Source organism: Aythya ferina, assembly GCF_964211825.1.
Source record: "Aythya ferina genome assembly, chromosome: Z".
In the NCBI taxonomy this organism is placed as follows: domain Eukaryota; kingdom Metazoa; phylum Chordata; class Aves; order Anseriformes; family Anatidae; genus Aythya; species Aythya ferina.
Window position 1 is genome coordinate 79,989,456 of NC_140299.1, and position 72,089 is coordinate 80,061,544.

Sequence of the window (72,089 nt, forward strand, 5' to 3'; positions counted from 1 at the left end):
AAAGCACCTGGTGTTAGCTTACATTGGAGATAGGATACTGGATTTGATGACCTACACTCTTGAACCGTTGTGCACAACCCCTACATAGTAGATCTGCATATAAGTACAAGAGGAATCTAGGCTAAGACTACTTCTTGCTTTAAAATTTAGAATTAAAACTTTTAAGATATTGACAGCCATTTGAAGTGATACATTACCCTATATTGGAGCATGAATTACAAAACATAGTGATCTTTTAACTACCAATTAGTTTAAAAAAAAATCTTTTCTAATGTAAGTTGCTATTCCTTTCCTTTCTTTTTTTTTTTTTTTTTCCTTTTTTATTTTTTTTTTTTTTTTTCCTCTTTTGGTCACAGATGTTTAGTTAGGTTATGGAGGTTAATGTAAGAAACTGAAACAATTTTGAGGTACATAAACAAATCAGGCTTGAGGAAGAAAATATGGAAGTAGAGATGTGGTTGTCATGACAACCAAATTAGCAGCCGTTCTTGTTGAACATAAGCAGTGGATGAGCGCTTGGACGGTATTGTACTGGCCAACACATGAAAATTATCTTTGTTCTTCAAAGACAAAGGTCATGTATACAATGTATTTCATTGCCTTGGCTGGCTTCCAGAGTCTCAATGTAGTGATATCATTGGATATTATTAAAAAAAAATAAAAAAATAGCTTCAACTTGAAAGAAAAGGAGAGAAAGGGAGAAAGAGAGAAAGAAAGAGAGAGAGAAAGAAAGAAAGAAAGAGAGAAAGAGAGAAAGCAAGCAAGAAAGAAAGAAAGAAAGGGAGAAAGAGAAAGCAAGAAAGCAAGAAAGCAAGGAAGAAAGAGAAAGGAAGAAAGAGAAAGGGAAGGAAGGAAGGGAGGGAGGGAGGAAAAGAGGGAAGGGAGGAAGGGAGAAAGGAAGGAAGTCACTAATTTTGTTGCTATCATCTAAAGACGATGATTTACTTTTTTTTTCAATTTCATGAAAAACAAAATACAGTTATAGAAGGGTCAAATGATTCACCAACTAAGTCACAGTAGAGCTGGGATATAATGCAGCCTGTCCAGTGCTATGGAGATATTCCTGCCTGTTTCCACCTCATCGGGACATGTTAAATAGCCATAAGTACTATGTGTGATCATGATTTTCATGTGTCGAAATATTTAGAGTGGGGCAAAACAGCTTAATTCTCTACACTGAAATTGTGGTGGATATCAAAGGAACATGATAACACAATTTATTTTTATAGACATCGTAATTACGCCTCCAATTACCACTAAAAGAGATAGGTAGAAAAATTTGAACACTGCAGGTTTAGTGGGCATATGGTTTTGGAAACACAGACTTCAGGGTAGCATTTACTAGTTTACGGCAGATCTGGAATGTATTTCTGAAGTGACAGTGAGCGTAGGATTCTCTGTGCAGATGGGAATGCATGCAATTAATCATTGTTCCAATTAAATAAAACATAAAGGTAGAATTGCCCCTCCTCTGTGGTATCTGTAGGTTTTATCAGAGCCAGCTGTGCTAATAGCCTGTTCCTGCAAACTGTGAATGTCAGCCTATGACCAATTTCCTAACCCACGACTGTTTGCTCTGATTATAGCAAGAAGATAAATGTTAGTCGCTCTCTAGGATGATATGCTCAGTAAGTTTGACTTGCATTTAAATGAGTTTAAAATAATAGTATTTGCTGGAATTAATGTGATCCACTGCTCCATTTTCTCTTTCAACATCCCATGAATAATATTAAGTTTGTTTTTTTTTTTTTTTTTTCTGTGGTTGTGCCACCTTTTTCATTAGCTATGTAGAGCATGCAGCTCTTTGAAAAATGTCGGTGTATAAATAGCGTTGCTGAGAACCTAATTAAACCTCTAAGAGCCAGCAACAAAATGTGGAAATGTACCTTGTCGATGGGGAAAAAAAAAAAGAAAAAGAAGGTGGTGGAAGATGGGGAGAGTGTGGGGAGAGTGGGGAAAAGATTGTGATTTGAGGTTTTGTTTCTTTTTTCCACAATTTTGACTGCAATCAGAATTGCTCAAGGGTTCTTTAGACTAAGCTAAGCTGAAAAAGTGCTCCATAATTCCGGACTAAATATACTTTTGTAACTACAAAAGGAAAGATTTTATCCTTTGGGAAGGAAAAGCCAGTAGCCGCTAGCCTGCTGCATAATTCAGCAGTGATATTTGCCTAAATTGGGCTTTGCAGCTAACCAAAACTATTACATCTTGCCTGAAGCAGTGGCAGGATAGAAGAAGAAAATAAGCAAACATATATATACAGTTCATTAATATGAATGAGCAATTCTTTTTGTATGTGTTCACGAGCCATCCAGATAATTGAAAGTGAAAGCTAAAGATCCGTCTCGCTAAAGAAGATCCATCTCTTTAAGTCCTTGTCTGTCGGAGCTATTTTCTGACAGCCTGAAGCTCTGCTGCTTCAGATTTTGGGGCAGATAATTGGAAACTTTTCCCGGAGACATGCTCGTCCCCACGCTCCAGCACTGTGTGGGCAGTGCACCTGCTCCCTCGCACCACAGCCATCTTTTTTTTTTTTTTTTTTTTTTTTTTTTTTTTTTCTCCTGTTTGTTTTTCCAGACGCGGTGCTGTCCTCTGAATCCAATATTTCAGAAAACTGTTTCCAGCCAGCCAGCAGCAGTTATGCTGTTAACTCACAATTATCCCAGCCTGCCGTCAGGAGCTCTAAATGCCTCTCCAGAGCCCGGCTGGCAGTGTTTCAGTGCGAGCTTTTCAAAGCAGGGGGGTGCCATCGTTTTTGGTTTTTTTTGAGAGGATGGGGTAAAAAGGAGGGTGATCCCTACATAATCTCTTCCTTTTCTTACTCTGAAATGGAAGCACAAAGGGAGAGGTGTTTTGCAAAAGCATTTAGATACAACATCGTTTAGCTTGTCATCACTGTCACTCCCACTCTAAGTACTTCTGCCCAGTATGTAATGCAAAAGGGCACTTTAGAGATTGTCTGTAGGGTAATTAACAAACTGAAGGTGCAACTTCAGAATTACTTCAACTTTACTTAATTCCTTTTTTGACACTGCTTTCAATTTAGAGCAGCCCTATATCAGTTTAATTTAAATTTACCTATAAAATGAATTCACACAAACTGATTTGCTAGTTACTCTTAGTTCTAAGTATGTCAGAAAAAAAAAAAAAAAAAGAAAGAAAGAAAAAGAAACTAGTAAAACTTTAACTAGTTTGTTTGTTGTTGTTTTTGTTTGTTTGTTTTTTTATAATTTCATTCAAATTAATTTTCCAGATATTTGCAGTGGAGGCAACTGTAAGAATGGGAAGTGCAAAACCCAGAAGTCCAAGCAAAACAGCAGTACAGTATCACACACAAGGACGGGGCTCGGATCCTCCCTTTTGTCTGCAATGATCTGGGTGCCTCACTTGTAGTATCGAGGTAGGAGCCATGCCTAAGGTAGGGGACATGTCCAGCTGCTTTTAGTGGTTCAGTTTTCGTTTCATTATAAAAAGCCCATAACTTGATAATCAGCCTAATATTATCTGCAAGAAGACTTGATATTTGGTGCTTGCCCTCCTTGCCCTCCTCCCTCCCCAGTTTAAGTACAGTTTAAGTACATTGTATACAATTAATATTTTATATTTATTAGAACACAAACTCAGGTATGTTCTCTCCTAGCAAAATGCTCAAACCATCCTTCCTGTGCAGCAGATGCTAAACAATCCTTAAAAAGTCACATTGCTCCAGCAGGTGGTACTGAGACAACGATTTCATCAGTAAACTTTAGCAAAGCACGCTGTCAGTAAGCTTCAGGAGATCACTAAAAACTAAACCTGGGTCTCCCACATTCTGTATAAAAAATCCCCTGGATGGGAGATGGCCCCGTAGAGGTGTTTTCTCCAGGATCCCCCTCGAGAAGCAATGTGAAAACCCTCTAAATCAGGTCATGCAGGAGAGAAAACAACCAGAGATTCTGCTTTTGAAAATGGCATTTCTGTCAGATACAAATTCTTGAACATTTCATGAAATTATAGGAGAAGAAAAATACAATATGTCAGCAACTGAAAACATTTCTTTCACAAACCTGCCCTGCAATTTTCAGTTAAGATTACTAAATAAAACCTTTGTTCTCCCTTAGAAGTCAGTGACCTTTGAAAAGTTATTGACCAAACGGAAATACAAGACAACTCAAGGTAAGTTTACAGAGTGAAAGAAAAGGAGTTGAAACCATCTCAGTAAGGATGAGAAAGTCGAAGACACTGCCAGATGAGGGATGCTAAGTTAAGGCTAGAAAGGCCCACATTGGCAACAGAAATAAAAATGCCGGAAGGGTCTTTGTCCACATACTAGATGGAAATAAAAAAAGAAAGGAGAGGGAAGAAAATAAAAGGAAAGGAGAGGGAAGGAGATGAAAGGAGAGGAAAGGGAAGGAAAAGGAAGAAAAAGAAAGGCAAGGCAATTAAGGAAAGGAAAATTTGGGCTTATTTTTTTCCCAGGTAATTCTCCTCACTCCCTCATTCTTTAGCACAGGCAGGTGAATCTCCACTGTGCTTTCCCTACTGTGTAGATGCTACAACATTAACCATTACTGATTTAGGCTATCTACAGTCACAGGTGGAATGTAAAAACAAAGCAGCAGAGTGGATATTCTTATTCTGGCTTGTATTTTCTAAATCATTGGTGATCCAAGGTATTCAGTTCTGAATCCTCAATCTCAAGTAATTCTGACAGGTGCTTTTTTTTTATTATTATTTTTTCAGAAAAAGCCTGCCAATCTGCTTTGGGAACACCAAATCTATTTGCAGAGCATGCAAAGATTTATTCCCAAAATGAGAAGTTATGAAACTGATAGATATTTATCAAAAATAAATGGCCTGTGTATTTAAAAAAATATTTTGCTGCTTACCTTAAGTCCAAACTTTTTCTTTCACACAAATCTGTGTCATCTCACTAGCCATTTTGATAGTGCTTGAACACTGAAGTTTCTCCATTTCTAGCAATACTTATGAAACACCAATGCTCTTCCCATTTGGTGCTGGTGATTGGCTCCAATTCAACAGATGACACTTAAATTTTTTCCAGTCTTCTAGTAGAACTCAAAAGTCAAAAGCAATTTAGAAGGCAATATGCCATCTGGCCTTGTAACATCTCTCCTACTCAGTCAGGATATCAAAATTCACTGCTCCCTCCCTGTCCATCATAATCTTCTGCAGGTTCTTTTGTCTCATTGTGCTTCATTTTATCTTAGAAAGATAGTAAATTTAGCAAGCAAGGAAGCAAAGTCTGGCATCACAGGGGGAGCACAGAGCTGCAGTTCACATCTGCAGGGAGAAAATGAGAAAAACAAAACTCAGCTTGAGCTGACATTGGCCACCCCGGTATCAGATGGCCAGAAAAGGCTTTTTCAAGTGTATCAACAGCAAGAGGCCAAAGAAAAAAATTGGACTGAAACTTGTAGTTGATGGTCAGGTAACAAGTAAGAATAAGGAAGAGGCAGAGGAAAAAGAGGACCATGTCTGAGGGAGCAGTGACTTTCCTTTTGCAGTCACTGAAATTGTAAGGGAACGGCAGTATCAGCTCAATGTTCCCAAGTCCACGGGGCCTGATGGGATTCACCCCCAAGCGCTGAAGGAATTAGTGAACGTTATTGCTGGATCCCTCTTAACAAATAGCCAAAAGTCATGGGATACATGGGAGGTCCCTGCCTATTGGAAGCTAGCCAGCGTTGTACCCATACACATGAAGGGCACATGAGACGACCCAGGAATCGACAATCCCTGAAGAGGTTACAAAGATTGTCCTGGGGAATCTTGGAAGGCTATTACCAGGCCTAGTCAGCATGTGTTCGTGAAGGGAAAGGCCTGCCCTGGTAATCTGATCTCCTTCTATGGTAAGGTTACCTGCTTGACAGATAAAGGGAAGGTGGCAGACATAATCATTCTGCTTTTAGTAAGGCCTTTGATATTGTCCTTCACCATATTCTGGATAAATTGTGAGATGAACAGGTTCATGCTGCGCTGGGTGATGAACTGACTTGGTGGTAGAGCCCAAAGGGTTGTAGTGAACGGGCCTACATTGGGCTGACAGCCAGTCACTAGCAGTGCTCCCCAGGGCCCATTTCTACTCAACATTTTTATCAACGATTTGGGTGCAGGCATGCAGAGCATCCTCAGTGGCTGTGCTGATGGTACCCAACACAGAGATGTTGTTGACTCTCTAGCGGGCAGAGAGGCCTTGCAGAGGGATCTACATACATTGGAGCACCAGCTGTTTGGCAACAGCATGAAGTTCAACAAAGGAAAATGCCAGGCACAGGCACAGACTGGAGGATGGATGACTGCAGAGCAGCCCTGGAGAAAGGGGCCTGGGTGTGCTGTTTCTTACCAATTGTTTTCAGACCTTGGAAAAGATAAGTGTGTTTCTTGAAATGTGTGCTGTACTGTGTCTGGTATAGAGTTAACTTCCCAGGAAGTGTCTGAACATCCCCTGCTGATGTGAAGTAGAAAATAAATCTCCTTTTTTTTTTTTTTTTTTTTTGCTTTGCTTGACCGTGCAAGACCTTTGCTTTTTGTCATTAAACAGCCTTTATCTTGACCCATGAGGATTTTTTGTTGTATTTACTCTCCCTGTCTTGCTGAGGAGGGGGAGTAAAGGAGTGTCTGGGTGGGCACATGGTGATCAGCCAAGATCAACCCAACACATACATATATGAAAAAAAAAAAATGCAGAATTCCTACAAAAAGTGCAGTTGGTTTTGGTTTGCCAGTGGAGCTATAAAATAGCAATTAGATATATTCTTAAGGCTAGCAAATTAATAAGTTATTTTGAATTTCTGATGGACTGAAAAGCATTTCTACAAGAGGAAAGAAAAGCAGAATTATGTCAATGTGCTATACCACAATTTTATTTAACACTATTTGATGCATCTTTCCCTAGTAATTGATTTTCTTCCTATTTTTGTATGTGTCTCTTGTTGTAAGAACAGTAATTTACAGAACTGTCTGAAGTGCACAGAGTTGCTCTCTGTTACAGACAAACAGTATCTATATGTAGGAATAGATATGCTCAGATTGAAGAAATTAAAATTATTTGTATAATTTTCCAATTAACATTTTTATCTATACTGTACCGGTTACCCATAAAACCTCACTTTCCTATAACATCATTCTCTGCCCAGAATGATTACTTAAATAGCACTTCAACATCCAAATAAATGTTGTCTAATTCTTACTTCATTTCTTTGTTCAGTTAAAGTGGTCTTGTATAAACGTCTAAAGGACTGCAATCATCTTCATGCCTCACTTTATCAGCAGGCAGTGTTTTTACATTGTTGTGTTGCTATAATAAAAATTATATGGTTTTGACAAAAGAAAATTAAAAAAAAAAAAAAAATCTGGACAGTTGCCAAAGAAAAGGAACAATTCCGAGGGAACAATTCAGCAGATATTATTCACCCATTCAAAGAGAAGTCAAAAGACCAGAGTACTCTTTCATTCAGTGAGGCTCAGAATTAGGAGCCTTTGCATGTAGGTTTGCACAGTTGCTTGATTCCTCTGTAACACCCACAAAATAATTTGTTAAATGTCCGAGTTTTCCCTAATATACCGCTTGTTTCTAAAACATCACTTGTCATAAAGAAATGACCTTTCCATGAAGAACACAATTGCTGCTTATGTCTTTTTAAACACTGATAAACTTAGACCAAAAAGAATATCACAGTTTATTGTGCAAAATAAAAAAGTATATATGCAACACCAGGTAACTTCACAACCTCTGATGAATAAACAATTGAAGTCGTAATCATTTCTGCATTCCTGAAAATGTCAACCAAATCAAACATCTGTCATGCCAGATAAGGAAGGGTGACTTACTTAATATACTTAGCACTCTGCTCAGCCTTGAAAAGGTCACTCAGATTTTAGCAAGCAGTGCTTACTTTACTGGCTTCTAGCAAATGACCACGTAGTGACAATAAAGTGATGGCCACATTTGGTTCCCCTTCAAATGACATATTTGATTATGATAACACATATTAGCACAATCTGTTTCGTGTTTTTTTGGATATGCTCTAACCTTTTCAATTACAATGGACTTTATAAAATAAAAACATTTTTACCAAAGCAATGTTCATAACCCCCAGTCCCATCTCACCAAAATGTGCATAGCAATCTAGTACCGTTGACTTGAAAGCTGCCAATTTACAAAACAGACATACAAAGGGAGCATTTATTTTTTTGCTATCTTCTGTAGCAATAAACAAAACCTGTACACAGCTCAATTGTGGCTTCAAGCCACCACCTACAAGCAGGTATTGCTCATTTGCCAAGAGTACAAACACTAACCATCCTTTTGATCATATTTTGGCTTCCTGCACCAGGCTCCTTGATCCAGTCCTGAATCCTGTCAGAAATGACTTATGGCAAGTGTTGCTTGTTATCCTCACTGACCTACACCAAAAGGCTGTTAGGAGAGCCCAGGAATGTCTCCCTTTGCACAGAGCTATTTAGCTGAAAAAACATCTTTTGAAACCATTCTCAGTAACCTTCATTATTCTCCTGTTGGTCTGTACCCAAAATAATTGCTGATTTCAGTGAGACAGAGACATTTAGGGGTGAACACAGACACAGCACGGAAAAGAGAATCATGCTTGCTTTACCAGATGGTGCTAAGGCATGGGCTACAGCCCCTGGGTCATTCAGTCAACTTTTTGTTTGATGGCTATTGCAACCTCATGCAAGAATGTAGTGCATTGGGTCTATTTTACCATTAAAAAAAAAAAAAAAAGAAAAAAAAAAAAAAGTGTTAATACTCTTGGTACTCATTAGTTGATACTCTTCCTCCTTAAAACATGGAAACTCATCCTGAAAGATACTACACTACAATAGTATAGGAGATCCAAATAATCAATGTATTTCACAGACTGGTTGGCAGTTTAGAGTTAGCACAGATGCACAAATTAGTTGATCATATCTCTGGACAGCTGGTGGGAGCTGGCCCAGTTCTATTTTCTCTCTTCTTCTCCCAAGTATCTGACTCCTGAGCCAATTCTGGGAGCTGGCTCCAGAAATTCATTTATAATCTATGGGGGTAATTTGGGAGGATAAAACAATATTCTGAGAAGGTCTGTGCTTTGTGTAAAGGTGAATTTGAGTGCTTTAGATGTCTAAATTATGGAAGCACTTTTACAAATCTCATGAGCTGTTCTTCCTCTCCATTCATTTTGGGCATACAAGAAAGTCACTCCCCCACTGAGCCTGATACTACTTACAGAATGATTTTACATCCCAAAAGGGTTACAAAACACTTCATTAACTCTCGGTTTATTTCACACCTGTCAGTAATGGAAATGCAGATTACAACCCATTGTGCCAAGGCTGATCACTGCTCCCTTGAGGTAGGACAAGCAGGTCTGTGTATTCAGTCCATTCTTGAAGGACTCCCTTGGAGAAACGAGGTTGAATTTTGTCTGGTACTTAGCTAATTGAATAGGCAGGGTTTGCACGGGATTGCTTACAGCTTCTCTCATTGCCTACTCCTCCTGTTTTAGATTTTGAGCTGTGCTGACCCTTTCTACTCCTAGTGCGTGATAGGTACTGACATGCAAGCAAAAGTCAAGCTTGAGGTAGAACATGGCATTACTGTGAGGTGCTGGCCTACCTTATCTAGAACAGCCCGTTCACATGATTTGCTCATGTATGCATATTTACATGCAGAGCTATCCTACAGTATTTTGCAAAACACAGTTGCAGAGATAAATAGCAGCAGAACTGATGAAGAATTACGCATCAGGAAGAAACAATGCATACAGACTACACTCCACTTTCCTGACAGCTGAATAATTGACCAAATGGAATCTAAAATTATTTCAATGGGAAGAGTAAAGAAAAATATCTTCAGAATAGATCAAATTACATCTACAGTCTTCCTTCAAAATCCATAAAATTATAATGTACATGTACAGAACAGCACCACCCATGGAGCATGGATGGTGGTCCTTGTGCATGGGGGAAAATGTAGCTGATGGTGAAGGGCGTGGGTGACTGAGGCAGATCTCACGACTTGAACTAAGAAAAGTGGTTAAACTACAGATAAGACGTAGGAAAAAAATGCAAAACTCAGTGCATGTGAGATTTCAGTTAACAAGAAGACACAAAACTTTTATGAGAAAACTTTAGAATTGGAAGAGCTACAGATAAGAGAGGTGACATACAAGGACAGTGTAGCCAGCAACGTATGTCTCATGACAAACAGAAACACTCCATTTCAGTACTGCCAGACAACTTATGCTGAACAGAAATAGTCAGTATTTCTCATTTCCATACCAATTAGGACCCTAAGCAAACAGAAGGATTTTTTTTTTTCTTTTGGCAGAGTGTGTAATTCCATCACAGAAGACATTGCTACAAGGGAATAGAAAGTGTGGAAGAGATAGCAAAATGTTTAGACAAACAGGGCGGGCTCATCAATACAAAATAAACAACATGGGCCAAATTCAATGTAAACTGTTGACCATAAACCAGAAAGGCGTGGTATCCCAGAAAAAAACTATATGATTCTGTAATTAGGACCGCTACATAATTCTGTAATTGCCGTACTTCTTATGTTCTTGCATGTCTGCTGCTGGCTGACCTCAGAGAGAGGACACTGAATTAAGATGATCCTGGGTCTGAGACAGTAGGGACATTCTTATGCAAAAAGATTTTTGAATATTAAATCTTAAACAACCAGTCCTTTTAGGTGTGCCTTTAAAAATCTAATTGTGTTTCAGACCTGGCAAGTGCATGATTAATCTTGATCAGGAAGATGTATTTCTCTTTGTTTTATATTTTTAATCATAATTAAGGCCATTTTTCTACTCTGGGCCATATTGCTATTTCATTTACTTAAACTGTAATGATTAAATCTAATTTGCTACTCTGTGAAATCTTAATCCTACTGAAGACTAATGGGTATAATACACAGTTCAGTTAAGAAACAGATTCACCACGTAACCTCCATTAAGTAATTCCATTTATTTCAATGAAACTAGTTGGCACATGAAAGAAAGAATCTCTGGTGGTCTTTAGTCTCCAGAAAGTCATAAAAATTTTAATACAAGCACTGAAGAGATGTTTTGACCTCTTCCTGAACATATGATTTCTCACAGTCAGAAGTCATGAGAAAAAATTCAAAACAAATCCAACTCATAAAATCTGTATTCTAGATTTAAAAAGGAAAAGAAGGAGCAGCCACCTACATAATGTGCTCGATTTTATTTTACACGTACAGCATTATCCTTTCAAATGTATGAAATGTCAGATTGAAAATACAGGGAAAAGTGTTTCTCTATCCACGATGAGCACTATTTCTTGGGGAAAAAAGAAAAAAAAAAAAAAAACAAACAACAACAACAAAAAGAAAGAAATAAAAGCCTATTACTAATAAAACATTCTCAGTTTAATCACATTTCCTTCATTACCTCCATATTTTAGGTGATATAAAAGGAGGAACAATTATTGCCTTGTTCGCTCTGATTTATTTGGCTCAGTGCCTCCTTACCTAGGTAATGTAAAATAAACTGTGCTACATGGGTCATTTATGATGTGATTTAATAAGATGCTTTATTTCTAGCCCTCAGGGAAACATATTAGTTTGCAAGCACCTGGAAAAAAAAAAATTCTTTCATTGATTTTCTATTTTCATTCAGTAGACATCAGCCTACAAAGTAATTTAAAGCTACAATACACAGGTTGTCATAATGGCAATCTACTAAAACAAGACTTCAAAACCCACTGAGAGAAATGGTGACTGGATGTCAAAATTAAGAAGGTCATTACTACAAGCTTGACCAGTTCCTAAATTCCTTTGAGTATTTCTGTGTAAATTAAGACTTGTTCTTTTTCATTGCCTGAAATTGTTCACATTTTTCCTTAATAGTATATGCTATTTACAAACAAAATTATACATGTGCAACAGGCACATGAGACAGACCTGGAGGCAAAGTACAGAGCTAGAAAATTGCTTTTCTACAGACAGTCTGAAAAACACGGGCAAGTTTACTTGGCTCAAACTCATAAAGTCATTTATGGGGACATGGGTCCTGATTCTATGGCTTTTATTTTTTTTAATGGTTCATTTTTAACCATACTGTGGAAATAACATTTAGCTAAACTTTCTTGAGGGGAAAAGATTAAACTAACTGGTATTTCAATATGCGATACAGGGTTATTCCATATTTCATCAGTGGAGGAAAGTGCCATACCTAAGATCTCACAACTGTTACTGGTATGAGCATGCTCCACGTTGTCAGCCCTTCTCATCTGAAACAGCACTGCCCACATTTACATTCAGCTGCAAAGAGATTCTTCAGTGAGAAGTGCAAAACAAACCAGTGGCACATCCAACATAATTTTTCTGTTTCCAAAACCAAGTAGAACCTTACCTGCATAGTTTTGTCTTTATGTCAGCAATTGAAACTCACACATCCAGCACTGGATTTTTCTTGAGGTTGATGATAGAATGCTAGAATGTCCCCAGCTGGAAGGGACACCTCACAGATCCTCTAGTCCAGCTCCTGGCTCCACACAGGACCCCCCCAAAAAAACAAAGCACATGAGCATTGCCCAGATGCTTATTGAACTCCAGTAGGCTTGCGGCCCTCATGACTTCACTGGGAGGCCTGTTTCAGTGGTCAAGCCCCTCAGTGAAGAATCCTTTCCTCACCTCCAGCCAGACCCTCCCCTGTCCCAGCTCCATGCCGTTCCCTCGGGTTTTGTCGCAGTCCCCAGAGAGCAGAGCTCAGCGCCAGCCCCTCGGCTCTCCTCATTAGGAAGCTGCAGGCTGCCGTAAGGCCTCTCCTTGGCTTCCTGCAGGCTGAACAAACACAGGGACCTCAGCCTCTCCTCATCCATTTTGCCCTCCAGACCCTTCACCACTTTGAAGCCCTCCTTTGGACACTCTCCAATAGTTTTATGTCCTTCTGATATTGTGGTGCCCAAAGCTGCACTCAGTGCTTGAGGCGAGGCCGCAGCAGAATAGAGCAGAGCGGGAGGCCGATGTGCTGTGCCTTGAGGTCCATCCCCATGTGTGCTGATAGCCCAGGCAACACTGGGCACCACCACGCAGCCAGCATTTTAACGATGCTGATGTGCTGGTGGCAGGTCAGGCGGCTCGGCTTCTGCCAGCAGGCTCATCAGGAAGAGGGGCTGTGGGCACATACACCTGCAGGGAAGGTACTTCAGAAATTCTCTGTAAAAATGTTCCTCATGCAACAGCCAGATCAAGCAGGCAGATCAACATGCTGCAGTCCCCTGAAATAGCAGGAAAACTGCATTTGCACAATCAAGTCAAAGTTTTTCTGATTACCGTAATCTATGTTAGACTGACCTAGGCAAGTTTCTTGTGCCAAGTTTTGTTTCTGGACATGGGAAGAATCCTTCCACAAAGTGCAAGAAGAAGCCTACCATCTTCCCAATGAGAAATTAAAATTTCAGGTTTCCAATGTTCTTTGATTAAAACAAACAAAAAAATCTCTAAGTCTAAGACACATACAAACATGCTTTTAAGTTTACAGGCAAAGTATTTACTAATTTGCAACTTAATTTTTTTCCTCAGGAGATAAGGATATTGAGGCAACTCTATTTTTTTTTTTTTTTGGTCTGTTTTTCTTGTTTGTTTGTTTGTTTTTCCTACTGCACTGATAACATCTGATTCTATATCTTTTGGCAGTGTTTATACATGTGAAGTAAGAATACAAGGAAGCACTTACCTAATGGGATATGTGGTTAGTACATCACTGTAGTCACATAATCTATAAACATTTCCCTTATCATATTATCACTGATTATTTAGAAAAAAATCATTATATGACATTGGTCTCATTTTTAGCCTTAAGTGCGGTTAAAACATTCTGAGAAATAGGGATATATGATGGGGAGCGATTTGAGGCAAGAGTGGAAATGGAATAATTGGATCCACTTCAAAGCTCTTACAAGTTTTAGCTCTATTACTCCATTTCGCAAACTACAGCCTGTACACATCTGGTCCCGTGTTGGGTGGGAAGGAACACTCATGGTGTGCCAAGAGCTGGGTTTGCCAACCCAACCAATTTGCCACGCTGAATAGATAAAGCAGCACAGTTCACTACTCAAAGGGCAGAGTGTGCAAGACCAAGCTAAAATAGATATTTGCTATGACGTTCTTTTCAGCTGAAGAAGCAGAGACAAACAACATGTCAAATGTGCATGTAAGACTTTCATAAAGAAAATCTATGTGTAGATGAAAGACACTAAAAACATCTCTTGACACAAGTCACCAGGAATCACACCGATTCCTCTGGAAGAGCAATGCTCCATCGCTCACTGAAATTAGCAAAATGAATTCTCTTAACTCCAGTGGGGAATCAAACAAAGACCAAGTGAATGTGTTGATGCTGCTCTTATATATGCAACAAAATATTTTGTTTTGTTATTTTACTGTAGCAAACCTGACTGCAATAGCAGATATGAGGGAGCTAAGACAAATGGGTATAAGCAGTTATTTATGACTAGATTTTTGTCTCATTTCCCTTAAGCCTGCTACTGTAGTTAGGTTTACTTTAATAAAATAACAGGAAACAATCTGAGTATCTGTCTCAAAGATTAGTATTGTACTTTCAGAGAAAATAATCTCTTCCTGGGCTCCCTGATGAGCTGTATTAACTGTTAAAATTTCCTTCTGCACCTTTTTAAAAAAAGACACTGCCATGCCGTGTACATTTCAGTGAACCACTGAGCTTTCTCCTTTGTCTTTTCTTTGGTTATAAACACTCATTAGTCTTGGTCTTCCATTTTACATAGAGCAAGGGTTTTCTCTTCAAGCTCATAGGAAGCATGTGTTGCACGGAAACCACACACCACAATGAAGAGAGCATGAAGATTCACTGGTTTTGATCGTAACGTTATGAGAGACAAGGAGACCTGTCTCACAAACAACAGCATCTAGTGGAGTGTGTCCATACTAGGAGAACCATTAACTAATGCACTTTTTAAAAGCAAAAGGAGCCATGCTGGCAAATGACCTAGCATAATGTATTTCAAATGTTAAAATGAGTCAAAGATACCACTGTCCAATTTGATCAATTGCAACTGCATATAAAATTTATCCATGGAGTTTCTCCTTGAGGCAATCAGTGGCCTGCAGTAAATGCTGGAAGCATGTCTAAACAGCCTTTGGGAGTGAGACAGCAAAACAGCCCACGTGTAAAACTTCGCTAAGTCATGGACCTCTTGCGTTGTCACATCTACAGTAGAGCTGTGCAAGCCTGTTCTTGCATGTGTTAGCAAAAGGAAAGGAAATAAAATGTCATCGCTGACTCCAATTCTACCCATGATCTTGCTGCTGCACTGAAAGGTTATTAAAATCTAAAAATCAGCAGATTCTTGTCATAAGCATTTTGTTGGTTTTTTTTTGTTTTTCTCCAAAGATTACAAAAAACAAGCAGCTGACACAAAGCCAGCTCACATTCAACAAGTAAGACTGCTCAATCTCTGCAAAGATTTCCCCAACTAACTTAGCGTGAGGCTTCAACGCAGCTAATCTTTGCAGGTCACTGGTCAGTAAACGTCAGTGCTGCTGTCTTCATTGTTAACTTCTGTGGACCAAATTGTTCCACCTGTGGGTGCAGCCAATGCATTGAGAACTAACACTAGTTAATCCTGGTTGGGGGGCAACAGTGAGATGGCTTCCAAAAGCCTCCTTCAATTTCCTTATCTATTCTGTGACAGTGGTTTAGTTCTGCAGTTCAAACACGGTTTTATTTCCTCATGAAGAAGTAATGTATCTACAGTTTCAGTTATAAATCTGTGACCAACTATTTCAGCTGCTTATAGCAGAGGATGGAGGTGTAAAAAGATCCTGTAGATATTGCTGACAGCTTAGACTGTGGTTATGTAGGAGCCAGTGAAAGCTTGCTATGCTCAAAATCAGTCTATTGTTACAGAAAGTCAGAGTTTAAAGCAGAAATAAAAGGGAGACATTAACACTACATTTCTAAACAAAAAGTTGAATTCTGACAGAGAAAAACCTTGCAAGCATTATTCTGTCTTTCCATCTCCCTGTGTCCTCGATACTTGGCAGAACAAGACAAATAAATGACATGAAAGGTTACATCTTAGAGGAAGCTGCAAAGCTGCTATTTCTCTAAGGCATCTTCAGGAAAAAAAAAAAAAAAAAAAAAAAAAGTATTTTTCAAATGTGCACAAACTCATTTACCACTGCTATACATTTAGGGTCTTTTATTCCACTGCTTAAAAATAAGTAATCTTACTGTTGTATCATTTCCATATTTATACCATTGTTAGTGTCAAAATGATCTTATGTCTTCTGAAAGCATTCTCAAATGTAGATATGCTTGAATCTAACAAGTCAGTACATCAGAAGTTTTTATTGCTTTTTCTAACATTCAAAAAGCTAGCTCTTCCCTCTTCATAAGCAAATCACCTTATTCCCATCATAACAACCAACACATTTCCCTGACTTTTTTTTTTTTTTTTTTTAATGTGCCTAAAATCACCAGAAGTCTTCATGTGAAGAGGAGTATGTAACACTTTATTACCTTCATATGACACACAGCAAGGAAGAAATTGGTGAATGTGCATAGTAGACACCTATGGTTGATGGAGCAGGGTTGAATGAGTGCTGGTAAATTTTGGGAAGCACAGTGAATCTATATTCTCTCCAATAATACAGCTGTATGATTTTTAATTTTTTTTTTTTTTTTTTGATGGCTGCTTTTCTTCAGCTGCAGAATTACTACTGTTGACAGCATAAAACAAATTATATAAATTACGCAGGTGTCACCTCTCACTGCACCACTTGAAACAATGAAAACTTCCAGCTCCATCCAGAGCAGAGGACCAGCTGCTATGGGTAGTTAAGCCAGTTCCTTTGCATCCTCTACACTTCCACTGACTAAAGCAAGTGACAAGGTGTCCTCCGAGACCAGGATATCTCAATGCATATTTATTTTTGGCTGCTTTGTGGGATGTACAGCAAGCAAGAAAATTGTGCTGTGGAGGTTGTATCTTATGACTGGATCAAGATTCAGATTTTCCTAATTAATATAATGGAACAGAGAGTCTACTTCAGTCTCTCGGCGAAGATCAAATCTCAGAGTTTATTAGCAACAGCTAAAGATCTGAGTGAAGTAACCTGATTTGGAGATAAAAGTTCCTTTCAAACTAACACTCATAAAATTGATCTGATTGCATGTTTCCCCATTTTAATTCAGTCAGGTAAAAACCCACCAAAAGGCTGCTGAGAACAGTTTCCACTGACAGAATGGGGTAGCTTGCATTGCTGTTATGTGTCTGTGGAGCTGGAAGAGAAAGCTATTTCCCAGCCTTGTGAAAGTGCATGGGTGCGTGTGCTGAACCGCAAAATGTCTGACGCTGCTTGCTACCACATTTGTATTGCTGTCGTCAAAAAGAAAACAGGAGAAGCTTTTGCTTAAACTTGCTACACACCAGTGAGAATTTAGCATAAGCATATACTGAGCAGAAGTGATTTGTCCTTTCTTTGGTACACTAAGTGTTCTGCAAGTCTCATAAATAATTTTGAAAGCTACCTACTGCGATAAAATATGCAGTCAGACTCTGACTGGAATATTTTGATATACTGATATTGAGAGCTCCACATCTCCACGTTTTCATTCTTTTACCTGATATCTTCCCACCTCCCTTTTAATTCTCATGAAAATTCGAATTTGTTTATTGTGCAACATCCATCAGGGAGTATACAGAATGTAGATTATTACCAGCAGGATGGCTATATTTAAATTAACATACAAAATACTTTGTGTAGAGACAGAGAGTGATATGCTCATCTTCTCTGAGAACATTAAAATGGTGAACTTGACCATCTTATCTTATTCAGTCATTTTATTAGTGCTTTTTATTTATGTATTTATTTATTTATTTTTGCAGAAAACTACAGAATAATGTTAGTTTCTATGAGATTACATCTTGACTTTTACATCATTTTATAGTGAATTATTACAGACCAGAATAAATTCAGAATATAAAAACTGCCTGTCTCAGACATAACATTTTGTCAGATAATATCGTCTTAGTAAATATTGTTTTTTCATTTTATTTTATATATTTATATAAATACATATATATATACATTATCCTGAGAAAATTCAGAGTGTAGACGTTTCTAGATGCATGAACTTGGGGGAAAAAAATGAATTGAATCCATACTTCATATCTGATTAAAATGAATAAGAAAATAGATGGATCAAAACACCCTGTGTGTTTTTTAAGCATTGTTCACCCCTCTGAACCCATGTGCCTATGTTAATTTTCTTGGTAAATACTGCCCTCTGCAGCATGCATTCAATTTCTGCAAGGTTGTAAGTACAATGTACTCTTTCACTGACCCTTAATGCATCACAGGAAAGGGACATTGTGCCAGAAATATGTAAGTCCAGCAAACCTTCATAGCTCCCATGTTGCTTTGCATTGTATGTTGGCGGTCTAAATGTTTCTCAGGCTTCAGTCTGCACCAAGAAAAGGATTTTTGGATGTGAGAGAAAGATGACGACAGTAAGGAAAACAAAAGCTAGATACATATAAAGGAAAAATAAATATAAAATAAAATAAAATAAAATAAAATAAAATAAAATAAAATAAAATAAAATAAAATAAAATAAAATAAAATAATAAAATAAAATAAAATAAAATAAAATAAAATAAAATAATAAAATAAAATAAAATAAAACGCCTTCCCATTCAAGCAGTTAAAGCAGCATAATAAAATGCTGTACATGATTTTTTCTAGTAATAATAGTATGCATTTGTATGCTGTCTTTCAGCCAAGAATTTAAGTAAGCAGTAACTGTTTATTCGTATGAGCTTTCTATGCGTCATTATAAGCATTATTAACACCTTTTAAAGTATAATTGATTTTTTCATTGTGTTTTTATTTCATTTTTTATGTCATTGTATGTTGTAATGATTATTTATCTATTAAATCCTAAATTATTTTAAAGAAGATGTTTTAGTCATGATAGCAGTATCTGGGCCAGATATTTTCTTCTGAATTTTTTCCTTGCCTGCTGTACATATTTTTTTCTTACAGTGTACAGCCTCTTATTCAAAGAGAACTTTTAATCTTTTATGGAGACTTGATAGTACCATAATAGAATAAGTTCAGCCTAAGACTAAAGTCATGCTGGGATGAGAAAAATAAGAGCTAGATAGACATCTGTCACAAATGGTTTAGCTATAATTGGGACCAGAACATTGACTAGGTGACCTCATGAGGTCGTCTTTGTTTTCCAATCCCATTTTTTATTATTCTGTGAAAGCCTTTGCTTGACAAGATCTCTTTTCTTTTCTACTGTGTCATTCTGCTACAGAAAAGATCAACACAAGTGTCCATACTGAGGAGCTATCATTATACATACATGAAAAAAGAATTACAAGTGGATTGTTACACAGGCCTCCTAAGACATGAACTTCATCTAATAAGCAGCCTGAATCAGATGACATTGAACTGCATGCTGCAATATCTTAACTGCTTACCAAAACCTTCTTAAAGTCCAGCTTGGGTATCTATATATTTAAGGTTTTAGCCACCTGTAGTTAGGACATTAAAGAGATTTTCCTTCAACTCTAAGTATGCTTCTTCTTCAAAAACAACATTTTGTAAATTCTTGGGGGTTGTCTTTCCTCTGAGTACTTCTGAATATGTCAGAGGAGGCGCAGCTAACCATTTAACCTGTATTTTGCATTCTGGGGATACTTCATCCACCTCCCAGCTTCAAATTCCTCACAGCACTCTGGTGTTTCCATGTTCATTTCACACACAGGTAAGAAGTCTGTTAAGTCTGTGACACTTCCACAAGTATGTAAAAAAGCAGTGACGGATCTGCCATGGAAGGAATTCCCAGCTGAATCCTCCAGGGCAGAAAAGCAAACCTCATTTTCCTCTTCTGACTGAGCAGAGAAAGGCAACACAGCATGCATCGGACCAAGGCAGGGCCCTCTGTACAAAATCTCCTCCAGGCCTGGAGTTGGAGGCCAGATCAGGCAAGCTGTAGGCTGCACCAAGAGCTGAGGCAGAAGGTAAGCTGCTGACATGAAAGAGAAGCGGAGGGCAGCCGTGTTCAGCAGGGTGTGTTTATTGTATCACCAGGGTGTGCAAAATTTGAGGGGAGAAAAGCAGAGACTGAGTTCCAGTTAGGACTGAGTTAATTTTCCATCTAGTAGCTAGTACTAGGGTGCTATGTTTTGGCTTAGGATGAGAAGAGTGCTGATAACATGCTGATGTTTTAATTGTTGCAGAGCAGTGCTTACACCAAGCCAAGGACATTTCAGCTTCACCCTGTCCTGCCAGCGGGCAGGCTGGGGGTGCAGCAAGAGCTGGCAGGGGACAAACCCAGGACAGCTGACTCAAACTGCCCAAAGGGGTATTCCATATCATCTGGGGTCATGCTGAACAATAGATAGAGGTGGCTAGCTGGGGGGGGGGTGCCAGACTGCTTGGGGTTAGGCTGGGATTCGGTCAGCGGGTGGTGAGCAATTGCATTGTGCATCACTTGTTTCGTACACATTATTGGTAGTAGTACTATCATCATCATTATTGTTATTATTATTGTGGTTGTTATTATTTTTCTGTCTTAACAAACTGTCTTTATCTCAACTCACAGGCTTCACTTTCCCGTTTCTCTCCCCCATCCCAGAGAGGGAGGGGGGAGAGTGAGAAAACGGCTGTGTGGTGTTTAGCTGCCAGCCGTGATAAACCACAACAAACAACAGCAACAACAACAACAACAAATAAAAAAAAAATAAAAAGTGAGCATCATTAAGGACAAAACAATGAGCAAAAAAGCAGTGGAATTGTTGGTCTTGAGTTTTGTAGGAGACAAGTAGGGGTGTCTTGGCAGCTCTGCACAGAATGTGTCCCAGACATGTCACAGGAATGACTCATTTTAAGACATGCCCATAGGGTTTCAGCCACAAGCCACAGCTGTGGTGTGTTTGCAGAGCTGGGTAGGTGAAAGTCTTTTAAGGAACCTTCAAAAGAAAGGAGCACAAAGAAGAACAGGCAGAGAAAGGGTGAATATGCTTTGAATATATATATATATATATATATGTATAAGACTGAAAGAAAGGTAACTAGTCCTGTCAGAGGACAATTCTCCTTAGCTGCAAAGTGGAAATGATATGGGTTGAGAAGAAACATGGGGGCAGAGAGTTATCAGGTGCCTCCCATATCAGGTTAGCAGCACCACAGTGGGGAATGGAGTCATCCCACAAGTAGGCCCTGATGGCAAGTCTGAGAAAATCACCTGGCTGCTTCTGGTGTCCCTTGGGTGCCCTTCCTGCCCTCAGGTCCTGGTCCTGTTATCAATTCCAGGACCCAGTCAGCTCTAGCTCACCTTGAAATGCAGCTGCAGGGCATGGCTGTTTGTAACCTTCCCCATGCTGTCCTTTGCAGTGAAATGAGCACATGTGGTTCACAGCTAGGTGCTCCAGAACGTTTGGTGTATCACCACAGGGAACCACTATGCCTGCTATGGGCCTTCCGATAGAGATGAGGATTAACATCTCTAAACAGCCTGACAGGTGGTATTACCATGTGTTTTGCATCCACAACTCAGTTACTTGCCACTGGGTGGCCTGCTTTAGTGGTTGGAAACCCTGCCCAGAGCACAGGGCTTGAAACTAGATCATCTTTAAGGTCCCTTTCAACCCAGGCCATTCTGTGGTTATATGGTTCTACTTCTTGCAGCACAGGAAGGTACTGCTGTATCTCAAAGCCATGTAACAATGACGTTCACGTCATTGCCAGACACGGCTGTAGATGCTGCTTGACCACTAGGGAAGGGTCTGATCTCACTGGAGATAGGTAAATGCTGAACTAATGGGCAGTTGCAGAACAGAAATCCTGACCTGCCTCACAGCACTGTCCTGATATGTTAATGTACCATATACAATGTACTAGCTCTGGATCTCATGCAGTGTTCAGTCTGGAAGAATTTGAGATGGGCTCTTTTCCCTGTCTCTCTGAATGCGGGAAGTCCAAGTCCCTATACATCTCTATAGCTACAGAAGTCTCTACTGTCCAGAAAAAAAATATATATATAATTATTTTAAATTGCAGGATTGGACCTGATATTTTGTGTTCTGCTTGATAATTTGTTTGCGTCCTCCCTCTACTGGCAATTGACATTAGGAAAAGTCACTGCTATAGAACAGTACAAAGCCAATAATGTTTCAGTGTTTGGCCCTCTAATTCAAGAGATGATATTTTCACCTTGAGTTTTCAGCCATTAATATATATGTATACAAATATATATTGTAGAAAAACAAATCTTTCTCCTCTTTTATGGCCTGAAAATTGAATTAGTACAGGTGGTGCAGAATCTATGCTGTAGCACTTTATGCCAGGTAAAGGGCATAAGAAGGAAGGACAAAACTATCACTGAATGAAGTATTGCTGTTCAGGTTGCTCCTATTTTATCCTTCTTTCTTTAGGTTTGACTATGAAGTGGAAATAGATACAGAAATCATAGTGGAGCTGAATAAACATTTTTTCAGATTATATACGCATATTTCCTTTTTTTTAAAAAAGGTTTTTTAATGGATACAAAGTGTATACATATTCTCTTAATTTTTTTTAAGGATGTCTTTTGCTGTTCAGATAACTGAGTTGTACCTTTTTCCCAATACAATCATGCTACCATATTCTTGTTTAGACTCTTACCTTCCCAGTTCAGTCTGAATGTACTCATATTAAGCAACTAACCAAAAGATGTGAACAGACGTGTTAATGGTCTCTGCCAACAAGATGTGCAAAACTCAAGCCTAATCTGTGTTGCACTTTGTGTTTATTTTACAAAGGTAGAGTCTTAGAAGCATATATTGACATATTGACATATCCTTGACATATTAATTGAGGATCAAGTTCAACACACTTCCCAATTGTTCTCCATAACCCACATCTCCAAGGAGAAGTCTTGGGTTGGCCTCTTCAGAAGACAGCATGGACACCAGCTGCAAAGGAATAAAGATACAGAACAGAAGTTGTTGTAAAGTATCACAGTTGGTCTGTAGCTTGAATGTGGACCAACAATAGTACTTTTGCCTGTGAAATAAGATCCTTGTTGCAGGACATCAATGATGCAGGTCCACAGACACGCTGCCAAGCCAAGTGAACAGGAAAGATGAAATAAAAGGTTGGCAGCAGATGCCAGGCTAACGAACAAAGTCTGAGAAGCCACTGAGCCTGAAATCAGTACAGCTACTTCAAACACATGGGCAAGAAAAAAGCAGGCACTGGGCTGTAAGACTAAGGGAGAGGTGTCTAGAGGTTAGAGGAAAGGAGAAGAAACCACTCACTCAGACAGGAGAAAAAGTACTTTGGTTTCTCATTCCATCACCAACACTAAGCAGGATGTGCCACTCATTAAGAAAGACTTGTCCATCCCTCTTTCTGTCCTTCCATGCCAAAGCAAGACAAAGTTGCACAGTTTCTTCAATGAGGCCTGAAGGATTACCCCTGAGACAAACAAATGATCCAGAAGAACAGAACACCATCACCACGACCTGCACATAAACTGTCTGTGGTTTGCATGTTCTAGGTCAGGCGTGCCATGGGGAGAGACAAATGTGCTGGAAATGGGCTGCCAGGGTTTCAATTAGTAACACAAGGCCTTCTTAAAATTGTTTGGAGCACGTATATGAACCTATGAGAAAGCTAAGGACTCATAGGATACAAAGCTGTCAGAAATCCAATTTACCCATGATATTTGCTTTTCATATGTTTTTAGAGGTGTAGGAGAAAATTTGCTCTTAACCTTTAGTTTTAATCAATCTAAAATGTTCTGATAAAAAGGAGCAAGAATGAAAAAATAATAAAAGAAATGATAAGCATGTAGCATATTTGACATCAGGCACTTTTTTTTTTTTCCTTTTTTTTTTTTTTTCCTTTTTCTGTCCTGAGGGATAAATATATTTTGTGCAGTTACTGCCTGAGAAGTTATAGATTCACTGAACCTTCTCAGTTTGTACAAATCTAATTGCTGGAAATACATTGCAAGCCTGAATTATCATCATTCCCAGATGAGTTCCTCGCTGCCTGTAATTAACAGCAACTAACAAAATAAAATAAGAAAACTGATTGATTTAATGTGTGTTTTTCTCAGTTAGCCCAAGGAACTCTTTCAGGCTCCCAACCTTAAGATGAGTTGAGTCGTCCTACTCTACACCTAGTGATGCTCAGCTGGGTCATTTGGCCTTCTGTGGAAAAGAGGCCAAGACCTCGAAGACAAATATGTTGCTAGTATGCCTGTTCAGTCTTTAGGCCTATTGAAAAGGATATATATATTTTTTTAATCATATCATACTCAGTCCAAGTTTAGAGAAGAATTAGGCATGTGCCCACACATACCATATTACTAAATGGTTTACTTACTAGAACTGCACTAAATTTTTGTTTGTCACAGGAGGGGCTGTGAACACAGAGAAGCTCAGGAAGATGGTCCAAGGATGAGCTCTCAGCTTGAGAGGATGCCTCTGCCCAGCAGAGAAGAACAAAATGTGTGGAAGCAGTGATGAAAAAGAAGGGCTTCCTAGGTCGAAGTTCACCTTCAGCAATGACAATCCACGCATCTGTGTCCTTTACTTTCTGCACCTCTTTGAAAAAAAAAAGGAAATTTCACCAGTAAGCAGCAGTGAACCAGTGGTAAGTTTTTCAGACTGCTTTGTACAATGAGCAGTAAATGAATCAAGGGTGGAAATGGAACAGAGTAAAGAGCAAGCTGATGCTCTGACGGACTTATTTTGAGTTTTATAGTATTGGTCTAAGGGCAAAAAGAAAGCTAAAGTGCAAAAAATTGTGTCACACTTTAAATTGACCAAAAATGTGTTTTAATGACATCATTTGATTACAACCCTTTCCTCCACCATAACTCTTGTGTTAGCAACTTTGGATACAGAAGAAATAGGACAAATTCTCATGGTTTATTATAATAATATAACCATTATATTAATACCTTTAATAAGTCAATACCTAGGTGATCTTCACAAATGTTTAATATTTGAGAATTTAATAAAAGTGTTCCACTTAATGGTTCAACCTTATTCAAGGAGGATTTTATGGGGAGAGTATATGGTTTCATCTATCACTCTCTTCATGTGGACATATTGGTAATAAAAGTATATGTATTAGAATTCATCTTTAATAAGAGCCATATATTTAACCAAGGCAGGATTCTGAGAGTGGACAAGTTCATTTACAGATTTCAAAGGAACCTATAAAAAAACTATTCATCTGCCTTAATTATGTCAGTTCTGGGACTTGGATTTACTCCATCTTCGTAAATACTACTTAAAATTTAATTTCAGATGTTCTGCATGGAGTACACTTAAAAATTAAGGTTCACAGAACTTACAGCTTCAAATCAGACTAGTCTTCCAGTGTCCTGAATTTAAAACTTCTGGAGTCCTGATAAAGAGATTGAGAGATTCTTTTTATCATGAGCATCATGAGAACAATATTGAGTAAGAGAGTGTGAAGAGCTCTTAGCCTTTTGGAGAGTCTTGTAGGTAAGTCTGTAACGCTGATGATTATTCTGGCAGCAGACAGGTGTTATCAACTCTGCTATGCCTTGTATCAATCTTCCCCCCCCCCCCCCCCCTTCTTTTAATTTTAAAGCTCACTCACATATTCAACCTATTCAGTAATCAGAATAAAGAAAAAAAAAAAAGTGGAGCGGGTGTCAAAAAAAAAAAAGACACCTCAGAAATAACGAAGTTGTTATCAAGAGTGGAGATGAGTCTGCCTCTTCATCGGCTTCAGCATGGGTGTAGACTTAAAGTACTTTCCTGGGCTGACCTCAAAATGTCTGAGACATAGGAATGGGAAAAGGTGGAAGAGGGTAAAACTGAGTTTCTCTGAGCATAGGTGTGGCTGGCCTCCAGCCACGTAAGAGTAGCAGACATACAGTATGCTGTTTTCAATCAAGTTATTTATTAGATTTTAGTTAAATCTAATGGAGTAGCCTGATAGATGGTTTGTCCTGGTCCTATGTGGAATTGTCCATCACTGACTTATGCTATCTAGAGAAAAGCTAAAGCTAGCTAACATAAAACCAACATCTCAACAAGAGCCCAGACATCTGGCATTCATCCTGAGAGCTTCATCCCTGCCTACAAATGAGATATTTTTCTTCTGGGATTCATTAAGCAGGTGAATTGTATGGGAGTGCCATCCTCTATTCTGCTCCATTGCGTATTTCCTCCTTTCTCCTTGTGTCATGCAGTGATAGGACCTGGAGGTGTCTGGGTGAGGAAAGGTAAGAGAGGGAGAGGATGCAAATCCTCTTTATATTTAGGTCTCTCCTCAGAACCAAGACAGAAGTCCCTTTTTTTCACACTGGGGTATCATGACCACCACACAGCAAGCTTTTGAAACCAAAGATAGTGCACTGACAGTCACTACATACAAAGCTGGGCTGTGGCACAAGTGCCAGAGGCTGGACCTGAGCACTCCCCTCACAGTGGCACTGGGCTCCTTACTTGTTCCTTACAGTAAAACGGGTCTGAGAGGAGGACTGCCTCGTCCTCCCCACTTCTGAAGGTATGGACTTAACTATAACCAGCACAGGGACAACTGCTAGAAATACTGAAGAGAAAATCCTTTTTGCCCACCCATTTTGAGTCTTTTTTTTTTTTTTCTTTGGTGGCAGGGCAGCAACTTGTGCTCCCAATTTACAGATGTCAGAGAGAAACAGTACCTCTAATGCTGCTCTTCCAGCTGTTTTCCATCATATGACAGCAGAGCATCCTGAGAACTTGCCATGTAAGTGACTTGCTTTCTTGCTATTGTTTTTGTTTTATGAAGATGGTCACCAGGCTTCAAAGAAGTTAGTTTTCATTTAAACACTTCCTGAAATTAACTCACTTCTCCCAGTTTTGAATATAGGAAACAGAATATTTTAAAACTGGGAAGGTTGTTGGCCATGAAGCCACAGATCTGATATTTTGTAAGGGCAGTCAGGAACAACCAGAAAATTGGGTTCTCCAGAAGATGAAAGAATACATTTTCAAAGATTGTGTTTTTGCTTCCTCATCACTTTCTGAATTTTTAAATAGTCTGCCAGCAGACTGCTAATTGCAGAGTGAATAAAATAGAGAGCTACTGACACAGACACAGCTAAGAATGAAATATAAATCTATGCAACATTTAACACTGTCTAAGTGCTACCACAGTTATGGTTATTGGTGCTTTTAGACACAACTTCTTTTCCCAGTGGCTGACATACCAAAAACTGGGACTCTCCAGTCTTGCCCTAGAACAGCAATGCCTGCACAGAAGTGAGGCACACAGCCGTGGCTGGTACCCACTCCATCCTCTCCATGACTCCTTAACCACACGCCTGCCTTTTTAAGGTGAGCTTAAAAGTGTTTAAAATAAAACAATCACACAAGGAGATGTAGAGTCTATCTTCTCAGCTGTGTAACATTCTTCAAGGCCTGACAAGCTGGAAAATATGTCTCTGGGACACAGGACCCCTGAGTTTCAAGGGGTGTTTATTTGGGGCCACATTCATTTCAGCTGAGCTGTGTTCAGCTGTTTCCATTACACCCCAGAATGAAACTGCAGCTACTGCAGATCAGACAAAAAATAGAGGTCAGTGTTCATTTTACAGCCTCCTACAAACAAGCAAGCAAAAGATTGGTGTAACATGTTGGCGTCTCAGCATATCTGAAGAAAAGTTGTGATTCATATCCTTGAGCAGTCTGATTTCTTAAGTCATGTGTCAACTCCAACATAGCAGGTGTTAAAATCTGAACACTAAACCTAAATACATAATTATATAGATTATCAAAATTTCATCAGAAATCAATAGCCATGAAAATTGAGATTTGAGTCATTTTTGTTCAAGAGTTCATCCTGCTCAGAAGTTTCAAATCATGAGTCCAGCAGCTGGTAAGGTACAATCTTCCTGTGTACACTCAGCGTTAACTTCTCCTTTGGCTTCAGCATTTGGTTTCCAACTAAGGCACTTTCAAACCTTTCTTCACTGTCTTTTATAGGCCTAATGCAGGGGTTGCACTTACCTTTTTCTGGAGAGCTCTACAGATCTAAACTGAGGTACAGCATCCCTGGAGGGCAGACCATTTTACCGTGCTTGTAGTTCCCAACTAGCGTCTGGCAGAAAGGTAGCTGTGCTAAGACTCGTCCTGTTTGCAAAACTGGTGGGGAGGTGGCAATTACCCTAAAACAAAACAGTGCTGTGCACTTTTCAGTGTCACAGTGGTATTTACCAGAGAATCACTGCTGTTCTTGCTGGAAACTAACAGCCATCAAGGATAAAATTAATGAATTTAAAGGATCTACCACAGGAAATGCAAAAGAAAGAAATGAGCATACTGTGTTTAATGAAACTCATACACAACAGCATGACTCAATCCAAAATAGCTATTCAGACTGTGAACCATGTTTGCCTGACAAATGAGCTCTACTTACCTCTCAGAATTAACCTACATTTTCCTTTAAAACCCGTTAGTTTAGAAACAGATTGTACCACTAGGCAACAAATTAGACAGAAGAACAGTAAGACAATTAAACTGCAATAGATTTCACTCTAGATTGTGCTCTTAAACATACACTAATGGCCTCTCTCTAATTTCTTTAATGTTTGTTGAGAAATCACTCACGGACCAGTCATACATGGAAATTAAGGTATGCTCATGACAAGAGTAAAGACATAATTGTTTGAGACTGAATAATAAACACCCTTTTATTCACACTTTAAAATTACTCCTATTGCCGATGAATTAGAGCGTGTTAGAATTTGTTAGCACACCTACACTGTGTATTTAATTTGTTATTAAGGATTTGTGTTAAGCTACAGGTTCCTGAGTCACCAACATTACACAAAATGTAATAACATTTTGTGTTGAAACATAAGTAAGTGCTCTAATTGTAAGCACATTTGAAATAAAAACAACGGAATGTGTTCATATTTAAAGCGACAATAAGAAATACCAATAAGAATACCATCAGATACAAGTATTGGGGTAGGGACCCCATTTCATCATCCTCTTTTAGATAACAGCAGCTGCCATATGATGTAGGTCTTTACTTTGTGCCATGGGGAAAGCTGCTGATATGGAGCGATAAGCACAGCATATGTCATGGAGCTGCATCATCCAACAACTTCTAGCTCAAACACCTCTGTGTTAATTGACTATACCCATTTGTGATAATTGCTTCCATACTCAGCAACTGATTTTCAAAAAGAAAGGCTTTGCAGCAGTCATTACAACCACTGAACACTGCCACTTGTTATATGACACAGCATAAGCAAGGTGAGGATGTGAAAATGTTAACAGCTATCTTGATATTCTGACTGATCGCGAGCACCTTTGTGTCAGCCTGCCAAAGGCAGTGAACCTTTAATTAAGCCCCTAAATAAAGTTGCATGATTTCCAAGGGACTTAAACTGCAAATTTTTGAAAACTGAGCAGTGGGTTTTAAATAATGGCAAATCATGAAACAATGATCTGTTTAGTCAGTTATTAAAATAAAGCACATCAAAATTTATGCCATCATTTTAGTTCTTCTCTCATCCTCCCTACTTCTGTAAGTAAAGCCACAGCCTTTCCTTCCCTGGAAGGCAGCATTTCATTTGCTAAAGATAAAGCTTTGGCATTAAAACAAATGATGATGTTAGTACAGTGGGGGGAGGAGGCGGAGTGGGGAAAGGCAGTATTAAAATAGTCTCTACTATTTCAAAATTAAAATAAAAACTGTTTCTCAATTATGACTCTGTTCATGTTCATTTCAGGGGAAAAAAAATGTGATTTTTATGATCAAGACATTCCGCTTCTACTGAACTATTACCGCATTGCACCACACTAAATTCTAATCCGATATTTTGAAAATTGACAGATTTCCACTAATAGTTTCACTGACAATAGTAATACAAAGTCTGCAACATTGTTAGCAGCAAGTTTGTACTTTTCCCCACCAATCATGTCTGTCTGAATTATTTGGGGAAAATTTTATCTCTAAGCCTTAAATGAGTCCCAGTGTGAAGATACTTATTAGATACAGGACCATAAACTGATGCTCATAATTCTGCTGCTTCTGCTGTCATGTGCAATCCAAAACCAAATTCACTGATGCTGAATGTTTCAAAATTATACCACAGAAGTCTAATTCTGGGGTTGCCTGGACCCCCTTCCACTGACTTTAAGAACATTAAGAACATGTTCTGGCAGTTGCTAAGAAATAGCCACATTATGCTCAAGGGAGCTGGTTCATCTGAAAAAAAAAAAAAAGCACGGATTTTACAGAAACTCATCAGAGACCAGTTAAGATCAACACTGCCAAACAACAATGAAATAAGTATTCAGGACATTCAGATTTGTGAGTTGGTAGGAAGCATCACTCCCAAAGCAAACCTGTACAAGAAATATTTTCTTAATAAAATCGTTGATCTAGATATCCTTCACTGTAGATAGGGGTTATTCTAGAATATAGATATCATAGAATCATAGAATCATAGAATATCCTGAGTTGGAAGGGACCCTTAAGGATCATCAAGTCCAACTCTTGACACCGCACAGGTCTACCCAAAAGTTCAGACCATGTGCCTAAGTTCACAGTCCAATCTCTTCTTAAATTCAGACAGGCTCGGTGCAGTGACCACTTCCCTGGGGAGCCTGTTCCAGTGTGCAACCACCCTCTCTGTGAAGAACCCCCTCCTGACGTCCAGCCTAAATTTCCCCTGCCTCAGCTTAACCCCGTTCCCGCGGGTCCTGTCACTAGTGTTAATGGAGAAAAGGTCTCCTGCCTCTTGACAACCCCTTACGAGGAAGTTGTAGACTGCGATGAGGTCTCCCCTCAGCCTCCTCTTCTCCAGGCTGAACAGGCCCAGTGACCTCAGCCGTTCCTCGTACGTCTTCCCCTCCAGGCCTTTCACCATCTTCGTAGCCCTCCTCTGGACACTTTCCAACAGTTTCATGTCCTTTTTATACTGTGGTGCCCAGAACTGCACACAGTACTCGAGGTGAGGCCGCACCAGCGCAGAGTAGAGCGGGACAATCACCTCCCTTGACCTACTAGCGATGCCGTTCTTGATGCACCCCAGGATACGATTGGCCCTCCTGGCTGCCAGGGCACACTGCTGGCTCATATTCAACTTGCTGTCTACCACGACCCCCAGATCCCTCTCTTCTAGGCTGCTCTCCAGCGTCTCATCGCCCAGTCTGTACATGCAGCCAGGGTTTCCCCGTCCCAGGTGCAGGACCCGGCACTTGCTCTTATTGAACTTCATGCGGTTGGTGATCGCCCAGCTCTCCAACCTGTCCAGATCCCTCTGTAAGGCCTTTACACCCTCATTTGAGTCCACAACTCCACCAAGTTTGGTGTCATCAGCAAACTTGCTCAAAATACCCTCTATTCCTACATCCAGATCATTTATAAAAATATTGAAAAGTACCGGCCCTAAAATGGAGCCTTGAGGGACCCCACTGGTGACCGCCCGCCAGCCTGACGCAGCTCCATTTACCATAACCCTTTGGGCCCTGCCCATTAGCCAATTGCTCACCCATCGTATGATGTTTTTATTTAGCTGTATGGTGGACATTTTGTCCAGTAGGATCCTATGGGAAACCGTGTCAAAAGCCTTGCTGAAGTCCAAAAAAATCACATCAGCTGGTTTCCCTTGGTCCACCGTACGGGTGATCTTATCATAAAAGGAAATCAGGTTAGTTAGGCAGGACCTACCCTTCACAAACCCATGCTGGCTGGGACCAATGACTGCTTTGTCCCCCAGGTGCGCCTCAATAAGTCCGAGAACCAACTTCTCCATGATTTTACCAGGCACTGACGTGAGACTGACAGGCCTGTAATTGCTAGGGTCTTCTTTCTGACCCTTCTTGAAAATCGGCACAACATTTGCCAGCTTCCAGTCTACTGGGACTGATTGATAGAGGTTCCGCGATGACATCCGCCAGCTCTTTCAGCACCCGGGGAAGAATCCCATCCGGACCCATGGACTTGTAGGGATCCAGGTGGAGTAGCAAATCCCGCACACGTTCAGGGTCAGTTGGGAGTTTGTCATCCCCACTGTCCCGGTCCTCCAGCTCAGGGCACCCTGGGTCCCGAAGCCCATCATTGGCATTGAAGACAGAGGCAAAGAAGGCGTTAAGCGTCTCTGCTTTGCCTACGTCATCGTCTGTGAGGAGACCTTCCCTATCAAGGAGCGGCCCTATGTTTTCTTTAGTTCTCCTTTTTCCATTTACATATCTAAAAAAACCCTTTTTATTTTCTCTCACAGACACAGCCAGCTTCAACTCTAGCTGTGCTTTGGCCACTCGAACTTTCTCCCTACAAACACGAACAGCATCCCTGTATTCTTTCCATGACGCCTGGCCCTCCTTCCAGTAGCGAAACACTCTCTGTTTCCGCCTAATCTCCATTAGAATGTTCCTGGTCAGCCACGCCGGCCTCCTGCCCCGCCTGCCTGACTTGCGATATTTTGGAATTGCCTTATCTTGTGCTTCTAGGAGGCATCGCTTAAAGAGTGACCAGCACTGGTGGACATCAAGGCCTTCAAGAGCAGTTTCCCAGGGGACCTTACTGACTAGTTCCCTGAGCAGCCTGAAGTCCGCTTTCCCCATATCTAGGGATGAGGTTTTGGTGGCACTTTTCCTTCTGTCACCATAAATTTTGAACTCAACCACTTCATGGTCGCTATGACCGAGGCGGCCACCAATCACCACATCTCCCACCAGACCCTCTCTGTTTTCTAGCAACAGGTCTAGGAGGGCACCTTTCCTAGTTGGCTCCATTAGCACCTGTACCAAGAAGTTATCATCTAGGTGCTTCATGAACCTCCTGGACTTGCTCGTGTCAGCCGTGTGGCACTCCCAGTTAACGTCCGGCAAGTTGAAGTCCCCCATAAGGACAAGGGGAGTTAATCTCGAGGCCTCTCTTAGTTCTGTAAAGAATAATTTATCGGTGCTATCATCCTGGCCAGGCGGTCTGTAATAGACTCCCACAACTACATCCCCTTTATTCGTTCGTCCCTTGATCCTTACCCAGAGGCTCTCAACTTTGCCATCGCCGACCTGAAGTTCCACACAGTCCAGCCCCTGCTTCACATACATCGCCACCCCACCACCTCGCCTACCCTGCCTGTCCCTCCTGAAGAGCCTGTAACCATCTATCGCAACACCCCAGTCACAGGACTCATCCCACCAGGTTTCGCTTATGCCGATGATGTCGTAGTTGCGGGACTGGGCCAGGACTTCTAGCTCATCTATTTTATTCCTCATACTGCGTGCATTTGTGTAAAAGCACTTCAGGTGCGTCTCCTTACACTCAGCACCTTGTGGATCTGACCAAAGGACCCCACTGGCACACAGCCCCTCTGATTCTAGCGTACCATCCCTTAGGTCTTCACCGGCTCGCCTGGTTTTAGCCCCTTCCCCCTTCGACTCTAGTTTAAAGCCCTATCTATCAGCCCTGCCAACTCCTGACCTAAGATCCTTACCCCTCTCCGAGAGAGGCGCATCCCATCCGGTGCCATCAGGCCCGGTGTAGCGTAGACCTTCCCATGATCAAAGAAACCAAAATTCTGACGGTCACACCAGTCTCGAAGCCACGAGTTTATGTGAACAGTACGTCTTTCAGCTTCGATCCCCCCTATCGGAAGGACAGAGGCAAACACCACCTGCGCCCCTGATCCTCTAAGTAGTCGCCCCAAATCCCTAAAGTCTCTTTTGATCGCCTTCGGACTTCTCGTTGCTACTTCATCGCTACCAGCCTGAAAGACCAGTAGCGGGTAGTAGTCAGTGGGCCGTACCAGGCGCTTGACTTTCTTGGCAAAGTCTCTCACCTGAGCCCCAGGGAGGCAACAGACTTCTCTGCGGGTTGGGTCTGGTCGGCATATCGGTCCCTCTGTCCCTTTCAGGAGGGAGCCCCCCATAACAATAGCCCTTCTTTCTTTTTTGAAGGATGATGTGGCAATGCGACGTGTAGGTCGCATTGTCTTAGGCGCCCCCTCCAACTGGGACGGGTGTTTGTCTACTTTGTCATTTAGATTGTCTTGCTCTAGTCCTTCATATCGATTATTTAAGGGTAGATGAGAAGGTGAGGTGGGCAGAGAGAGGGCTCGCCTACCACACCGAATAGGCACCTGCCTCCATTCCCCCCCTTGATCTAGGTCTCCTCCCGCTGCCTGGCTGGAGGAGTGAACCTCCGTCTTCTGCGTAACAGGAGACGCCTGTGCCGTGGCAGTCTCGTGAGCCTGCCTCAGAGAGGGTAGAGCGCACCTCCACCAGTCAATTTCCCTCTCTGATTCCCTGATGCTCCTGAGCCTGTTCACCTCCTCCCGGAGCTCCGCTACCTGGCTGAGCAGTTCTTCAACCTGGGCACACCTCCCACAGGCATACCCACCACTGCTGTCAGAGACCGACAGAAGGCTGGGGCACACTCTGCAGCCCAGGACCTGGACGGCTGCGTGTTTCCCCGAGCCCTCCGTCTGAGTAGCCACACTGGCGACCATGGCTGGAGATGCCTCACGAGATGCGGAGGCCACGGTTTTCTGCCTGGTCGATACCATGGTCAGGTTCTACGCAAGCAGGTTACAAGCACCGAAGGGAGAGGCAGCTGCAACAGAGCGACGATGAGCCCCCCGCTCGCCCTGCCCGCGCGAACTGCCGCGCAAACTGCCACGCCCTTCGACGTGCCACGCCCTGTTTGCCCGTCCTGTTCGCCGCGCTCCTGGTCGCTCGCACTCCCTAGGGGCAGCTTTTAAACAGCCTGGGAGGGGGCGCTGCTGGCTCCACCCTCGCCTCGTCAGCCTCCCTCGCGAGGACAGCCGGGTCCCGGCGGCTCCCCCGAGTGGCCTCGATGCCGGACAAAAAGCCCTGCCCGCCTCGGTCCCCTGCTCCGCTGCAGAACACGTCTGCCCCGGAGCCGATCGCCTCAGCAAATATCCTTTCACATTTCATTAAAAATGGAAATCAAAGTGTCTTGAAAATATTCAAGAGATACGAGGTGGAAAAAGGAGGCAGGAGTAACACAGGCACCATATTTATTTAGCTCAAATGAAACAAGATTTCCAAAGGACTACCACCAACAACAGCAAATCTAGCTACCCGGTGCTGTTAGTTTGGGAATTCATTGCTTTTAAATTCATTTTGTTATTGTCAGAGTCCAATACTCTCTGGCTAGGCTGTGTCAGAAAGTTTAATATAAAGTTTTCTAATTTGAAGATATACGAGGTTACACAGGATTTATGATTAAGCAGAGTGGTAAAAAAAAAAAAGACATAAATACAATACAGGTATAAGTTTTGCATACCAAAATATAACAATTCTAGTACACAGTTCAACCACCATATGAATGTGATTCCCATCGTTTCTCGCCGTAGTGTGCTCACAGTCACAACTCTGGGCATACCCAGTAGCCAGGAAGGAACACATGGGCTGAAGGCAGCTCAAGCCTGTTCTCTGCAAAATTCTTTTGCTAGTTGTTTAGTTTCTATACTCTACATTTCGCTGAGCCATTCACTCACACAGTGCTGGCCTCTCTAAGTCATGGAGAAACATTTGCAACGTCATTTGACCCACTCAACTGACATAACTGTCTTTCTAAGACAAAGGGCATCCTCTGGTCACCTTTGTATTGAGATAAAGTTGTTATTTGCAGTTGCAATGGTCAGTCACACCCTGGGTTATCCTCTGAGCTTCATGGGCATATAGCCCAACATGGACATATCAGAGCAGGTCCAGAGGAGGCCACAAAGATGATCAGAGGTTGGGGATCCTATCATCTCTCCTACAGAGACAGGCTGAGGGAATTGGGTTGTTCAGCCTGGGGAAGAGAAGGCTCTGGGGAGAGCTTACAGCTGCCTTTCCATACATAAAGGGGCCTTACAAGAAAGATGGAGAATGATTTTTTACCAGAGTCTATAGTGACAGGAAAAGGGGCAATGGTTTTAAAATGAAAGAGGGTAGATTTATATTGGATATAAAAAAGAAACTTCACAGTGAGGGTGGTGCAACACTCTGATGAGTTGACCAGAGGAGCTGTGGCTGCTACAATCCTGGCAGTGCCCAAGGCCAGGCTGGATTGGGCTGGGGGCAGCCTGGGCTGGTGGGAGGTGTGCCTGCCCATGGCAGGGGGTGGCACTTGGTGGACTTTCACATCCCTTCCAACCCAAACCATTCTATGGTTCTATGATCTCCACTGAGCCTTATTTCATTGTAGGGCATTGTAGGAATTTATTTGTTAGTCACAGGTATCATACCTTGATATACTTCATGACTATAAGAACAGGGTAATTACCTTAAATTTTATAGCCTTTAAAAAAAGGGAGGAAGGAATGCAAGAGATATTATTTCATATACAATTATTTTAGCTTCAGGATATGTGTTTCAGCACCTGTTAGTCCACTACGCATTTAAAAATAAATTTGTACAGAACGGTCCCTAAAATAATCAATATGGAGAAAAAAAAAATAGGCATAATACAACATAAGGGAATACCTCACAAAACATTTTGAAGACAAGTTGAATTTCTAGTCAGAAAAGCCAACTCTTTTTATCAAATTGTTTTTATCAACTGTAAAGAAGCCTCTGGCAATGAACTTAGGGTTTAGATAACTCACTTTCTGATGAATCAGAAGAGAAATGTTAAGTGAAATGAATATCACCCTGAAAATATTATTTGTCTTCTCACGTTAAAGGAAGGAATTATCAAGAAGTGAATTTATATCACTGGTCTGAAACAGCAACATAAGAAACTTCAGTAGTTATCTCACCTAGGAAGAAAAAATGTATTTCACTTGGTTTTAGTACGTGACAAGGAGCCTGAGTAGTTCATCTTGAAAATTAATGGTTTATGGAGTCACTTCAGAGGCCAAGGCAGTTCAATCATACATTAGAGCTGAGTGAAAGTCCAGACTGATGCAAAACCTGATTGTAGACATTATGCTTTGCACATGTAGGGAATTAATTTTATTTTTGTGCACCTCTGTTTAAAATCTGGAGTTCTCAGATGAGCCAGAAGATAGAAAATAATCAAGAAACACAAAATTTCCACTTTTCATAAGACTTCAGAGAAAAAGGTGATGATAACATGAATTTTACCATATATTACCTCTCAAACTAAGCAAAGCATCTTTAAATTATAGATTCAGTACTAATCAGACAATCAGACTGGGTAGGAAGCTCTAAATCTCTGTTCCAGAGGCTCTCAAAGCAGCGATTCGTGAGCTCCCACCTGAACACTTCAACTGTACATGTATATTTTTAACTAAATTGTATAGTCACCACAGGTATGCAATAATTTACAGAAGTGATCTATTTCCCATACATTTATCATATTTATTTCAAAACAATTAAGTCATACATTTTATTATGTCTTAAATGATGAGGTGATATCTTCTAAAAACATATACATGAGGGAAATCATGTTCGTGACAAAGTAATATGCTGGGTTCTGCAGCCAGGATGGAGCAGTGCCAGACACAGGCACAGACTGGGGGATGAGTGGCTGCAGAGCAGCCCTGCAGAAAGGCGTCAGGGATGTCAGTCCAGCAGGATCCATGCGATCCAGCAGTGTGCACTGGCGGCCAAGAGGCCAAACTGCACATTGGGGTGCACTAAACACAGCACAGCCAGCAGGCCTAAAGGGATGGTGTTCCCATTGTATTTAGTGTTGGCGTGGCCTCACCATTGTGTGCAGGCCTCACCTGAAGCACAGTGTGCAGCTGTGGGCTCCCCAACCTACAACTGTTCAGGCCCTTGTAAGTACCCAGAGGAGGGCAGCAAGCCCAGCCCAAGGGCCGGATGGCAATGCTGTGAGGAGAGGCTGAGGGCACTTTCCAAGCCTGGAGAAGAGGAGGCCCAGAGGTGGCCTCGCTGCTCCCGGCAGCTCCCTGAGGAGGGAAGCGCAGAGGCAGGTGCCGGCCCCTGCTCCCTGGGAGCTGCTGGCAGGGCACACGGGAACGGCACAGAGCTGTGCCAGGGGAGGGCCCAGCTGGGCATCGGGAAGCCTTTCTTTATCCTGAGGGTGGCCAGACACTGCAAAAGGCTTCCTAGCAGGGCAGGGTGCTGGGTGCCCAGAGCCTGTCGGTCCGAGAGGCATTTGGAGAATTATCTCTGAAGGTCCCTTCCAGCTGAACTATTCTGTTCTGTTCTGTTCTGTTCTATTCTATGCTACTGCTCAACTTTTTGTCTCTTTGCTTACAGAGCCACCAAAGATCAAGGTCTTACAGCTCAACAAGTTGCCTCAGGCTCTCAGCTCCCCTGTCAGCTTTAGAAATTAAAATAAAACACGTGATGGGGCTCTTGCTACCCAAGCCAAAACACTGTTGGGAGAAGTCCACAGCAAAAACTCTGCTACCTTTAAAAGTATTTGGATTGAATCCTTTAATGTCATCTAACTGAAAAAGCACTTAGATTATACCCCTCAAATTAAACTAAATACTTAGGAGTAAATGAATTGCAGTCTATCGTAGATGCAAACTAGTAGGGAAAAAAAATGGCTTGGATAAAAACATGCTAAGAAAAAAAAAAAAAAATCTTTAAATGTTAAGTACATCAGAACCTCCCAACAATAAAATATGTTTGGATCAATATTCCTAGAAAACAACTTGTAATAGATGTTAGGAGAAGCTATTGAATTGGTAAGAAAACACACAAATCAAACCCTTCTAAGTTCCTTCAGTGACAGTGTTCTGAACGTGTAATTAGTTTCAATACATGTGTATTTTTTATCACCAGCCTGAAGAGGGAGATATAATCTGTTTCCATTTATCTCCAAGACTGTGAATACTGTCCATCAGCCTATAAAATATCTTGGTATTGATCACTGAAACAAAACTGCATTAAACAATTTATGCTTTACATTACTGCATATCATGATTTGAACCATTAAAAATGATCATTCATGTGAACGATTTAAATTTTTTCTTATGATGTCATTAAGATCCATGAAGTCAGTCCAGCATGCATTAAAGTCCACAGAAGAGCTTTCATTGGGATCAATGAGCTTTGAATTAAGTCTAGTAATAGCTCATCATATAAAGGCTCAGAGAAGTTCCCTGAACCTTTATGAACCTTCATGAAAGCAGTTTTTCCGAATGCTGTGAATTTCCTCTAAAGATGCCTATCTTTAAAAGTAGTTGCACATAAACTATGCAGACTAATTTCTCACTCCACTGGCCTCATCAGAAAGATGTGACATTTGCTACGGAAGAACAAAGGGATATGTAAACCTGAATCAGAAACTTACTTATTATCTGTGTAAGATAATGATATAAGATATATGCACCTGGTGTCATATATTGTAGTAAAACATTTAGAATTTAAGACAAGAAAACCATCACACCTGATTAACTTTCTTAAATTTTCACATGGAGGTTTTCTTTTGAATGCATCTCAGGTCTAGGTAGGCATTCAAAAATGAATTTTTTGTTGTCTGCTAAGACAGAGGGGAGATCACCTAGCAAACAATATAACCAAAGAACAACTGGCCATCCCCAAGACTCTGTCTCTCATAGCACAGGGGGCAACTTTACAGGACATGTACAGAGGTGATATATACACAGCCCATGGGCACCAGATCATTAGCTCCTTTAATTCTGTTGAACATACAGGTTGTTCCAACAGTGATGTGATGAGAAAGGAAAGGAAAATTAGGTCACTTCTATAGAAGAGATGATATGAAAGGTAGGATAAATCTGACAAAGTCACAGGAGAGACTGAGTTACATTTATCTAACACTATATGAGTCCCTATTGAGGCCTATCATGTAGGGATTTAAAATGCTTTAATTTAACTCAGAGGCTGCATTTATCTAAGTGCAGGGCCTGTAGAGACACCTAAATCTCTCCTGTTTCAATTCTTGTGAAAAAATGTGAAATCCATGGAGTAATGGACAGAACCATAAGACACATATTTTTTCTATGTGCATTGAAATGCTTGACATTACTCAGACTAGTACTGCATAATCAGCAGTCATAAAAAGCCGAGGTGGACTTTTAAAATTGAAAGCTTCTTACATGCATTTTGAACCTCTGTGGCTTGAACCTGGCTTGTAGGGCTTTCCAAATATCAGCCTTCTAATTCATGAAACAATCTTTTTATGAAGTTCTTTTGAATAAAATATTGGCCTGCCAATAACATATATTCATCACAAGCCTTCTCTCTATAGCCTACAAATGTGTCCAATTATTTCACTTAATTAACTGGCACAGCATAACAGTTTCAATCTCTTTTTACAGTATGTTCTCTCCTCTTCCAAAGGTCAAGATTAAGCAGGACAGATGTCTGAGAAATGATCCTTTGCAACTGTTTTTAGGCCATCTGGCAGCTGTTTATGAGAATCATTGTACAGCTTTTAATTATTCCTTTTTAAATTATGCAAACTAAAATTTTCTAACCATAATTCTCATTTAAAATAAATAAATAAATAAATATGTGAAAGAGCTACATAAGTAAGTAACAGCTAACCTTTAAAAACTTCCCTTTAGCCAAGAACCAGCAGTTCACTGGAATGACCTTACATCAAAACAACTATAATTGCTTTAATTTTGTACTCATATTTCACAGGAAATGGCACATTGGTGACTTTGTTCCATGAAATTTGACACAGACAATAGTAATGATGAAGTGATAAAATTACATGTATAAGTATTAAATCCTAAATCATAAGACACTTACCTACATAAAAAATAAGAACTGGGCTCTACAGAGCTCTTCCCTCTTCAGAATGCGTAAAGTATTCTTCTAAACATGAAGATAGCTGAAGAGGTTTGAGCACATCCTCAAAAGTATTTTGAATCTCCCTTGTGGTTTATTACCATGTTTTTGGTCCACCAGGAGTGCAGAAAGGTGATTTTTCTCCTGCTGTATCTGTCCCTGCTAAAACAACAATCAACTGCAGTGGGGTCATGGGACTGGATGTAAAGTGTGGCTATTTCCTCGTGTTTCTTTGCTTAACTTTCAAGTTTTTCCCATACTGATTTGAAAAGGCTTCTAAAGTTCTAACATGTCTATAGCAGACTTCAAAGATTTCTTCTGGGTTAGTCTACATCATCTGCAGATGCCCCTTTGCTAGTCTGTGAAACATTTTATTTTGTGTAAAGAGGCCCACTTATTTAGAGAGGGATCATATGAAGAGGCTGAGGTGGTTTCTTTCAAGTACGTAAAAGATAATGAAACTACAGCGAATGCCATGCATTCTTCATTCCATCCGCACTGCAAAAATATCTTGTAATAATTTAACTCCCTTGATAACTGTCCTTTCCCAGTTAACTCATTAATCTCTGTTAGAAATCACTAATGCAAACATTTTCCCATTCTTGAAAAACTGTAAGGAAAGCAGAAATTAACAGATTCAAAATGGATTTGTTGAATGAAGTTAGTACATTGCTTCACATTCTGTATGCATATAAAAAATAAACAAAGATATAGATGTTGAATCTATGTTTGGATACTAAACTGTTAGGTCAGTAAAGAATATGAAGGACATGCAACAAACTTATGGGCATGTAGTTTCACATTGGTGGATTTTACTGCTTTTTACTATTGTTTAGAAGACTATGGTGCTTGCTTATTTTAAATGGACACCTTATCACAGGTAAAGAAATTGCATTGAACAGGTTCAATTCCTAGGGCCTTTGATACAATCAAAGGAAGAAATTAAATATACCCTTTAAGAGGAAAGCAGCATTTTGACTGTGCTTTGGTATTTGGCTGCCAAAACACAGGGAACTTAAATTTGTGCTCTTGAGTTCCAGGGCTGGGCTGTGAATTGAACTTGTTCCTAAATTTATGACTGTCTTCGTTTGACTAGCTTGTTCTGATCTCCTTTAAATTACCTCTGAAATACCAAAGATTATTTATAGCATTTTGTTTGGTGCTAAGAAGCCTCCATTGCATTAATCATTTGCAATAGAAATACTTTAAAAAACAATGCAGACATATCAGAGGATGTGAACATAATACTAAGCTTTATTTTGTTGCTTTGGTGGTGGACCCAGAATGAATTCCCAATGTATCTTGACTTGGGACCAGAAATCTGCATTACTTCCTTGATCATTCTGGATCCAATTCCAGCCTAGACCATGCCAGTAAAACCATCCAATGCCATGACAAGAAGCAGAAATAGAGCCTTTACTTTAGATGTGGATTGTATGTTGCCTCTATTTCTTGATTTAAAGAACACAGAAGGAAAATAATAAAATAAAATAAAATAAAATAAAATAAAATAAAATAAAATAAAATAAAATAAAATAAAATAAAATAAAATAAAATAAAATAAAATAAAATAAAATAAAATAAAATAAAATAAAATAAAATAAAATAAAATAAAATAAAATAAAATAAAAACGAGTATTTTTTTTTTCATACTTGGCAGTCAACCATAGCACTGAATTAGCAGGACTACCACAGATTAAATTCTAATGAGAATGAAGTAGGCAGACTCATTTAAGACGTCATGCTCTCAGGAAAAACACTATATGTTCTGTAAGGAACCAAAGTGATCTGACTGGTTGAACAGCATGCAGACATGTAATTCAAATATAAACAATATATGGAGTCTTAATTCTGTGGCTTTGTTTTGTTTACTGTGTGTGGCAGTACATTGCCTGGATAGAGCCTACATGAATTTAGGAGTTAGCATCGATAGTGTTAATCTCTAACACTTTTATTAGTGTTAATTTCTAACTAATAGAAATATTCTAGCATGTACTCCTTGACCTCATTTCCAGCTCACTGCATAGGTTATTCTTAGCACCTCAGAAGAGGAAAACATGGAAAAAAATATCATGTACTGATTTCTCTACCAGTGCATATCAGCCACAAGAGAGTTTAATGAACAATTTTGAGAAATTAGAATGTAATACTGCAAGTGACCTGAAGGATGTGGGAACCTTGTGATGCAAGAGATAGAAGCAATTGGTCATGATGTCATAGGAGGGAAAGAAAAAAGAAAAGAGAAAGAGAGAATAACCAACTGTGTTTACTTGGTCCCTTCTATATCTTGTAGGATATTACAATGGAATAGATTGTGTGCACTGTGTTTCACAGTGTCTTCAGTGATTGAAATCCAGCACCCTTCACACAGCCAAACACGTGCAAATAAGCACAGCAAAACAAAGAAGGCTCTCAGGGCCCTGAGTGATGACTTTGATGTGTTTTGAATTTTGAAAGAAGTGTTTGTCCAGAGAAAGATGAAGGCTGGACAGACGTAATGCAGCTGTGAATTTCCAGGAAGACTTGATGCCTTGCAGTTGTAGGCTGGAGAAGAGAACAAGGTGGTGCCACAGCAATCAAGATTAAAGGTCTTAGAGCTGTTTAGTTTGGCTGGGTTTCACTGCCAACATGAATGAATACTCCTATTTATTTTACCAGTTCTAGCTGTGCTCTGTTTATGGCTGTAACATTTTACTTACATTATTTCCTCTCTTCCCTTCAACTCTCCTTCCCATCCTCTTATTTTACCTACTTCAGTTCCTTTTAACAACTCACAGTATTTTCTCCATTTATCCTCATTTCCACAGTGTTACCTGTGCCATTTTCTGTCACAGCAGAATCTCTAAGTCAATAAAGTGATCTCACGCGTGAGGTCAAATTATAGCAGCCAGCTTAAAAAGCATTCAAGCCAAGGGTTACTGAATGAAACCCTTTTTCAACTCATGAATAAAATATTCTGGCAAGTTTTTTCATAGTTTAGTGAGATATCATTTTAAAATCACTTGAGAAAGAAATTCAGGACAGATAGCTATATTCTCTGGGAGCTTTGTCGCTCTGGAGTTGAAAGTTCAACATCAGAGTCCGTTTCTGTGTTTTGGCAACATCATTAAAATCAAGGCAATTTCATCCCTAATTGCAAAAGGTTAATTGGGTTATCATGAAAGGCCATCCCTTTTTAAGTATGGATTATTGCTCACAACTTCAAGTTTTATACTGGAAAGATGAACCAGTGGAAATAGATAGTAGGTAGCTATGGAAACAGATAATTTTGGTGACCTGTTACACAAAGCAAACAACAAATGAAAAGAAAATTATCAAAGATGCAGTGAAAGCTAATAATTAAGAGAACTCCCAGATGGAAACACATTCATATAAACTTTATGTTGAACACCTGCATGCAATGTTCCTTTTCCCTTATTTTTTTCATGGAAAATTTAGTAAGGAAAGAATAGTGATGCATTTTCATACCAAATATTATTCCTGTCTATCCAACTGAATTTTTGAAAAATATTCATGCTTTTTTTGTCTTCAGTTCTCCCCAGGGGACTGACTTTATCTAGGTCTAAATAACTTCTTGAACAGGGTTTTAATGTGTATAGGTGATGTCCTTCACAACAGTGTAGAGTAGGTTTATTACGTAGAAACAATATAGTAGGTGAATAAAGCATAGTTCAATGTGTGTACTTGTATATATGTGTGGAAAGATTTTTAAAGACATAAAAAGCAAGAAAGTTATTTCTAGTTCATTATTATTTTTCCTCTGACTGTAAAGATATACTCCTCTACATAAATCATTGGATTTGTCCAACACTGGAAAATTATTCTTAGTTTCAGTGATAGTAATTTTAATTTTAATACAACATTATTGAAGTCCTAAGAGTGTCCTAAGAGAAGGACAGACTCTCTAATGACTTAATTATGAAAGTGGAATGGAGAAAGTGTAAGCTTACACCCAGTTTCCACCTGAACCTTCCCGTTTGTGTTCCTTCCTTAAGACAGAAGGCAGATCAGAGGAGGCACAGAGCCTGCTTGGAGAGATCTGTGCCACCTGCCTTCACCAGCCCTCTCAGCGTTGTCATTTCTAGTGAAGTCAGAGATTGTTTACCTGCAATATGCATGAGAGACACAGTTTCAAGAATAGCAGGTCCTGCCTCAGAGTGCTCTTCTGAGTGCTGTCCTGACCCAATTTCCACGGTTGTGAGGCTGGCGCAGGGAACTCAGAGCCTCTTCTCCTCTCCATGCGCAGCCCTGGCAGGAAATCAAATCTCCCTAAACTGTTTATGAATTATTATTATGAACTTTTTCACTTCGTGACTGCAGTCACTGTAACACAGGGTCATCCTCTGCTGCAGTTAATTATTCAAACCAAATTTGCAGGTCTGTACAGGGTTATGTGGTTTGGCTTCAGTTAGATTGATAAAGACCAGCTGTAGATGGAAAATACATTTGCACTAAAAAGGTTCTCTTAATTTGGAATTAAGCAGTCTCTTGCCCCATGATAGAATAACAGTCCTTCAGTTAAGGAAAGATAACATAATTTAATGTTATTTTTTGCCATGTATAATGCATGATCTGTCGACACATACAGCATATTTTTTACTCTAGTTTTCTTTTGTAGAATTATCATGCAGAGAACTCAAAAAGAAGCCTTGGAGAGACAAGGATGAAGGCTTTTCAGTAAAATAATCTGTTAATAGATTAAATTTCCCAAAGGTGATTATTAAATTAACTCAGCCTGGATGACCTTTGGATGATGCTGGAAGACTTTTTTTTTTTTTCTTAATAAACCTTTGCACCATGACCAGAACAGTGCTCATAAAGCAAAGGAATTCCTACTGGTACAACTTTCTTTAACTTGAGATAAAGTAATATTTTTTTTCTCAGGTTCTCTGAGGACTTCACCACCGTTAACCTGCTTTATGTAGATTTTTCTTGGACTCAGTGGTGAGAAACCTTTACTAAACAGAGAAAGAAGTGGGAGGAGGAGAAGGCCAGATGGGAGATTGCCAGCAGGACCAGAGCACAAAGAACAAGAAAAAGCAAGGTGAGAACTCCCAAGGAATAACAATTTGAAGGAAAACATTAGACCTTTCAAACAGATACCAGATTCACTGTTGAAACATAATGCTGAGACCAACTTTATTCTGAGCAAAAAAGACGCATGATTGAGTGGGTTTCAGAAAGGCCCAGTGAGTGCATGGAGATCACATTAACTGAAGGAAGAGATGTATTTTGTACAGATTATTTAACTTTTTCTTTTTTTTTTTTTTTTTTTTTTTTAGATTTTTTATTCTTTCATTTTTTCTTACTTTATTTTATTTAATATATTTTTATATGGGAAATTTTGTTTTTCCGTCTTATAAATTTTACCCAGGTGCTGTCCTGATGACCACAAGGTCTTTCCATCAACAGTTGTTCCCTCCAAATAAAGGAAAATAGTCTTAAAGACATATTTCTTGTTTCATCATTGGGTTAGAAATTTGTGACTGACTGCTGCAACATGTGGCTGGTGCCCTTTGTTGATGACTAGCTGATTGTTGGGGGCATTATATTCTTGTAAACAGTTTTCAGCTGCCTGTTCCATGAGCCAGCCGCCTTACCCCAATGATTAATTGAGCCATTATTCCTGCTAAGTGCTGCTGCAGTTTTGTCATTCCTGAATAAGACACGTTCTCTGTTCTTGTGTTTGCAGTGGTTTTGATTGTGTGCCAACTTTTTGAAGAGGGTTTGATCTGCGATTTGAAATACTTGGCTTTTCCTAAGTAATTGGATGATTTTTGAGACTCAGGCTGTGCAGAGCTTTCAGTTTTTGGATATTTGATATTTTCCAAGGATTACATTACAGGCTATAGTGCTGACATGTTTTCAGGAGCAAACAAGGTGGGTGAAGTTGGTGAGAAACTGTGTTTGTGGGAAAGTGGATAGGAAAAGGGAAAAAGCAGTAAAACTGCACTCCTAGGGCATTGCTCTTAGTTTGTTTGCAATGGTTGACAGGTCTGAAGTGCAAACACTTCCTGAATTCTGTTAAATATAAACATTTTATGTGTTTAAAATTTTGCAAGGGAAGAAAATACGAGACTTGTATTTTGTACTGTCCTCCACTCTGGCTTCAGTGCAACAAAGCAAGGCCAGGGGAAGTTTTTGTGCATTTTGTTTAGTTTTGCTCTATTGGCCTTTATGGCAATTTCTGTTTTAAAAGTGTTAGTGGTGTTTGATCCCTTTTGCAGTTGAGCAGGTAGGAAATAAGGTACTTTCTCCACTTAGCTGCAGTCATTTCTTCCAGGTCAGAAAAGGTCCCTGAATAGCTTTTTGTCTTTGCCAAGGACAACTGGAAATCAGCACAATCAAGTCGTATGTAATGCACAGACAGAAACAAACTCAGACTGTCCTCCTCGTTAAGTTTAAAGGGAAGCAAGGTCTTGTTTACCGACAGGAATGGCTGGCGGGGCAAGGTTAGTGAATTACCATCTCTTCCAGGCCTTATCTTTCTGCCTGCACTCTGTCAAACTTCTGCTGAACAGAACAGAAGTCATGCCACTGTATTACCCCCTCTAAGCCTGCAAATTTGACATCATATAGATGCTGTGCAGGCTTCAGTATGAAGTGTACTGGCTTCCCCCAAAGGTGAGCCCAGCATGCAATGATTATGATCTTACATTTTCAACTAGTCACAGAAATGTCTCATCTCCCATATTTTATCCAGCTTCAGTGAAAATAAATTCTAAAATCTTTGTGCTAAGGTAAAATGAACAGGGTTTCAAATAGGGTGTTTATGTTCTCAGTTACTCTACCACTGAATCGCATATAACTACATTACTCAGTGTTCAGAAAAATAGATAGCAAACTGTAGTGTTCCAGTGTTTATGATGTGATTAAAATTACTGGTTGCATAAAGCCTTGTATGGATTTTATCTCTTTTTTCCCCAGGAATATGATGAGTTTGGGGACCCATCTTCACAGAGCCAACTGGAGGATCAAGGCTTACCTAGATGGGAAGCAGGGGGTAACAAAATCATTGCCATAGTTTCACTCACCTACTCACCAGAAGTTATGTATCCAAGTCAAAACATAACCAGAAATGAAGGGAAAAGGGAGATCAGCTGGTCAGAGAGAACATCAGAGACAACATCCCTACTGCATTTACATCAGGTCACACAGCAATTTTCTGATAACCTGCACAGCCTCATTCTTCCATGAAATATGCTGTTCAAATCAGAATAAAAACTTAGTGCCTATGTGCATTTGCAGTACAGAAAAGATAGTTTATGCAAGCTATTAATTCAGTATTTTGACAGAATTACTGCAATTTGTGTGAATGTTGTTTTGATAAGTGCAGAAGACACTCATCCAAAGGAGACTACCACAGCAGCATTTCATGAGCTAGCAAAGTGACATAAAATAAATACGGAAAATGCTCTTGTGTCATCTTAGAAGCCAGTTAATGTACTGTCATTAACAACACTGAAAAAAAAAAAAAAAAAGTAGCATGATTAAAACCTTGATGCCTCACTTTAATTAGCTTTGTAATTTGATGGGGTTGTATAATTTAAAATTCATTCAGGTGCCATTTAGACTGGAGGGAAAAAAATCAGTTTCTATTTATAATTAGAAATTTATGAGCTGGCTATAAACCCGACACTTAAACTAAAGCATTTATGGAAACACTTTTGCTATGGAGTTTGCTCCCAATCCAGTTGGAATGGATGGCCACCTCTCCATCACCTGCCAGAGGTTGCCAGCTTTTTGCCTTAAAATCCCTTTTGGCAGCAAGCACCAGGACAGTCTGAGGGGGGAGGGGGGGGAAGGGGGAGGGGGAAGATTTCCATGTTATAATCAAACACACTGAAACCTGAAAGTGGCAAACCCTTAAAGCAGTAAGGTAGCATAAGGAAGACTGGCAGGAAGATACAGTGCAAATGATGCAGAAAACAAGAAAATCATGTTGTAAGAGAAATAATAATCAAAGGAAGCAGGAGGCACAGTGCAGCATTCTGGCAGATCTGGATCTGTGTTGGCAGGAGGTGTCAGCGGGCAAAACTGATGGAGAGATGTCACAAGAGTAGGGGCAGTGAGGTGCTTATTGCCGATCAGCCCATGTAAAGAGTTTCCTTCCAGCACAAAGCTAAATTACAAATATTCCTGGGGTTATAAAGAAAACCAAAACTCTGCAAGTTTGAGTTCCCAAATAATTTGAAACAATACAGAAAACAGAAATGAAACAAACAAAATGCTGGAGCAGATATTAAAGACTTTACATTTATCTCCTTTAAAAGCAGAGTACACACACGCGAGACACTTAATTGCAGGGTAGAAATACTTGCAAGTTAATAATGAAAATGTGGAATATTTACCATCTCTGTTACCAGCCAAGCCTTGGAGCTGGCAGTCAGAAAAAAGCCTGGAGTTAAAAGCTTGTTTTTAGCTTGAGAAACATGTTTCTGTCTGAAAACCTAGCCATTACTGTTGACCAAGCTCTCCTTTTATGAAGTGATGCTTTTTGCAGCCCTGTAGCCCAGGAAATGCAGCACAGCTATTGCTAGCAACATAACAATAAATTACTGCACTTATGGTGTATTCCTGTTATGCCCATAACAAATACTATGAATGCTGATCATAGGGTAAAAGATATTTACTTATTTGATTTTTTTTTTTTCTATCAGAACATAGTAGTGACTACTGCATGAGAAAGTAGAGGTTCTTAAATTACTCTCAAAGAATAATTTGCATCACTTTAGTCGAATATCAGAGATTAGGGCGAAGCAGCAGCAGTTCAGCCAAGGAGTTGACTATGTGCACTCAGCATCTCATCTGGACTTAGAAATCACATAGATAAGACAGTAGAGGCAATGTTGCAGGGAATTGGCCCTAGTAGTGCTAAGAAATGCATAGGGAAACTGATTCTGGAAAGCAGGCCCTAAGCTTGGACAAATTAGTCCCAGCAGTGCCAGGATGGTCCCGCCAGAGCACCTTGCTCCCATCTGGCAGCTTCAATGTGCTTCTGCTTCCACGTCCCTGTATGAAGCTGATGCTTGTTTGCAAACCCTGCAAATCCCCAGAGCAGGTGGGATGTCTGGGCAGCCATGCAGCGGGCAGCCCGGCTGTAATCATGAGTTCGCTGTGGATTTGCTGATTCGATCGATGTGCTCTTTCTGCTCCGCTACCTGCTTTCCTAATCTAATTTCCTCATCCCTAACCTGCTGTTCCCAGTACAGAGAATGCATTTGTTTCAACATGAAAAAGCAGTCGTTCCTAAATCTGGAGCTGATTACACCAAGGCAGATCCTACGGGGCGTTTCGGGAAGCACCCATTAGCAAACCAGAGCACTGATTCCTGTCCTCGCGGGTGGGGGTGCTTGCTGCCCCTCTGCACACAGCCAAATGGAGGGGACATCGGCACCCTGCTCCTAGGAACATCTCCGGCAGGAGACCAGACCCCAGGCAGGGCCTACACCCTGTTGACACTGCAGATTTTGACAGCAGATTTCCACTCTCTGCTTGCCAGCGGGTACTGTCACGCTGTTTTGGGTGGGGGGCTCCTGCCTGGGGCTTCTGGCTCCATAAGCCCTACAAGAAGCGGTGCACAGACATCCTCCTCCTGCCTCAGAAAGGGAAGGAATCATCGAGCAGGATTTCTGAGGATCTCAGTCTTACAATCTAGCACAAAAAAGTATCTAAACTGTTATGGATGGTGATGGCCATCATATTGCTAATGTGATGTAACCTATCAGGCAGGACTGCAAGAAACCTGGTAAAACCATCAGCATTAGAGACTGACTATGCACTCCCTGTTCTTTTTTTTTCAAATAAGAGTGCAGGTCTGCTCTGGTTCTGTAGCTGACAGTGTCCATTACTGTATTAGCAGCAAATTATGCCACTTACAGAAAAGCACCTAAGCTTTCAAACCACCTATGTCAGAACCACTCAGTATTTTCAGTCCATTTTCACAAGCTGTCTTTGTCAGAAAGCCAGTAACAAAGATGCAGTACCGAGCATTTAGCACTTGGGCAGCAATGTGGACAACAATACTGTGAAAAACAGTGTGGGGAGGCTGGATTGTTTATTTTGAACCTAATTTTGTTTGCACACTTCCCTGTGTGCAGCATAAACTACTCACTCAAAACATTTCAATCCAGAAATGGCCAGGTGGGCTGTGGTGGGGTCATTGCATACATTCAGCTTTGCAATGTTGCTGCTTCATTTGGATTCACTTGTGTGGTCCTTCACATTAAGTCCCCTCTCCCAATGAGGTGCTATCAGTGCAAGACAAGCACACGGCAGAAGTGGATGCAAGTCAGAAAGATTCATGGAAAGCTCTCTATCTGCTCACAGCCTCCCCCTTATTTGTTATGTGTTATTGCTGGTCATCTCCTGGTGCTGTACAGCTCTTCCTGCTGCACGGTGACTGACGTCCACCTTCCCATGGAGTGATGCTGTCTGTCACACTCAGCCTGCTGCATCCCTGCCTCTCTGAATTTCTTCTGACATCTCTGCTCTGCCACAACGCCTCCTAATAAGCAGGTCACGTAGTGCGAAATGACTTGGTAGGAGAACGCACTCAGATGAAAGATAGACCTGAGTGAGGATCTCTGATGGATTGAAAAGGACTCCATTTCACACAGTGCTGCTTGAGTTGCTCTCCTGCAGAGACAAGTAATTCATCCTGAGCAGATGATCGCTGCTTTCCTATGAGATTTGAGAATCAAGGGAAAAACTAGATAACAGCTTTCCAGATACTTTAATCTACGTATGAGGTTAATTTTCCTAGTCTAGTGAAAATCTGAAGCTGCCACAGGAAAAAAAAAAAAAAAAAAAAAAAAAAAAAAAAAAAAAAAGAGCTCTAGGTCACAGTATCAGAATTAAAATGACTTCAAAATCCAGATTTTGATTTCTGGTGGAAGCATGAAGAATTTAACATTACTTAAAAGATACAGAGAGCACAGATTAAATGAATTTAGCAAATACACTCTGAATGAGATACAGAGCTAAAAGAAGACTTTGCAATGAATATTGGCATCATATCAAGCCTAACTTGTGTGCTTTTGCTTGCACTCTTCCTGGTTTGATGGCTCTGGCATTCCTGAATTGGCAGTGGCCAGACTTCAAAAGGAAGCTGTGCATAGGCTGTCTTGGTTCTTGGTGGCTAAAGCTCCTAATGGCTACCCCGGGGCAGTCACCAGCTGAATTCATTTGCATGGATCTACATTGCCTATTCCATCCTTAGACACAATTAGTATAAATTATTCTTCATACTGCCCAAGGATCCACATTCAGTTTGTCTTTGTGCCCAGCCCCTTCACAGATTTGCCCTGCTGGGCTAGATGCTAGATTTTTTTAGGCGCCATGAAACCTACATGGAGCTACACAGTGTGCCCTTATCACTTTGGCACAAAAATCTAGGTTCCTTTAAAAATGCTGTCCTTAGGACTTACACTGTCCAACATAGCCCAGCATCAATCAAGTTAAAAATCTTTGTTCCTTTGCCTGTAGGTGTTGTCCTTTGTAGCTAGCATGAAATTCTTCTGTCAGTTCTCTCATTTATTTCAGCAAACTCTTTCTCTCTCTTCTGAACAGTTTTGTCATTTTGGCCTTATCTTTGGCTAGAGGTTAAGAAAACTCTTCTGTCTGATGTTGATCAGCCAGCAGGGAATGCTTACAGCATCAGCTAGCCAGCCCCTGCTCTACCTCCCAAGAAACAAAACAAGTCATTCTCCAAGCCAGCTTCCCACAGCCTGGAGGGCCTGGGATTTACAGCCTGTTTGAACTCTCCCAGATGGTAACGCACCAGTCTGCTGCAACACCACGCTTGGTGGCTAGTCCAAAGACACTTCCTCATGCTGATTTATTTGTTCTCTCAGCTTCAACAAGATACTTGTCTGTGTTTCTCTCTGGTCTCTGGCATTTTTCCTCCACTTCCAAAGACTATACAAATTATGTCCTGTACAAATTATGCCCTGTACCATTCTTGTCCACCTATCAAAACACATAAATCTGAAAAGAAAAAAAAAAAAAAAAAAAAGTCCTATGTGATCAAATGGATCAGATCTATTTGATATTTCACACCTATGAGTTTAACCAGATCCAGTAAGAGCTTTCTCACAGCTCCCTGTGCTATTTTTTCTCTTGTGTTCGAGCTTGAAAGGAATAAGGAACAGGAAAGCAAGTGCAGAAAGCTTGTTCAAGGTATGTGGACTACCAGGTATGCCCCACAGACCAGCAGCTCTGTGAATAATAAGGTGACTGTCAACAGTTAACACATATATGTCTATGCCTGGGAACTCTGCAGTTTTTGCTTTTGTGGGTTTTATTCAGATACGATGTACATAGTAGTCATAATAACTTTGGAGCAAAACCATTTGTGTCTTAATTATATGAAACATGCTGTTCAGAAAGAAGACAGCTTGTAGACTTTGGAAAGCACTTCAGATATGCTTTGAGCTTATAGGATCAGTCTGGCATTAAAAACAAAGGAGGCAGTGTATGTGTGTGCATTTATATAAAAATAAATTATCATACAGCCCTTTCCTGCACAGTTCCTGATAACTCCTTCAGTTTTAATGCATTAGCAAAGAAAATGAGGAAGTGACTATCAAAGGGTGAAAGGATAAATGGCAATCCTTTCAACTCTATGAGGAGTCAGGAAACCCCATCATCTGCACAGTGTAGCTCTGCTTTGACAATCTCCTGGGAGGCTCTTGAAGACACTGTTGGGTTGATACCAGCCTTATCATATGGAACCAGGACAACAGTTTGGAAGGAACAGAAGCAAAGCCAGAATATATTCATGAAGGAGGAAAATGGAAAGGAATGAAATGAAGTAAAAAAATAAAAAATAAAATAAAATAAAATAAAATAAAATAAAAACTAGTTTCAAAGAAGCCTTTTCAATTAAAACATAAAAATTAAAAATGTTCTATTACTCAAGGGCATAAAGGGAGGCAGAAATATTGAACAGAAATTTTCCAGATGAATCATGCAAGATTTACAGTTATAAAAGGTTTTTGTTGCTGTCATTTATGAATGTTTCTAAAGGAAGTACTTTAATTTATATGCTCGTTAGAAATATTTTTTTTCTTTTTCTTTTCTTTTTTTTTTTCTTCTTTTTTTTTTTTTTTCCCAATATGCAACCTAGTAACAATTCATATATTTCCTATGCCAATCTACAAAAACACTTATCCTTTCTTTCATTCTTTCTGGTCCTTTGTTACCTAATTTAGACTAATTTAGATGCCTCTGCCTCTGAAATTCTACCTGTAAACACCAAAAGACATGAAAGTAAACAACATTTTCAAATATAATTTTGCCCTCTAAAAACTTTAGAAGATTTGTTAATCTGCCTCAGAATTAAATCTTCCTCACCTCTTTGCAAAACAGCTAAGGAAATACAATTTTTTTGTTTGTTTGTTTGTTTGTTTTTTCAAGCAGAAATTAAGAAAGAGACAAAAAGTTGCTTTCCTTCACCAGGTCTGTGACTGAACTAGCGATGGAACCCAAAGCTTGTTACAAAAAACCTCTCACCATCACATTTTTCTGGTCTCTCCAGGCTTTAACTCAAAATGAAGAACTCTGGGTTCTTCTAATGAATGCTTATATTGAATTCTTCCAATTAATCTCATGTTGTGACAGTATGGCAGAGGAAGAAGTAGTTGCCACCAGGTCTCCACCCTGTGTATCACACTAAGTGTCACCATTTGGGACAGCTAGCTGTCATGAAGAATGTGCATGCACATGCACAAGACCAGAAACCTGCTTCTTGCCTTGAGATTCTTAGATTCCTTCAACTCCTTGTTTTAAAGTAATTTTCTGATGAAGTTCTCATATAACTGCTGGATATTAATTGATGAACTATATCTCATTTCTCTGCTACTTTTAAAACTTTTTTTTTTTCTTTTTGGTATTGCAATACAGTTTGTTTGTTTGTTCTTGCCATATGATCTGCCTAAAGCTATTTCTTCTTTATTGCTGTACATAAAGTATTAAAAAGTTATTTTCTCAGCCAAAGAACTCATTTAAAGTCAATTGCACTTTTCCATGAGAAAAAAAAATAAATAAAAGCGGGGTGTTGTCCCCATGAACTTTGAGTGTCTTTAAAATCTTAAGAGCATTCCACACCACCTATAAATCTAGCTGCTGTTCTATTTGATTAAAAACTGCATTTTTCAAATTAAATTGCTATGGTGGGTAAGCTGTAGGATATTTTAGTTCCTATATACCTGTGCATAGTCTCCACGCTGTAAATCTCACCTCCCATTTTCTTTCTTTAATAAGCTGGCAAGACATCTGTGAAGAATTTAAACTACATATCCAACAGGAAATATTGGGATTTCCCAATTGGACCAAGCTCAGGCCAACTGAGTCTGGCACTTTATCTCTGACAAATATTTTATTTCTGATAAATGTTCTGCCCTCTATGAATTGTTTTTAGACTTGTGACATTTTGTCACAGCATTCTAAGTGAAAAAGTGGTGATTTCCTCTTAATCACATTAAAGGACCCCATTGTTATTCTGTTTTAAGACAGCAAAAAATATTGATCTGTCTCCAAAATGTATTTTACCTACTTTCATTATCTATATCTATACCCACATCTATATTTGTATCAATATGTCTATGCTACTTGCTTTTTCTGTAACATTGTATGGTAAGTTATTGCAACTGCAACACCCAAAGTAAATAAATGCATGTTTAAATGCCTAATCACAGTGATTTCAATCCTGTGCAATCAGTGACTGTACTTATAAACAAAATTCCATGACAAATTTAATTTCTTTTCAAGAGATGGATTATCATACCTTCTGTAAATGTTTTTGAAATAGAATCAGTGAACATATTTAAGGATTTTGATAGCTATGTCTAAATCAGGAGCCTCAAAAGCACGCAAATCTTACTCCTCTCCTACTGTCTACTCAAGCAGAGAGACTTGAAGTGAAGTCCAGGTCATCCACAGTTTAGATGCTGAAGGTCCTCTTGGTCAGAATGATATGAGTCAGTTCTCACCACCTTGAATCTTGCCCTTGGATTTTGTATTACAGTTTTCAGTGTTTGGTATAAAAGGTATTAATTAACAGATCAATTTATTAGATTAATATCTGCAGATTAAGATCTCCAGAAAAAAAAAACTATCAGACAGTCTACAAAACACCATTGGACACACACTCAAACAAAAAAATCCCTCAATATATGAAGCCAGTTAAAATATCCCCCAAAATTCTTTAAAATTAATCTAGCACAGATTGGTGGATACTGTTACTGTAGCTGGCTGCCTTACCAGGTATGCCTGTGGGCACCTCATAAACAAACTCATGCGTTGTGGAGCTCTTTCTGTTGTATTTAGGGAGGCTGAGACTTTGGGGTGGTTCAATTTCCTAGCTACAGCTCAGATAAATGCTACAGCTCTGAAATGTTACACAGCAGCTCTTTGTATTTTCTGTTCAAACAGCAACAGAATTTCTTTCCAAGGATCACTTAAAATTTGTGATAATATTTCCAGAAACTCAACAGACTTTACAATTATGTTAGACATTCTGAAATAAAAGCATAATGAGAAGTAGAGTGCTTCTGTGCATTTTATTTCTATTGCATACCTTATGTGTCTAGAATAAACTGGGCATGTAAATCTTAGAAAGGCATTTGATTTTTCATCATAATGCACTGACAGCAGAGATGTTGTTTACATCTTTAACTTAATGGAGGGGGGGAACTGTCTTTTTGGCTTACTGTCTGTGTAACAGCCAGGAGCAGGGTGAGTAGTTTGTGAGTGAATAGCGCCAGTGCCATATATTTGGCTTTAATCACAGTGTCTTGATGGAAGAACCACTTAACTACCAGTTGATTGAGAATCAAACAAAGGACAGGAGAAATTGGTGTGGTGGTGCTTTTCCCTTCTAGGCTGTTTTCCTTCCTTCTAGTGTCTGCTTCCTTCCTTCCTTCCTTCCTTCAGACCTCTAATATTTTTCATCCTCTTTGGTGATGGGGGTGGAGAGCCAGCATAACACTGGTGAAATTCAGTCCTAACCTACCTCTGGCTTGTGATAGAAGAGTCTCAGCACTTCAGGGCTTTGCTGATTTCCTTGTCATATAGGTTGTTCAGACTCAGAAAACTTGAAAAAAAAAAAAAAAAAAAAAAAGAAAAAGAAAAAAAAAAAGAAGAAAAAAAAAGTGCAAGTATATCATTTATATTCAGTTCAGCATGAATCTGATGTGATAAACAGATCACAGAAGCTTACATCAAAATGTTCCTGCAGCCAGACAGGGGAGAAATACACCCACCTTTGAAAAAATTTTTCTGAAATTGAAAGATGTTTTAATAACACAGATTTTTTTTCTGGCATTCTGCATTGCATTAAGTAGGTGTTATTTCAAGATGTATTACATATTCAACCTGCTGTATCAGGTGTCCTGGCCAAAAAATAAAAGATTCAGAGCTCAGGGATATCTGTAGCACTGACACATGTGTGAGAAGAAATGTGGAGCTGATGCAGTCACAAGCAGTAGTAATAACAGAGGAGGAAAAGAGGAGGTATAGTCCTTCTCAGCCTGCTTCCAAATCTGTGTCTGGACAGGATAGACTTAATATTTACTGCATGTCATTCACCCGTGCATCCAAAAGTAGGAAAGAAATAACATGTAAAAATTGTATCGTGGATCTAGCAGACCAGAATGATGTTGTGCATATCATTCCAGCTAAATTTCATTCCTGTAGCTCCTCGTATTGCAAACTGAAAATAGATATTTACTCACTGCCAGACTAGTACAAAACAAAGTTTGAGAAAAGCTACTCATGATTTGCATTTAATGTATCAGAGTGCAGCCACTTTTACCTTCCATGTAACCTTTACAAAGGTTAAATACCGCATCGTTTATAAAGTGGTCTAACATAACAAATCTTCTCCCTTTTATTTAAATGAGCAGGTGCTTGTTCATATTCACAGAGTTGTGTTCATGGACCATCAGTGGAGGGGCAACACAGGGCCATGCACCCAGATCCTCTTCCCACTTGTTCTGCCAGCACTGCTGATGGAGCAATGCCTCTCTGGTTTAATCCAGCAGGCAGCTCAGCATCACGCAGTGGGTTGGGGCGAGCACCGTTAGTGGGATGGAGGAGGTAATTGGGGAAAAAAATATAGTAGAACTTGTGGATTAAGATAAAGACATTTTAACATGTGAGAAAAGGGAAAGAAAAAAAGAGAGAGAGAGTAGATCCAAAATACTTGAGGTGCCCACTGTCTTAGGCACCTGACCATACTATCCTACACATGCTGCCACTCGTAACTATCATGCTGGGGCAAATCTCTGTGTGGCATTCCTTAATAGTTTAACCTGAAACACATTCAGGAGACAGACCAACAGGAATCCACCAGTTTGAGCATCCCAAGGATTTTCAGAATTTTCAGGTGTTATTGTAACTGGTCTGGAGGAGAAGGGGAAGGGAAAAGGGAAAGGGAAGGTGAAAGAGAAGGGAAAGAAGGGGAAGGTGTCCTCCAGAGATTAGCTTCTGAAGTATGAGGATGAGAGCAATACCAGATGAAGCTCCTAGTTGGTGTAACATAAGCAATGGTTATGTATGTAACAAACTGAGTAAACCAAAAGCAACCCTAAGCCAGCCATCAGATGTGACAAACAGCAGGAGAGGGGTTACATAAAACAACCTTGTGAGCAAATAAATAAACTTGGGGAGTAAATAAATCAACATTGTGATCAGCAGCTCTTAAATGAATACAGTACTTATAACAAACTATTTTTAAAAATGTTATAACACAGAGATCTTTTTCTTTCTTTCTTCTTTTTCTTCTTCTTCTTTTTTCCTTTTCTTTCTTTCTCTTTTTCTTTTCCTTTTCCCGTGTTCTTTCTTTTCCTTTTTTTTTCTTTCTCTTGTTCTTTTTCTTTTTTCCTTTCCCTTTTCCATTTCCTTTCCCTTTTCCTTTCCCTCTCCCTCTCCCTTTTCCTTTTTTTTTTTTTTTCTTCCAAATCTTCCGCACAACAACATTTATTATTTATGTTCTTTGGGGCATTTTGGCAGGAATAATTATATAGCTTTCTGTGGTTGTGGGAGAAAATCTTTACTGTAAACAAAATATTCAGCCTGGGAATAGATGATTTTACCTCACTATAGGGAAAATGTTGCTTCTCATTTAGACCTCCCAGTTCAAATACTTAATCTTCTATTTCTAGAAAAAAAAAAAAAAAAAAAAAAAAAAACAGCTATTCAAACTATGGGAGTATGGGAGTGGCTGGATTTTTTTTTTTAATAGTTTTGTTTGTTTGTTTGTTTGTTTTTATTGAACCCAGCAAAAGGTTTAACAATACAGATATTACTGGGCAGGTAATATTGTGTCTATAGAGCTCACTAAAATGCTAGCAAATTTGAAGGGTATCAAGGCACTTTGTCCAGGTAAATCATCAGATGCTTTCTGAGGCAAGATTCTGGCTGTTCTGTGCTGCTGGGCAGAATATTTTCTCCTATAGGTCCAGGTCATAAATAAAATGAAAAATAAGACAAATTTAAGAAGGCTAAAAGGACAGAAAAAAAAATAAATGAAAATAAAAAAACATTGCCCCAAAAAACATTGCTGTGTTCTCTCTTGTCTGTCTTTGCATGGTCATGAAAATGGAGTTAATATTCTAAGCTATTTTACTCTGATATGTTTTTCTCTTCCCAATCCAACCATTAGTGAAGCAGCTATAGGACCACAAAAACACCATGAGATTACCCAGCTCATCCTCTTGGAAATCCAGGAAGATTGTTTGTTTGTTTGTTTGTTTTTCTTTTAAGCATTCAGTTACTCATAATTATATACCATTCCAGGAAATTAGAATTTCAGCACTTAAAACCATCCCATTGCCAAAAGTGCGTTTGCACTGTTGGGCCTTTGTCATAAGAAGTATGATTTTCCTTGTACTTTCAGTGAGTTTTAACCCCTCCAGAAAACTAGTCATTTCCAAGAAAATGATCTTACACTGCAAGGAGGCCAACTACTTCACAGCCCTGTGGCTCCTGAGCTCCTGCTGTGTCCCTTACATGGTGAAATATCACAACATTGCAACCAACCATGGCAGGAGACCGACAGCCAGTTCTACAATAAGTGTGTTGCCTACTCTTGTAAGGAAAAAAGTAGGATACAGCAGCAGCGTCCATCTTACAGGGAGCAGAAATGCTGCCGGAGATACTCTGGCCATGCAGGAAAGACTCTGGAAATGCCGCCAGCATTTAGCACCGGCTCTGCAAACAGCTGGGCACCTCCAAGGGTTTTAACCCTCTTGAGCTAAACAGAACCATCCTTATCAGCAGTCTGTCTGTGTCTGGTCACAAAAACACTTACAGCAATTGCAGCGTTCGAGTCAACACAGGCTTCCTAAAACAGCTTTATGCTCTGGGTTTAAAGCAGGCTGCAACGCCGAGGTTCAGTTTCTTCCTTAGGGCACAGTGACATCTAGTGGTCCCACGCGGAGTGGATGGGGCAGAGAAAAGGTATATAAAAGCACAGATTTTCCGTGACCATGTAACTTCACGTGAAACTAACTTCACACAGCTGTGCGGAAATTATGACAAAATTTTCAACGCCACTCAAGGCTTTGACCCAGTGAGGTATTTTTCAATGGAAATTAGATACATATATATATGTATTTCTGAAGCTGGCCTTGGGGACTTGAAGTGTACATGTAACTGAAAACAGACACTGAGATACAATAGACTGTCTATTCACAGTTATATGTATACAAATAACACAGTTTTGTTTTTGTTTGTTACAATTAATTCTTGCAATCTTTGCATGGTTTTGCGAATACATTTATATTGCATTAAATGCTTTCTCCACTAGAGGTGTTGGTAGATGCTGCAGAAGAGAAGAGAAATTTGAGTATTTATGCTGTTCAATGACTTCATTTCAATTCCATTAAACTCATGCTAGGATGGGACTTTTACAGCTATACAGTTAACTAAGTTTTGGGTTTGGTTAATGCTGTCAATTTCAGTGTTTGGAGTACTTCGTAGTCATATATTTGAGAAATCCGATTATGAAACCAACCATTCATTATGGTATCTTCAATTTGTTAGAATTTCAAACACCAAAATTCTTCCCATTCTCTTTTAAGTGATTTTTTCCAACATTTGTCATGATGATGAGTGGTAAAGAGCACTTTTATTATTGAAGCTCTGTAAGAGAGGCGACCAAGGAATTATTTTGAGATTTTTAGTGCAGGGATTTTATGCCAGTGAAATTGTCTGTGACTAAATGTCTCTAACCCTCTGAGAAGGGATTATACTCCAAAGTTGTCTGTTTCATCTTAATGAGAGGACAAAATATATCTTTCCACACCTGTTTTTAAGCAGCTCGCATTACAGACCAATCCACCTGAAGAGCAAAATAGCTCAGTTTGATTTCCAAGTCAGTGGTAGGTCTGATCCCTAGTTAATATCTGGTTTCTTTCCATTACTGAATTTCAGATCAGGTAATGTCCATGAGCTTCTTTCTGGTTTTGACAGTTTGCTTGTTAGTGCATGGCAGAAAAATAAAAATGATTGAGACAGGAGAGGTTCACACAGCACACCTGGTAGCTTTAAAACAAATGTTATTGGTAACCAATAAGGGGTCTATTTTCTCTTAATAATGTGTATTTAACTCCCATGAATGCTAATGGGAGTTAAGTGAGCACAGCCATGGGAGAAAAGACCTCCACATGTGAAGGAAGAGAGGTTCTACCATCTAACATTAATAATAATTTAAAAAAAAATAGCAATAATAATAAAAAAGATAAGAAATCACAAGAAAGCGGTATTGACACTTTCATGGCTCATGGAAGCAATACCATGGGTCTCATCAGTCACATTTTTTACTCTCAGTGTATTTATATTGTATTGTTTTTATTATTATGTATACTCTATACATTATGCTACTAGAGGAGAGGAAAACAAACAAGAAACAACCCAAAAAAACACAAACACACTCACTGAATAAATACAGCATATCACTGATTTGGAGCCCAGCCTTGCGGAATTCTATGATAATTTTAGCTGTCAGATTAAGACATTTAAAATACACTTCCTTAGGCAAAATAAAATCTGTAGAAAAAAAAAAAAGAGTTCTGTTATAGTGATGGAGATTAAATTATTTTACTTTAAACCCTCTTCATTCCTTGAAACTACGTATATCTTGAATGTAGGTAAGGTGCATGATGGTAAACAGCTACATTCAGAAGAGATATTGCTGAAACAGTGCATTTTCCATGAGTTACAGATAGACTCATAGAGTCTTGCCATTGATCTGTTGCCAGAAACAAAAAGTGCCTAATGCCTTCTAGCCTCCCAGTTTAGCTGGAGAATTATTCTACATCGTTTCTGCAAAAGTTCCATTGTGCAATAGTCCATTCTTGTGTGTGTGTGTGTGTGTGTCTGAAATAAACAGTCTTTTCTTTAAGGTTTGCCAGTATAACAGAGAAGAAGTCCTGAATCAACTCAGAAATGAAAAATGTTCATATATGATGTCTTTTAAAAAATATGTATTGTACATTGTTACAATAACAATGATTCGGAGAGCAGAACTACTCTATTAGACCACATCACCTAAAATAGCTACTCCAAAACTCCTCCCCAGGCTCTGACTGTGCTCAGGTGGGACAAGCAATTGCAGCAACTCTACCCATATTAGTATTGGATTTTAATCTAGTTTCTATAGTCAAGGAAGACACAACAGCATTAAGCATAGGTAAAGATGAACCCTTACATAATTCATTCATGATAAAGCTAGTTTTGCCATACCTTGTACACTACTGCTAAGGAGGTTAAATATTTAAAAGTGACAAAGAATGTCTTATCTAACACATAGATTTAGTTATACTGTAGATAATTATTAGAACTTTGCCCACCTTCAGCTGGAATTTTCCCTTTTTAAGGTTTAAGTGAAGTAAAAGGAATGCATATAGGTATAGACACTTTTAGTTCATAAAAAAAAAAAAAAAAAAAAAAAAAAAAAAAAAAGAATGAAAAGAAAAAAAGCCTGGTTTCAAATTAAATTAGATACAACAAAAATGAAATCAATAAAACCCACTTCAGCAGAGAGATTTAGAAGAGCAGTAAAATGCTAACCAAGTTTATTATAGGTTACACACAGTATTTTATTCTGACAGTCTATACTTGAGCAAGAAACTAAGATTCTTCTGAAAGCATAATATATATTATTACATTCTAGTCTTATTACAGTATGCACAAGTGAAAGACTCAAGAAATCAGCCTTTAAACCCACTGGCAAAACTTCCATGAAAGTGGTTATTCAGCTTCATACAAGACAGCTGAGTAGCACTCTTAAAACTTCATTCATGAGGCAGTTGTCCAGGTTTGCAAAGCTACATGTATGCCCAAACTCATATAGATAGAGCCGGGCCTGAGCAAAGGACAGTGTGCCACCATTAGACAACTTTCAGAAATAGCTAGAAATATTATACACAGCTAAGAAATAATATAAGGTAACAGATTTTTATGAAGAATTACATGGTAAATCAAACAAAAGAAACAAGCTCTTTCCTCTTCATCATATGGCTGTGACTATTTTCCAGTTTTCCAAGGTTTTAACCAGGTTTCCTGGTTTTTAACCAGGTTTTTCTCTGCTAACAGAAAAATACAGTTCTCATTTTACAACCTACTGATGTGGCACAGTCATGTGAAGACATAATTAAAATAAACATTGCTCTCCAAGATCCTTGTCAGGTCTAGCTGAAATGGATAAAGATGGTGTGTAACATTCAGAAACGTGATGAAATAAGAGCTAGGGCAAAGTGATTTTTGGATCACTGCAGGGCCATACACTGGGAAGATTGTTTCCCACTCTTGAAGGAGACCTCACTGTGTTCACATAAAGCTGCTGTATGCTGCTGTATATTTGCACAGGGTTAAAAGGTGTTTTACACATGTGCATGCATTTTAACAGGTTTGCCATTTGTGTCTTTACAGCTTGTGGCTGAAACAAGTTGGGATTTTGTTTGTTTGTTTTTGTTTTCATTTTGGCTTTCATGTTTACCCCAGGTGGACTGTATGTGCTTTCTTTTACAAAAATAAGCAAACGCACATACAATAAACACTGTCTGCTCCAGTTCAGGAATGTCATTATCCTTTCTGCTCTCCTGGAGTTTATGCTACCTGATGGCAAGTCAACTACAGTCATCTAATCAATCTTCAAAATCTGATGAGATTCGGATTACTAACTAACCTGATAATTTAAAGGATGTGGAAACTTCATAGAATAGTGTCACAGAATCATGGAATAGTTTGGGATGGGGAAGGATACCTTGCACTAGATCAAGTTGCTCAAAGCCTCATCCAAACTTTCTTTGAACACTTCCAGCGATGAGCCATGCAATGAAGGGATGCAAGACATGAACTCCTGCTGGCTCTTCAACAGAAGACCTTTTTATAGAGAGTGTAGCACACTTTCCCTGAAACAATTACTTCAAAACATTTATGAACATAAACGTGTTTTTTGTCTGTGTGTGTGTTTGTCGTTGTTTGTTTGTTTTTGGTTTTGTTTTTTTTTGACCCTGATCTCCTTCTATGACAAAGTGACACGCTTGGTGGATGAGGGAAAGGCTGTGGATGTGGTCTACCTTGACTTCAGTAAGGCTTTTGACACTGTTTCCCACAATGTTCTCCTCAAGAAACTGGCTGCTCATGGCCTGGACATGGCTTTGTTGAGTTATAAATGGGCTGGATAGCTGGGCCCAAAGAGTTGAATGAGGTCAATGGAGTTAAATCCAGTTGGAGGCTGGTCACTAGTGGCGTCCCCCAGGGCTTGGTACTGAGGCCGGTCCTCTTCAATATCTTCATCGATGATCTGGATGAGGGCATTGAGTGCACCCTCAGTAAGTTTGCAGATGACACCAAGCTATGCACGTGTGTCGATCTGCTCAAGGGTAGGAAAGCTCTGCAGGAGGATCTGGACAGGCTGCACCGATGGGCTGAGGTCAACTGCATGAAGTTCAACAAGGCCAAGTGCCGGGTCCTGCACCTGGGGCGCAATAACCCCAAGCAGAGCTACAGGCTGGGAGATGAGTGGTTGGAGAGCTGCCAGGCAGAGAAGGACCTGGGAGTGATGGTCGATAGTCGGCTGAATATGAGCCAGCAGTGTGCTCAGGTGGCCAAGAAGGCCAACGGCATCCTGGCTTGTATAAGAAGCAGTGTGGCCAGCAGGGCTAGGGAAGTGATTGTCCCCCTGTACTTGGCACCTCGAGTACTGTGTTCAGTTTTGGGCCCCTCGCTACAAGAAGGACATGGAGGTGCTCCAGCGAGTGCAGAGAAGGGCGACGAAGCTGTTGAGGGGCCTGGAGAACAAGTCCTACGAGGAGCAGCCGAGGCCCTTTCAGGCCTTCCACCCTTGCCCGAGCTGCCGGCGGCCTCCCGCAGCGCTACGAGCGGGGCCTGCGGGCTGCGGGGGGGCTGCGGCCGGGCGGGGGGCGAGCGGCGGCGGCGGGCGGCGAGCGGGGCCCGGCGCGGGGGCGGGCGCGGGTGCAGCAGCGGGCGGGGGGCGGCAGAGCCCGGGGCGTGCGGGCGGGCGCTCGAAGCGGAGGAAGGCGGCGGGGGGCAGCAGCGGGGCGGGCGGGCAGGGGCTGGGGGGCGGCAGCGGGGGCGCAGCCGGCGCCGGACCCCGCGTGAGCGCCGCGTTTCGGCCGCTGGGTCGCAGCGGCTCCGGGAGAGCCACCCGCAGCGGGTCCCCGTGCTGGGGCGCCGCCCGGCGCGGCTGCTCCCGTCCTGGCCGCGGGTCGCAGGCTCGGGGCCCCGGGGCGGCGCTGCCCGGGGTGGGCACGGCGGCAGCCGGGAGGGTCAGCCCGGAGGGGCGCTGCGGCGGCGTCCCGCGGCCCTCCTCCTTGTCACCCCCCGGGGCCAGCAGCTGGCACGGCGCTGGGGACCCCGCGGGCGCTGCTCTCGGCTCTGCTGCTGTCCCTGCCCGGGCAGCGGCGTTGTCTGCTTCGTGCTCTGCCTGCCACGATCTCAAAGTCTCCGTCACCAGATGCCACGTAGCCATCACCTCGGCAGCATCGGTGTCCCCACTGGACGCTGCTTCGCATATTTTTTCCCCCGCGTGGTCCCAGGTTTTTACATCGAACACCGTGGAAGCCATTGAGGGGAACCCTTGTTTTCGCAAAAATTTCACTAGTAGCTTTATCTTAAGCGGGTCATTTTCTACTCCCCGTTCTATGAGGAGCTGCGTTAGCAGTTTCACTATGGCCTCTTCCTCTGCCGAAAGGCTAGCTCCCATGACCAACACCCAGCCGCTCACCTGTCCCCCAGGTGATGTCCCGGGGCTGAAGCTGCCGTCCAGCTGTGAGCTCGACTCGTTTGGCTGGGTTCCCTTCGGATGCTCCTGCAGCGCTGCTCCTCCTGCGTCGAGGTCACCACTGACGGGATGCAAGACAGGGACTCCTGATGGCTCTTGAACCGAAGACCTTTGCTGCCCTTTTTCACCACTACATATGCGTTCCCCCTAGCCCCGTGTGCTCTCCACGTGCCCAAATCTGTCACACAATTGGTCAGAGACCCTCGGACACGCACCTGGAGCCAGCCAGCCAGGAATTGGCCACTGCCCCAAAGCGCATCCTTAACACTGTAGCCAATTTTCTTTATCTCGACCTTGCTCAAGTTTTTGCTTCTTCCGCTTGTTTCCTCATTATCTCTAATCCAGGGACGTGTGAAACAGCGCGGAGCCACCTGCAAATTCCTTTCCCACTATACACAGTTTTTCTGGGCAACTTGTTAGAGGGTTTAGCCACCCGCATTGTGAAAACTTTCATTTTTATATGGAATCTAAATCTAGCCTCTTTCCATTTAAAACTGTTGCCCCTTGTCCTGTCACTGAAGACTCTGGTAAAAAAAAGTCATTCTCCATCCTGTAACCTTATAACCATCTTATAATCTTTCTCCTCTTATAACAATACCCTTTTATATACTGAAAAGTTGCAATAAGGTCTCCTTTGAAACTTCTCCTCTCTGGGCCTATCTCAGCCTCTCACCCTGTCTTCACAGGAACGGTGCTCCAGACCCTTCACCATCTTTGTGGCTTTCCTTTGGACTTGCTCTAACAGATCCATGTCCTTCTCGTGCTGGGGTCCCCAGAGCTGAGCACAGGTGGGGTCTCGCAGAGCAGAGCAGAGGGGGACAATCCCCTCCCTCGCCCTGCTGCCCACGCTGCTGTTGGTGCAGCCCAGGGTACGGGTGGCTTTCTGGGCTGCAAGCACACATTGATGGCTCATGTTCAGTTTTTCAGCTAGCAGTACACCCAAGTCCTCCTCCTCAGGGTTGCTCTCAGTCCACCCAACTCCACAGCTTTACTAATATTCGGGGTTGCACCAACCCAGATGCAGGATCTTGCACTTGGTCTACTTGAACCACATGTTGTTCACACAGTGTATTTGTTTTACATGGCAAGGTTTTGGTAGTGGGGGGCTGCAGGGGTGGCCTCTGTGAGCAGAGTGTATACACACACACACCCCAAACACTCTCCTCCACTCCCCCCCCACACACACACACACACACTGCTGAGCTGACAGTAAGAGAGACTATTAACTGGGTTCAGAAAGGCTTTATCTTTACTTACTGTACCACGGTGGAGCAGGTGGAGGCTGCGGCCTGTGGAGAGGAGCCCATGCAGGAGCAGGGGGTCTGGCAGGAGCTGCTGCCCGTGGGGAACCCAGGTTGGAGCAGTTTGCTCCTGAGGGATTGACCCCATGGTACGGACCCATATTGAGCAGTTCTTGAAGAGCTGCTGCCTGTGGGCAGCCCACGCTGAATCAGTTCATCAAGGACTGTATCCCGTGGGAGGGACCCCACAGCACAGGGGACGAGAGTAGCCGAGAAGGAGCGGCAGAGAAGAAGTGCTGTAGACTGACCATAACCCCCATTCCCCCATTCCCCTGCACTGCTCAGGGGAGGAGGTGGAAGAGATTTGGTGGTGGGGGAAGGCACTTTTGGTTTCTTTCCTTTGTTTCTCGCTTCTCTAGCTTGTTAGTAATAGGCAATAAATCTTACTGTCTCCCTATGCTGAGTCTGTTTTGCCTGTCATGGTAATTACAGTGTGATCTTCTTGTCCTTATCTCAACCCTTGAGCCCTTTTCATCGTATTTTCTCCCTGTTCCTCTTTGAGGAAGAGGAGTGAGAGAGCAGTTGTGGTGGAGCTCGGCCTCCCACCCGAGTAAAACCATCACAGCAGGCATATTTATTCTGAATAAACTCATATTAAAGTATGTCAAATGCAAACATATTTCTAGACATAATTAATAGGAAAAATAGAGGAGAAAAAAATCATTATTCTCACTGCCTCACAGATTTTCTCTCATCCAGTAACCTGAACTATCTTGAGCTTTTACAGAGTTTGTTGTTAATCTTTAACCTTCATGTAAAACTGGTAATGAAAAATATCCAGTTGATAAGAGAAAGTTACCCAAACATGTTCCTAGATCATTGGCACCACTGACATGTTTTTCTCCTAAGCGTAGCAGGGAATCACGTCCAAAGAAGGGCAAGGAAGCTAGTGAAGGCTCCAGAGAACAGGTTTTATGAAGAGTGGCTGCGGGAGCTGGGGTTGTATAGTGTGGAGAAAAGAAGGCTTGGGAGACTTTATTGTGCTCTACAATTACCTTAAAGGAGGTTATAGCAAGGTGGGGATCGCTCTCTTCTGCCAAGAACAAAGTGATAAGAGGAAATGGACCTAAGTTGTGTCACAGGAGGTTTAGTTGGGATATTAGGAAAAATGTCTTCACTTAAAGGGTTGTGAAGTATTGGAACAGGCTGCCCAGGGAAGTGTTTGAGTCATCATCCCTGGAGGTCTTCAGAAATGTGTAGACGTAGAGCTTAAGTGACATAGTTTAGTGGTGGACTTGGCAGTGCTAGGTTAAAGGTTGGACTTGATGGTCTTGGAGGTCTTTTCCAACCTAACTGATTCTATGTATCTGTGAACCTCTGCCTTCTCAAAACTTACCTCTTCCATTTTTAAGAAGTAGAAAGGAAACAAACAGAAAATATAAATGTATTATGTGCTCATGGGTTATCCAACTTGGCAGGAGAAAAAAAAAAAAGTAAAAAAACAACTCACATGGGAAAACAGTCTACACTCCACAGCACCCCTCTATGTTGCAATATATGGCTGAATGTGTTAAATAGTGTGTAGATAATTTGTAATCACTCACTGCAATAGCTGAATAATTTCAGGTGAAACTCAGGTTTCTGAGTAAATCATTGCTTTCCAGGTCTTTCCAGAACTGGTCTTAGCTGTCCTTCTGTGACCATGAGTTCCTTTGCACTACACAACAATAATCAGTCGTGACAGGCACTTTCATCAAAGAAATTGGATTAGACCGTAACTGAGATGAGGCTTGCACACAGCAACAAGTGTGCTTTTCCAGGAGCTGGCAAGTACTACAATGAACTCTGAAGAACTGATAGTTATTTTTCCTCTGTTCTTTTTACACTACTTTCCAAACTCCTCACCTGGCAAAAGACACTATTTTTCTCTTTGGACAGGAACTAAATTTCAGGGTAGAACTTTTGCCTAATTTAACTTTATTATATGCTAGGATACAAAATGCAGCAATTCCTGTATTCCATCGGAAAATATACCAAATTTGTAAAAAATTATCAGAAAGGAGAAAAAAATATGTTACATGATCGTCAGTACTCCATACACCAGTAATATACCGGGAATTCATGAGGAAAAAAGACTTATGTACTTACGAGCAGAACACAAATATTTCCATTGATGATAATCTATATACTGATAGCCAAATTCTTAATTGCATTACAATTTATTATAATTTTCCCCACCGGTAAATGACTGTAATTTTAAAAATTGCTAGTATTATCGAGTATCATTACAAATAAAGCACAAAGCAAAGTAAGAGTTATAGTTTCCTGAGAAAAGAACTGAAGATGTGCTCCATAATGTCCATTATCTTTCAGGATATTTTATTAATGATATTATTAATATCTGGGTACCATATTAAAATAATATATCTCATTAATCTGAAAGCAACATTGACAACGTGTGTAGCTACGTCCACTCTGTCATGACAAGCAAAGTTTCCAAGATGGCCAGTACTTGAAGAGGAGCGGAACTTTATGTGAGAAAAGCCAAAGCAGATGCATTGCCTCCCTGTTTTTCCAAAGATTCCAGGCACCCTTTTACTGCAAGCAAGGTACGGTGCTATGGGAAGTCAGATCAGTCCTCACAGAGACAAGGCACTGCAGTTTGCTTTTGAAGGATCCAGATGTGGTTGAGCTAAATTATTTCACCTATGTGGAAATAAAATCTGCCATGCTATGGCACCATGGGATTTACACTGAGATACTCAGTTCCACATAAAACCTGCCTTTCACTGGAGGCTTCAGCATTCAGGTCACCACTTCCTTGCTGAAACACGGAAAAATAGAAGTGTCCATTCATCTACCTCAGTTAATATTGACAAATGGATAAACTCTTGAAAACCTCAAAACTTCTCAGCTACGTGCTCTGGAATGTAATGTAATCTGATGCTAAACTTTAAATCTATTAGGTAATCTACAATTATTTTTTTCCTACGTGTAGCTACTGTGTTTTTGTTGTTGTTTGTTGAACTCAAACCTCCTGTTTGTTTGATTGACCACAGAAGTGTAGAAAAAGATGTGACCCTCCTCTCTTTTAGTGTCTTTCATGTAACTGATCACAGATAAATGCTTTTCTTTCTTTAGCCTTCTCTTTTCTAGACTCACTGCTCTGATTTTTCCAATATTTTATTGGGAGGAAAACGAAGTCAACCGATTAAGTAGCTGAACAAATATATTTTGTTTCCTTACACAATATATTGCATTTTTAAAGGAGCACAGTTGTTTAAATAATTGTTTTGTAAATTAAAAATTAATTTTTTTTTTTAAAATAAAAAGTATGACTTTCCTTTGAAATGTGAAATTGAGAAGTATATTTGCTGCCTTTTAGAGCAACAGAGTTTCCATTTCAGAGTTTTAGTTGAAGTAATTAGTCTTGCATATTTTATACTGAGATTTTGAAAAGATACTTTCAATTCAGTTGCTCCTCCTGGCTGTGGAGACAAAAGAAATAATAATTATACAAAATTATATTTTAAACTCTCAAAATTATATTTTCACAGTTGGACCAAAAGACTGACTTGAAAAGCAAGTAATCCACATTACTCTTCTTACTTTGGATGCATTTTTGCAATCTGACCTTGATGTAGAATGACTTATTTCTTGGCCTTGCTATGACAAGAGTTCTTTCATATCAATTGATCATTTCTTCTCTAGCAATTCTGAGTTTTGCTTCTTCAGTATTTGAAAAGGGCCTACCGTATTGTGGGTGTCGCTGAAAAATAATTATAAATCCATCAACACCATTTAGCTTGAATTAAATAAGTGCTAAAATGAAATTAGAGGTCATGTGTGAGGACTTTTTCCCTTTTTGATTTAGTGTCTCCTCTGCACTAAGCTACACTAGCTTAACTTGACAAAAATAGATATTTTTACAAGGGCCAAAGGCCAGGGAGATCAATCTTTTATGTCTGAGAACCCACTTAAGGGTTGATTTTGCTGCCATTGTTGCTGCCACTCTGTTACTGACTTGAATAATAATCAAATTTTAATTAATGAGACTATATACACAGATGGTGACATAAATAGCTTATGATTAGAGCAGATCAAAACCTTTTCTTTTTAGTAATTTTTTAATTTCAGTTTACGCAGAACCATGGAGTAGTACAAATAAAATGTGTTTATGTCCACTACTGCATTTGAAGGGTGACTGCATTCTCACTCAGTAACCAGAATCCAAATTCTGATCAGCAGATAGAACTTCCTTAAAGGCCACAAACAATTTTCAGGTATTTAATTGTTGAATAATGCAGTGCGGCCTTAAGGTTGTCTCTGCTCAGGAAGGTACACTGCATGAGCTAGCACTGGTATTTAGAATAATATGCTGCTGCTGACATCTTGTGGAAATATAAGATAAAACAAAAACTGGAAGATTTTGTTTAGCATTTAACAGGAAGAATCTGAACAAATGAGTAAAAAGGATAATCCAACTCTGAACATTGTAAAACTCAGCAAGCTGTCCTTGAAGAAATCCTACAGCCTCCCTTCTATCAGAGGAAATAAAAGGCCATATATGAGAAAACAGGTGCATTTCATTTTAATTAAGAAATTAAACTGTATTGTTGAGTTGAAAAGCAAACAAAGGAAGAAGGTAAATAGCTGTTGTTTATGGTAGGAGATAAGAGAAACATGAAAAGTCCTGGGTGAATTATTACAAGCTTACCCTCCTTCCCTTTGGCCTTCTTAAGATCAGCATCATGGCATCTTGCTTCTACAGAGATAACTGTTATGGAGAAAGGAAATATATTTAG

General features: G+C 40.3%; 2 long non-coding RNA genes across 4 annotated transcripts; both read left to right on the forward strand.

The window, feature by feature from the left end:
- The first annotated feature begins 940 nt into the window (after nt 1-940).
- On the forward strand, nt 941-7,197 carry LOC311426584. Of its 3 annotated transcripts, none has more exons than XR_014686880.1 (4): nt 941-1,628; nt 3,254-3,400; nt 4,101-4,155; nt 4,723-7,197. It is a non-coding gene; the product is annotated as an uncharacterized lncRNA (long non-coding RNA). The 3 variants fall into 3 exon arrangements; XR_014686881.1 differs by having other exon boundaries at nt 6,117-7,197; XR_014686882.1 differs by lacking the exon at nt 941-1,628 and having other exon boundaries at nt 1,983-3,400; nt 6,117-7,197.
- A 38,371-nt stretch (nt 7,198-45,568) lies between these two features.
- Nucleotides 45,569-48,243, forward strand: LOC311426585. Its single transcript, XR_014686883.1, has 3 exons — nt 45,569-45,772; nt 47,012-47,180; nt 47,656-48,243. It is a non-coding gene; the product is annotated as an uncharacterized lncRNA (long non-coding RNA).
- The last annotated feature ends 23,846 nt before the right edge of the window (nt 48,244-72,089 follow it).